Below are 69,936 nucleotides of genomic sequence, written 5' to 3'. Positions count from 1 at the left end.
TTTGTGTAAATCCAAACTTTAAAAAGCAATCTTGTTTATTTTTTTGTTAATTTTGTTTTTTTATTAACACATCTGTAAACTCCCCTCAATTGCCAGTTTTCATATTCTTACCCAGTTGCTGTTTTGGTACTTTAGAAACACTGTTTTTAAAAGGATAGGCTAGTATCTTAAGACTTTTTAGTTCACTAAACTTCTACAAAATATCCCTAAGAGGGGCCTTTTTTGTTACAGCTCAGTCAATATTGCTTTTTCATGTTGAACTTTTTAAACAAACAAACAAACAAACATAATGCTTCGAATAGGTCTCACTGCATACAGAATAGCCTTAAAAAAGGTCATGTTATGTTACATCTTAGTCAATGCTGTATTTTCATGTTAAATGTTAAAAAAAAGCCTTTATATAATGAAACACTGCATGTTTAGCAAGTGTTAAAAGTATGGGGGAAAAGTCGAGGGGTGAGGGTATTCTTCAGATAGGCTATCTCTGAGCTTCATGCAGTCACAAAGTGACAGTTTTTGTCTTTTACAATCAGTAAATGGAATAAAATACTTGTTATAATTTTCACAAAGTATCTTTCAATGCAATCTCACCATTTGTTAAAACTTTAACAGCATTTAAAAAGTCAGGAAAGAAGTCTGTATGAAAAAACAAGCAAACTGAAGGGGTGACTCCTAGAGCCTTGCTAAGGCAGACTATAGTGCAAGGATCACTGGCTAGCCTCATTAGTCTGATCTGTTTTTAAAATGTAGAGAAAGCCACAGCTCCAGCCTGTGCTGTATTATTTTAATAAAATCTATGCACCCAAAACAAACACAGGAGCTTGTACCTGTGTCTCAGCACACGGGTGGCAAACATTTAAAAACAAAGACATTCTGATAATGCAACAGAAAAATTCATACTTAAATCTAAAAGTCCTAAGAAAACGAAAGCTTAAGATAACTTTCACATGGATTTGTTAAAAAGTGGGGAGGAAAATAAACTTCTCTTTGTTCCACTGGATTACAGAATAAGGGGAATATAAACTGGCTGTTACTAAGGTTCTGTGGTTTTCACTCCGGGGTGTTTTCTGCATGCTCATTTTTTAAAAATTGAAACACACATGTAAAAATGTTAAATTAAAGGCTCTGTCTTCATACAGGCTTGTCTTTTAAAGTGTTTATTCCTTTACAAAATGTAATATAACTTTCATTTGTATTTGTTAAAAAGCAGGCGAAGAAGCAGCCTTCTTATCTCTGATCCACTGGCTTACACAGGCTGTTTTTGCTGACAGTGGCTTTGCTGCAAAAGAATGATGTTTCAAATTGTCCTTACTAAAAGATGACCAGTGCTAGTCTAAAACATGGGGGGGGGGACTTTTTTGTCACTATAAATTACTTTTATAAACAGGTTTTCTGTTTCTTTAACCCTGGTTTGTTTCTGCATGCTCACTTTTTCTTGAAACACATGCAAAAGAGCTAAATGAAAAAATGTTTCTTCAAATAGACTTGTTTTTCAAAGTGGTCTTTTTTAATCCACTAACTTAAAAAAGCTGCTTCAAATTGTTCTCACTAAAAACATAGGGAAAAGCTTTTAAAAACGTTTTCTTAGTAAGGGTTTGTGGGTTTAGGCCTGGGGTGCTTCTGTATGTTCTTTTATTTATTGAAACATATGCACAAGTGCTAAATGAAGGGCTGTGTCTTCACATAGGTTTGTCTTTTAAAGTGTTTATCCCTTTACAAGCCTTTCACCTCTATTTGTCAAAAACTTTAACAAATTACTTTTATAAACTGGCTGTGGTTTTAACCCTGACGTAATTTCTTTTTTTTATTTTACATTGTTAATCAGATTAGTTACAAAGCAATGTCTTCTTCACATAACAAAAGGAAATGTTTATTTCAACAAACTTTGTTTTAGAAGCAGGCCTAGGGCTTTCTTGTTATATTCTGTCCTTATCTCTGATCCACTGACTCACAGACACTGTTCTTGCCAACAGTGGCTTTGCTGAAAAAACATGCTGCTTCAACTTATCCTTATTAAAAAATGACCCACGTTAGTCTAAAACATAGGAGAAAACTTTTTTATCTCTATAATTTACTTTTATAAGCAGGTTCTCTGTGTTTTTAACCCTGGGGTGTTTCTGCATGATAATTTTTTATTGAAACACATGTAAAAGTGCTAAATAAAGAAACGTGTCTTCAGATAGGCTTGTCTTTTAAAGTGTTTATAAAGCAGAGCTTTTCACTGGCTTGCTGTTGTGTGGCATCGCTGTGTTGCTGTTCCCCAGCTGCCCTGCCCCAGAGGTGGCTGCATCTCATTGCCAAATGAGCCATCCCTTTGTGGTGTTATGTGTGGCTGTTCCCCAGGTGCACCACTCCAGACATGTCTGCTTCCACGTGCCAGGCAAGCCATCCATGTGTGGCACTGCTATGTGTCTGTTCCAAACTGCAGTGGGGTGATAGATGGAACGCATATCCATATTTTGGCCCCAGACCACCTTGCAATGGAGTATATTGACAGAAATGGCTACTTTTCTATGGTATTGCAAGTGCTGTTGGATCACCGGGGTTATTTCATTGACATGGGCTGATCTGGGAAGGTGCATGATACATGCATCTTCAGGACACAGGTTTGTACAGAAAGCTGCAAGCCGGGACTTTCTTTCCAGACCAGATTACCACCAATGGGGATGTGGAAATGCCAATAGTGATCCTGGGAGACCCAGCCTACCTCTTACTCCTGTGGCTCAAAGCCATACACCAGCCACCTTGCTGTCAGCAGCAAGGAGCATTTCAACCACAGGTTCAGCAGGTGCAGAATGGACTGTTGTGTGCGCCTTTGGTCATTTGAAGGGTCGCTGGCGTTGTCTACTCAGGTGGCTAGACCTCAGTAAGGACAATATACCCGCGGTCATAGCTGCTTGGTGTGTGCTTCATAATATGTGTGAAGCAAAGGAGGAAATGTTTCTGCAGGAATGGCGCATGAAGGTGCAGGACTTGCCTGCTGATTTTGAGCAACCAGATACCAGACCTATAAGAAGAGAGAAACCTTGGGGGGGGGGGGGAAGGAGGCGCTAGTTGGCTCAGGGAAGCCTTGAAGGAGCATTTTAATACTGAGCCACAGTAATGTGTTGCTGTAGGGTGCTGAGCCTGGCATTGTTTGTTTGCAGCGTACTATGACCCTTGTAAGGATCGCTGTGTGTGCCCGCCTATAATGATGCCCATGCACCTAATGCTATTGTCTGTGAATGTTAGCAGCCACCACCCTGTGATGGAGAATAATAAAGATAAATTCAGTTTCCGTAAGTAGATTTTAATTCCACACTCATGCAAACCTACCTATGTAGTGTTGAGGTAAACTTTATAAACACAGGGGAAAGTATCTTGAAAGGGGAAAGGACAAGGAATTCACAAGCACATATACCAATGAGGCTCTCACAGGTGTATGTGTGGCTGTTTAATCTCCCATGGGCTGAAGTATAGCTGTGGCCCCAGAAGATACATGGAAGGGGGGGGGTCAGTGTAGGGATGTCCTGGAATGCAGTTCTGTATGGGCTGCAGTGGGAGTTGAGCATGGACGTGTTCAGCTTGAAGTTGAATCAGAGACGGCAGCATGTCTGTTTGCTCCCTGAGCAGTGCTGTCATCTCTTGCTGCCTGTTTCTGCTCTCCTCACTATCCCTTTGCATTTTGTGATGGATTGCCACTCTCCATGCCCTCTGCTCACACTCCAACGCATCAGAGGCTTGCAGAACCTCCTGAAACACGTCTTCCTTTCAGAGCCATAACAAGGAATTTTTGTGCCTGAGGTAAGGGCTGGCTCCAAGCTCTTCATCAGCAATTCAGCGGTGGGTCCCTGAGTCCCTCTCAGAGAAAAGGACCCACCGCGGAATTGCCGCCGAAGAAGCGGCAGCTTTTTTTGGTTTTCCTCCACCCTGCTTGGGCAGTACAGCTGCGCCCCTTCGCTTTGCGCACCCAAGGCAAGTGCCTCACCTTTGTTACAGCACTGCTTCCTTTGTCCTCTTCTTCCTCCTCTTCCTTCTTACCTGGCCGAGCCGCTCTGCCGACGTGCATGAAGAGAGCCTCAAGACCACCTCTGCAGCTGCTAAAGCAGCAATGGACAGAGCAACTATTGTCGGTGCACTTACACCCCTTGATCCAAACAACTTTCTCACTCTCCTTTGGGACTCAGAGCATGGTGGCAGTGCCAGCCAGGGGAGTACGGCCTGGGGGGAGGAGGGGTGAGTTGGGATGTGGGGGTAGCCTTGGGTTATCAGTACGAGCACATAGGGCTATTGTACTGAATATTGGCACCATTTTCCACAGGCAGTGGTGATTGTAGCGGATAGCTCACGCCTGAGGGAAACCGAGGCTGCACGAAGCAGCTCCTGCATGCATCTTGCTGCAGACCAGGTCCGTATGCTACTAGCCTGTATGCTGCAATGGTGCCTGCCCAGTGGCATGGCAACGTGTCCTACCCGGGGGGAAGAAACAAGGCAGCCCTCTGTAGAGGGGCAGACTCACCCCTGCGGCGCCTCCTGCTGGTCTCTTCTGGGAATTAGCTCATCCAGCTCCAGAGCACCCTCTGCAGGCCAGTGATCCACCTGTCCTCTGCCCCCCATGTCCCTCCCTGGACCCCAGTGCACTTTTATCTGGGGTGCTGCCCCCTGGCAGTACACCCCTCAGTACTAGGGTCTCCCCTCCCCAGGGAACCCCCACCCACTTTCCCTACCTCACCTCAGAAGAAGGCCACTGCTAGTCACCAACTAGCCCCCGCTCCCTGGGGCAGACTTCAGTATAGGCCACTCATCACAGGCAAGGTTGGGTTTGGACCTGCTGCCTTGGGCCACCCATGGGCTGCCCTCTGCAACCCCCAGTACCCCTTGGCCTCCTACTAGGCCACAGCCTGGGGCTATCCAGGCTGGAGCTCCCCAGCCTTTCCCCAGCCCTGCTCCACCCAGGTACTCTGTATCTGGCTCCCTACAGCCAGGCCCTTCTCTCTCTGAAGGCAGAGAGAGACTCTGAGTGCCTGGCTCCCAGCCTTTTTATACAGGCCAGCTGTGGCCTGATTGGGGCATGGCCCAGCTGTGGCTACTTCCCCAATCAGCCCAGCTTTTAGAGTTGCAGCCCTCTGCCAGGGCTGTTTTACGCCCTTCCAGGCAGGAGTGGGATAACCACCCCACTACATCCTCCCAAGAAACCTTTGGCAGAGCACTGCAGATTACTTCCAGGAGAGTTCCCTAGCAATCTCTATGGAGGATTCACGGAACATCCCGGGGCACATAAACAAACTATTCTGCAGGGCCCCCCTCTACTGACCTTTACTGGGGAATGAGTCACAGATGGTGACTGTACCTCTATTGGTTATTTCCTCATTAGCCTAATTAAAAAAGTAGTAAATGAACAGAAGTGTCCCTGCAATATTGAAGCAAACTGAGTACTTACCAGATGTTCCCTCCCCTGCATCAGACTTGCCAGAGCTGCACTGCTGGGAGTGGCTAGACTGCTCGGGACTTAGGAAGAGGTCCCGGCTTGCCTCGCCATTGGATCTCCCTGTTGCCTGTCCCTCCTCCTCCACCTTTTCCTCGTCAAGCACATTGTCCTCAGGGTTCACTCCAGGCCCCCGAAGTATCCAGGGGGTGCTTGACGATAGGGGTGGGGTCGCCGCCCAGGATAGCACGCAGTTCCTAGTAGAAGCAACACGTATGTAGCTCCACACCGGAATGATGGTTGGCCTCCCTTACCTTCTGGTGTGCCTGCTGCTGCTCCTTGATTTTTACGCGCCACTGCTATGCGTCCCTACAGAGCCCTTCTCCGCCATGCCCCGAGCAATCTGGCCATAGATGCCAAAGATCCTGCGGCTGGAGCAGAGCTGTGACTGCACAGACCCAGGCGATCCACCCCCTCCTGTGTAACCCAGGCAGGAGCACATTTCCTGCATGGAGCCGGCGTGCTCAGCGGGGCAGCAGCTAGGTGAGTCTCCACACCGAGCAAACAGGTGCATGCCAGTGTACCTGGCCCCCCGGCAGCAGAGTTCAAAGCAGTGACCAGAGTTGTCACAGTGGGGCATTATGGGATATCTCCTGGAGGCCACTTAGGTTGACATAAGCAACGCAGTGTCTACACTGACACTGCATTGCCCTAAGAAAACCTAACCGCTACACCTCTTGCCGAGGTGGTTTTATTAGCTCGGAGTAAACCGCCTTACATTGACCTAACTCTGTAGTGTAGACTAGGGCTAGCTTGAGTTTCCAGTCGTTGGATCTTGTTAGGCCTCTGTCTGCTAGAGTGAAGAGCCCATTATCAAATATTTGTTCCTACAGACTGGGATCAAGTCACCCTGTAACCTCTTCCCCACCAGACCAGGGACAATCTAAACCCAACACAGGAAGCTCTGGGTTCCTAGGAAGGGGAACGCGTGCTGCAGGCGGAGAGCAAGCCACAGAGGGCAGCTGAATGCCAGGAATTACTCTGGCCTACACCCAAACAACTCTTCAGAGCAGTGAGGAAACTGAGGCAGGGAACTGCATGGAGCTGTGTTTGTGCCTTTGTCCAGCTCCATGTACCTCTGGCGCTGCCTCAGTCAAGAGCAACGTGTTTCAGAATGCAGTGCCACGTCTGTCTGTGTGTCTGTCTGCTTCCCATGACCCTAAGGAGTTAAACTGGAAACTCACAGTGTCCACACAGAGGGGGCACCAGCAGAAAGTGGGTTTAAGCTACAGGGGAGTCTAAGAGCTCAGTACTGGCCCCAGGGGCTGGGCAGTGGGACCGCTGGCTCTCAGCTAGACAGGATCTGCCCCCTGAGGTGCACCTGGGGACCCAGCCAGGGGCTGTGCCTGGACTCTGTTCAACCACAGGAGGATTAAAGCACATGGTGCCTGGTGTCTTGAGACCCTCAACATCACAGCAATATTTAATGGTGGAAGAGCAAACCTCTTCCTTTATCTCCACTTACTTGTCACATTGCATGTGCGGGACATTGCATCACCCGTCTGGGGATTGACTGGGTTATAATAATTAATGGAGATATCCCATCTCCTAGAACTGGAAGGGACCTTGAAAGATCATTGAGTCCAGGCCCCTCCCTTCACTAGCAGGACCAAGTACTGATTTTGCCCTAGACCCCCAAGTGGCCCCCTCAAGGATTGAACTCACAACCCTGGGTTTAGCAGGCCAATGCTCAAACCACTGAGCTATCCGTCCCTCTGTTTATGTTGCAGAATCATTCCCTGGGCAACATGCCGTGCCCAGGCTTATTCGTGTGGACTCTAATCTCTACGGTATGGTTTATCTTGTCCGTTGTCCCCAGCGTCAGAGTGATGCTGCTTATCTTGGCTAGCACAGACACCCTGGCTCCAGCACGCTGCTTGGGGCAGTCCCCTACTTACAACTCACCCTCCCAGTCACCTTCCCTGACACGGCCACTAAGGCAAGTTCCTTATGGCTTATACCCAGGGGCGGGATCCTTCCCTCCCATCGATTGCCTGCTCCCCAGGGGGCAGAATGGTGCCCTCCAGTTGATTCCCCACCCTCCCCCCAAGGGATCAAGATTGTCCCCTCCTGTTGATTCTCCATGGCTGTGAACCTCTCTGAGAGGCTCTTCCTCCAGGGTAAGCCATGCAGCTTCACCACTGCCTTAGACTGAACCTCTGGGCCTTCAGCACCCCTGCTTCCCACCATGACCTCCGTTCAGGGAGCCCCACTGAGAGAGACCCCTGAGGGAGACATGGCCACTCCTCAGGGATTAATGCCCCTCGCCCAGCATTCGCAGCGACGCTCATCCAGCAGTGTCAAACCAGTCAGGTTTGTTCGTTAGCGGGCACACAGCACAGGACGTCCTTAGGCTGGCCTAGAGGAATGAAGGTTGAAGCTCTGCCCATTCTGGTTAGCCCAGAGCCCAGCCAAGTTCAGGTCAACCCCTTGGTTAAAGCTCTGTCTGTCCGTCTCGCTGTCTGACCTCCTCCGCCGGACTGCAGGTGAGAGCCCTGACTCCTTCCAGCAGCCAGCTCTTATCCGCACCACACACCTCCCCGCCCTTTGGAAGAGAAGAAATCCTTTCGTTGCCAGTGCACCAAAGTTAGGAGCCTGCTTAAAAACAAGAGAAATTGGAATTGTTCATTTTTGATTCTATTCGAATCCTGGTGGGATGATTGACATGATAGTAACGTTAAAGTCTACTGGGGAAAGATCAAGTGGGCAAAAGGGGAGGGCAGTGTATAGTCACTGATTACTTAGAAGAAAATTATCTTGAATGTTTATGGATCAAGGTCCTAACAGATAAGAGGACAAGATAGGGTACTAGTTGGTGTCTGTTACCAACTGCCACATCACACTAGGGAACAGGACGACTGCTTCCTTATGGACCTATATCTACAACGTATAGGGAAAACCCCTGTGTGATCATGGGGGATTTCAGTGTGCGTGGCATATGTCACGGCGTCACCGGGGTGATGCTCTGGAACTTCTTCCTACGAAGCCAGTCAGGATTCTGGGGGAGCCTCCTCTCTCTGAGCAGACTGTCTCCAGGGCAAGAAGTTTACACAGCTTCCACCTTCCCGGCTCTGACCTCAGAGCATTCAGCCTCCCCTTCCACACCGTGTGCTTCATGCAAAACAATAAAACTCACATACAACGTAACAAGGGGAAATTTCCACTTCGTCACATCTCTCCCCCTTACAAGACTGAACTGAGCCGGTGACCTGGGGAAGTTCAGGCCCCCCTCTCCGGGACAAAGCATCAGCTATAACATTTGCACTCCCCTGAACGTGGACCACTTCCATCTCATACTGCTGGAGGGACAGACTCCACCTCGGGGGCTTGGCATTGGCCCCTTTCATCTGGTGCAGCCACGGCAGGGTGAGTGGTGCTGGGGCACAGTGAAGCGCCACCCAGATAGATCTGTCTGCAGCCGTTTAGGACCCCAGGCACCTGGCCAGGCACTCCTTCTCTATGGCTGCATAGCTCTGCTCCCAGGACAGCAGCTTCCTGCTCGGGTACATGATGTGGTGTTTCTCCCCCTTTGCATTGGCCTGCCTCAGCACCGCGCCCAGCCCTGTGTGTGGAACGTTGGTGAACACCATAAAGGGCTTGTCAAAGTCTGGGCTTCCCAGCACTGGGCCCTTGACCTCCTTCAGCATGCAGAGAGCCCTCTGGCACGGCCCAGTCCAGACCAGCTTGTTGCCAGCACAGAGTGCCCGAGTCAAAGCAACAGCGGGTCCGTTGCCCACTGTGCTTCGCGCCAATAAACACACCAGGGGGAGAAGCAAACAAAGTTTATTTGGGATCCCAAAGCGGTGCAAGGAGACTGGCAAGTCTCAGATCAAGCACATTAACAGGACCAGTTTTTCTTCTTTTATACATTTTGCAGTTAAGCCTCACCCCCCCCCTTTCCCCTCTAGCCCTCCCTTTCTCCCCCCCCCCCATTCCTCCCTCTACCCCTCCCGTCCCTGGTAATAGTTAAGTCATTCTTGGCAGCTATAAGCCTAGCTTGTTAGTAACTTCTTTAAACCGTTATCTTGTCCTTTCTCCCTTCAGCCAGAAACATGCAGCCTCATTATTACTGCTTGAGCAGGGGGTTGCACACAGATAACAGGTTGCTTACATATTCCAATTGCACCTGGCTTTTGAGGTTGATTAGAGTTTAAACATGGAAGGATAGAGTTTGGTTCACTTAGGCCTAGTGCAGGAAGGCTGCATTGACACTTAGTGGCCTTCCACCCTCCCGAGTTACCTAGGGTTATGCCTAGTGACGTCAACAACTCCCTCCTTTGAGAATACTCAACAAGCTTTTGGCTGAGTTTTCTCATATTCTGTGGACAAGATATGATTAAGTGCTATGAAGCTGGGGTTTTCAATGAGAGGGTATGCCGGGATTTCTGGGGAATGGGGGGCACAAAGCTTACAGAGGAGCATTTTAAAACAAGCAATTAGGAGGAGGGTGACCAGGCACAATACCACACCGGTGAGGAGGAGACGCACAAGGCCACCCCCCAGTCCTCCTAGGTTGGGCAACCAACTTCAAAGGGAATTGAAACCTGTGGGTTCCCTTTCCTGGGCCTTCCACTGCTTGAAAGCCTGTTTGGCCGACAGGACGTGCTTGTTAATGTCCTGTGAGTTTTCCGGGACCTAAGTACAACATTCATTCCCAATAAAGGCACACACCCCGCCCTGGGAGGCTAAAACATAATATAAGGCCTGTCTGTTTTGCAGGGACAGCAACCGGAGCTGGTATAGCTTTGAGTTAAGGCTCTTCTCTATGGCCAAGGTTTCATTGGCAAATGTGGTGAGAAACATAGAGAGCCTGCGATAAAATTGGGTTAGCCGTCCCACCCCATGGGATGGGAGGAGGATTATACCCAACCTGTCTCCTTCCTTAATGGGCTCTGAGGTGGCATACAAAGATTTACGCTGCCTGGGGCGGCCAGGGGTTGTCCCTTAATGCATACTGGGATTCAATGGTACAGTTTTGTCACAAGGGGGTACCCGAGGTATTTCTTCCCCTACTGAACCATCCCCAACAGATATCTGACCAATTTTGGGGGACCACCCTCCAGGGTAACCCTGCTGCGTGGTGCAGGATTTGGGAGCATACTCAGCAGTTAGAGAGGTTAAACTCTTGGGCAAAGCAAACCTTCAAGGACTCATATGTGTTTGTTTCCAAGTTAGTAGGGATCCCTTTCCATCCCACATGTGCCTTGGGGGAAACGGGAGGTAACGAAAGGAGTGTCCCTATGGCAAAGAGTACCACTGTGGCAGACCCTGGACCTGAACTCATGCTGGGCAGGTGACCCTAGGGCCTAACAATTACAATTCCCCAAATACCCACAAAATATCAATTACCAATAGTAGGCAGATTAAAAACAAAAGGACCAGGCCACCAGGTTAGGCCGGCCCTGTGAGAGTAAACACAACCAATGCTTAGAGTTTTCACGGGGAGTGCGCTGCGACTGTCCAAAGAGACCACAGGCCATTCCCAGCAGATCTTATTGTTTTTTTGAATAACAGTTTAAGTCCCAGGTCATCGCTGGTAGTCCTTTTCCGTAGGCTGGACGGTCCACCATTCAGGAGCGGGCACTGCCTTCAGACGGGAGTGATGAATCCAGTTCTTGTGTCCCTTGACCTTTGCTGCTGTGTGGGAGACCAGCAGGACGGTGTGGGGTCCCTTCCACTTCTCTTGGAGAGGCTCGACCTTCCAGGTCCGAACGAGAATGGAATCGCCTGGCTGCAAGGAGTGGACAGGGGCATCCAGTGGGAGAGGCTGCAAATCTCTGCTATACCTGTGGAGAGAACAGAGAACAGCAGACAGAGAGCACATATACTGAGATAAAAAGCCACACCCCATTTCCCACTTCCCTGCCAGAACCGATGTACCGTTCATAGGCCATGCCCTTCCAAACATAATCTCGAAGGGACTGAGCCCTAACCTGCCCTTTGGGAGAGAGCGCATGTGGAGCAAAACAAGGGGTAAGGCATCAGGCCACTTAAGGGAAGCCTCTTTGCAGACCTTTGAGAGGTGCCGCTTAAGTGTCTGATTTGTGCGTTCCACTACTCCACTGGCCTGCGGTCGCCATGGAGTGTGGAGCTTCCAGGGGATTTGCAGGGCATCCGATATCTTCTGAACAACTTGGGATGTGAAGTGTGTTCCGTTGTCAGATTCCATCCACTGGGGGAGGCCGAAGCGGGGAATGATCTCCTTGACAAATTTCAGAGCCACCGTTTTGGCAGTGTTGTTATGGCATGGGAAGGCTTCAGGCCATCCGCTGAATCGATCCACCAAGATGAAAAGGTATTTGAATCCTTGGGTCAGGGGGAACTCAGTAAAGTCTATTTGCCAAACCAGTCCTGGGCCTGGGGTAGGTTCCAGAGTGGCTGGTGGCACTGACACTCCAGCTCGAGGGTTGTTCTTTTGGCAGACTAGACATTCAGCCTGTACCTGGGAGGCCAGGGGTGTAAGAGCCAGCGTATAATTCTTTGTTTCTTCACCAGGGTCAGTTCTTAATGTCTTTTGTAGTCAGGAATTCCTGGACTTTGTGGTTTCAATGAAGCAAGTGTTCCTTCTTCTCTTTTCCTGAAACAGTGTGGTTCAGCATCATACAGGGGAGAGGTTACTAGCACGTCACCCTGTCTTTAAATAGGCTTATCATCAGTCGGAGAGTCCTCCCGAGGTGGAGGGATCTTTTTACAGTGAGAAGCCTGGGTCCAGGTGGGCAGTCCTTGGCACTTCACAGCGGTGTTGGTGGTTAACAGGACTTGGAAAGGGCCTTTCCAGTGTGGAGCCAAAGCAGTTTTTCGTTGATGGACTTTACATAGACTCAGTCTCCTTGTTTCAGTGAATGGCAGGGCTGCTAGGGTCTTTGGGTAGCGCTTCTTTTATCTGTGAGAAAAGAAACCTAACACATTTCATTAATGCCTGGCAGTGTTTTGCAGATCTCATAGTTGCTTGGGCACATTCAGGCCCCCCTTTTCGTGGCTGTCGGCCAAGTCTTAGCTCTGGGCAGTGTCCTTGGATGGTGCCAGCATCTTATCTTTGGACTGAGCTTGCTAGCTATATTTTTTCCCTCAGTTAACTCGTTCTGTTCTTTTTCCTTCTCGGCTTCTTTTAACTTACAAAGGAAACTTCCACTCTTCACTCATACACCTTTTCCCAACAATGAACACATACACATTGCCATTATACACCCTTCCAGTAAAATAACTTCTACACAGAGCTTTGGAGCAACAAACCAGGACGAGCACACTCACTTTTGAGGAGTCCAACAAAGTTCAGGAGGCTCACAGTGGCTTTAAGGCAAGGGGTGAGACCCACAGCGGCAATTAACAAGTCATCCACATATTGCAGGAGGAGGACCCTGTCCTCATTGTCCCACTCCTCCAAGTCTCTGGCCAGGGTCTGGCCAAACAGAGTGGGGGAATTTTTAAATCCCTGGGCCAACACTGTCCAGCAAAGCTGCTTTTTAACCCTCCTTTTGTCTTCCCACTGGCTCCACTCTGGGGCTTGCAAGGCTGAGGGCTTAGTTGCAAGAGTCATTATCCAGGCATTCTCTGGGGGTAAGGTGAGGGTTATTTCATCTTGGGTGAAATGCAGGGTGGCTCCTAAGCGACAAAGCAGGTCCCGTCCTAGTAGAAGTGTTGGACAATCGGGGAGGTAAACCAGTCTGTGAGATAGAGTTCTGTTTCCCAAAGCACATTCCGCTGGGGCATATACTGGGCACTTGGTTCCTTTCCCTGTGGCTCCCACCACAGTGAGGGACTCTGACACAGGCAGCTGCAGGGGTTGGTTTACGGCGGTTCGTGCAGCTCCAGAGTCTATTAAAAAGTCTATGTCTGAATCTCCCACCCGCATTTTTACTCAGGGTTCCGGGGGCAGGATAGTCCGTCTCCCCTGACACCCCTATTCTTGATCCTTCGCTGTCATTATAGGGGTAGCTTCCCTTTCGGGGCACTCATTTTCCAATGTTCCTCCTTTCGGCATCTGGCACACTGGTTGCGACCCAGACGCCTTTCCTGTGAGCCAGGGCGCCCACGTCCTCTTATTCCCCGGCCCCTTCCACCTTCCTGGAATTTTCCCCTGCCACCGGCCTGTACTGCTGACCATCATTTTCGCCTGCCTCTTTTCCTTTTCTTTAGACACAACCTGATTACGCTCCACCTCAGACAGCAGGGTCCGCATAAGGACATGACAATCATCCCAGTCAGGCTTACAGCTAGCCAGGCACCCTTCAAAGACCGAGATAGACTTGCTTGGGTTCGTCGAGAATTCCCCTGCCTGGGCCTTAAAGGCTGCTAGGTCCACCGGGTTAAAAGGCACATGGGTGTAAACCTGCATAGTAGTGGCCTGATTCCTATCTGAGCCATGTCTGGACACCACGGTCTCAGTGATCAACGGATAAAATTCCACCGAGGGGGCAATCTCCGGGAGCTGAGACACCTTGTCTTTATATGGTGGGGGTGTGATAGCCGAAGGGGACACCGGACCTGCCATTACAGCTCTGGGGGGGTTCTGGGGACTAACAATCGCTACTACCGAACCTGTCGGAGTCAAATTACACTTTTGCAAAATATCTAACCTGTCTCTTAGCAACATAAACAACTGTACATACATCTGTTCATTCCATTTACCCGTTTGCTGACAAAACAGAAGTAATTGAAGGATCGTGTTATAATTAAGTGATCCTTCCGGTGGCCACCTTTCCTGGTCCTCTAGCTGATATTGAGGCCAGTCTACTGTACAGAACCTTTTCAGTTTACTTTTAGTTATTGGATTTGCGCCAAACACTTTCCAGTTCACCAGAATGCATTCCAAGGGTGTACACCTTGCCCTGCCTGCAGTACTCTGTCCCTGCCCCATAGGGAGACACTGGGCGTCCCCAGGTCATAACAGGTAGACACTGGGCGTCCCCAGGTCAAGACAGATAAAGTCCCCACTGGACTGTTCCTACCTTATCCAAGGGTCCGGTTCTGCACTGTCGCCCTATCCATGGGACCGGTTCCCCACCGTCGCCCGCAGCTGCTTCTCCACTACTCGAGCGCGCTGCACCGTTGTGCCCTCCGGGGTCAACCAAACCACGTCTTCGCCGAGGCCCCTGGTAAAGTCACCAGTGCACGCTGGGCATCGGTCGTCGCCGCAATCTGTCGACCTCCGAGAGGGGTCCGGGCAAGGCTAAATTTCAGCCTCGAGCCCCACGTTGGGCGCCAAAACTGTTGCCAGCACAGAGTGCCCGAGTCAAAGCAACAGCGGGTCCGTTGCCCGGTGTGCTTCGCGCCAATAAACACACCAGGGGGAGAAGCAAACAAAGTTTATTTGGGATCCCAAAGCGGTGCAAGGAGACTGGCAAGTCTCAGATCAAGCACATTAACAGGAACAGTTTTTCTTCTTTTATACATTTTGCAGTTAAGCCTCACCCCCCCTTTCCCCTCTAGCCCTCCCTTTCTCCCCCCCATTTCCCCCTCTACCCCTCCCGTCCCTGGTAATAGTTAAGTCATTCTTGGCAGCTATAAGCCTAGCTTGTTAGTAACTTCTTTAAACCGTTATCTTGTCCTTTTTCCCTTCAGCCAGAAACATGCAGCCTCATTATTACTGCTTGAGCAGGGGGTTGCACACAGATAACTGGTTGCTTACATATTCCAATTGCACCTGGCTTTAGAGGTGGATTAGAGTTTAAACATGGAAGGATAGAGTTTGGTTCACTTAGGCCTAGTGCAGGAAGGCTTCATTGACACTTTGTGGCCTTTCATCCTCCCGAGTTACCTAGGGTGAGGCCTAGTGACGTCAACAAGCTTGTCTGGCTTCCCCTTCCTGCATAGCTCAGTGATGGGAGCTGACACAGAGCTAAAGTGTGGCACAAACTTCCGGTAGTGTCCCGCCATCCCGATAAAGGTCTGGGCCTGTTTCTGAGTCTGCGGAGCAGGCCAGTCTCTGATCGCCCCCACCTGGCTGGCTCTGGCTTTAGGCGGCTGCTCCCCACCTTGTGGCCCAGGTACAACACCTCGGCCATCCTCACCTTGCATGTCCCAGTTTTTACAGTCAGCCCTGCATCCAGGAGGCAACTCAGCCCCCTCTTCACCTGGGACACCTGGTCCTCCCAGGTCCAGCTAATGGCACAAATATCAGCAATAGATGCTAGGGTAAAATTCTCCATCCCCCTCAGTAACTGGTGGTGGTAGGTGACCAGCACCTCCTTGAGGCCAAAACATAGGACCAGGGATTTGTACAGCCCCAAAGGAGTGACAAAAGCAGTTTTCAACCTGGCTTCTGGATCCAAAGGCACCTGCCAGTAGCCTTTGGTGAAATCCCTGGTCATGGGGTACAGAGTCCTCTTCAACTTGTCTAGGATCTCATCAGGCCTAGGTATGGGCAGGCACCAGACATGGTGATGGCATTGAGTTTCTGATAGGCCACAGAGAATTGTATAGACCCATCTTTCTTGGGGACCAGCAACACAGGAGAGGCCCCTAGGGACTGGCGGATGGCTGGATCACCTCTAAAGGCAGCATGTCTCTGACCTCTCCCTCCAGGGCCTGTGCTGCGTTCCCCGTTACTGTGAATGGGGAACACCTGATGGGAGGGCTGTCTCCCGTCTCACCCAGTGGACAGCTCAGTTAGTGAGCCCAGGCCGGTTGGAAAACAGCTGTTGGTATGAATGCAGCGTCTCTCTGATCTCTGCCTGCTGGGCAGGGGTTAGCTGGTCCGAGAGGGGAGTTGATTCCAGCAAGGGGCCTGCTCCTGGCTCAGGGAAGAGACCCACCAGGGAAGAGACCCACTTGTTAGCACAGAAATCAGTGACTTTCAGCCAAGTCCATCTTTGGGGGAGGGGAGCCCAGCGTCAGGGCTCTGGTCCTCCCCCTGAGCCCCAAGCCAGCCAAGACTGACTCGCTTCCAGCTCCCTGGTCCCTGCCCTGCCTGTTTTCTCCTCCTCCAGCCTTTGTCTCACTTCCCAGGCCAAGAGTCACCTGGTAGCATCCCCCTCCTGGGTCTCAGGTTATGAAGGGGCAGCCATAACATCCATGCAGGCAGCTGGAGCAACCCCCACAAAAGTCACACACCCTTATTCCCACCACCTAGACATTGGTGCAATACAAAGGGAAACTGAGGCACCCACCGCATTCATGCCAAACAGTAAGACTCACATACAACATGACAAGGGAAAATCTCCACTTCGTCACAACGTACGCTGGAGGTCTCCCACCACAAGGACTAAAACATCCTCGGAATGTCTAAATACAATAGAAGACAGTTTCCTAACTCAGAAAGTGTTGTGGCCAGCACAAGGGAAGTCTGTGTTAGATCTTGTCCTAACAGATGAAGATGAGCTAATCGCAGAACTAAAAGTTAATGGTTGCTTAGGTACAAGTGATGATGTACAAGCAGAAGAAAGTCCAGAGCAGTGACAGATATATACTTAGTGCTTTAACAGGGCCAACTTCACAAAGCTAAAAACAATTCTGAGACCTATCAACTGAGAGGAAGGATATAATCAGAAAAATGTGAATGATAATTGAGAGTTGTTTAAGAACGCCTTACTTGAACCCCCAAAAGTCACAATCCCACAATTGAGGAAGAAGATCGTGCTGGTTAAGAAACCGACCTGGTTTAGAGGGGAAGTGAAGGCAGCTGTAAAACATTTAAAAAAATCTAGCAAGTGGAAAAAAGGGGAAGTTGATAGTAATGAATATAAATCATTTTATTTAGAAGTTAGGAATTGTGGAAAATTGATAAGGGAAGCGTAGGGGCATAAGAAGAAATCTATGCCCACCAGAGTTAAGGACAATAAGGAGTTTTTAAAATGTATTTGGAACAAAAAGAATCCTGACCATGGTGTTGGCCCATTACTAGATAAAAATGGTAGAATTATCAATCATACTGCAGAATAGCCTGAAATAGTCCATAAATATTTCCGTTCTGTATTTGGGGGGGAAACAGATTATATAGGATATGTCTGCACTACCCGCCAGATCAGCGGGTAGTGTTCGATGTATCGGGGATTGATTTATCATGTCTCGTCTGGACACGATAAATCGATCCGGTAATCGACGCCCGTACTCCACCTCGGCAGGAGGAGTAAGCGGTGTCGATGGGGGAGCCGTGGCGGTTGACTCGCTGCCGTGAGGACAGCCAGGTAAGTCGAACTAAGACCCTTCGACTTCAGCTACATGAATAGCGTAGCTGAAGTTGCATACCTTAGTTCGAACCTCCCCTGCTAGTGTAGCCCAGGCCTCTGTCTCATGCTATGGGAATAATAACACTCTTTCCATTCCTCTAGTGTCTCTGAGGAATGCTAAACAGAAACTACAAAAGTCAGACACTTTAAAATCAGCAGGTCCAGATAACTTGCATCCAAGAGTTTTAAAAGAGCTGGCGGAGGACCTTGCTGGACTGTTAATGCTGCTTTTTAATAAGTCTTGGAGCACTGGGGAAGTTCCAAAAGACTGGAAGACAGCTAATGTGGTGCTAATTTTAAACAGGGTAAGTGGGATGATGCAGGTAAGTATAGGCCTGTTAGCCTGACCTCAACCTGGGCAAGATCATGGAGTGGCTGATATGGAACTTGATTAATCAAGTACTAAAGGAGAGTAATAGAATTAATGCAAATCAACATGGGCTTATGGAAAACAGATTCTGTCAAACTAACAGTGTCTTCTTTTGAATGCAGCGTTGTTGTAGCTATGTTGGTCATAGGATATTAGAGAGGCAAGGTGGGAGAGTTAATGTGTTTTCTTGGCCCAACATCGGTAGGTGAGAGAGACAAGCTTTTAAGCATACACAGGTCTGGGAACAGGGTGACCAGACAGCAAATGTGAAAAATAGGGACAGGGGGTGGGGCGTAATAGGAGCCGATATCAGAAATAGACCCAAAAATCGGGACTGTCCCTATAAAATTGGGACATCTGGTCATGCTATCTGGGAAACTACCTCAGAGTGTCACTGCTAAATACAAGGTGGAACAGTTTGTTTAACATAATTAGTTAACACCTATTTCAAGGTGAAGAGGCCTGTTAAGACTGGTTCAGTCATTGGAAGGTAAGGAGGGGGTATGGAGTGAGGGGGGGTTGTTAGTGGGTTACAGATTGTTGTAATGAGCCATAAATCCAGAGTCTTAAAATCATAACTTTGCTAGGCCCTAAAAATCACGGACTCAACAGAGAGACTGAATTTAGGGCTTATTACAACAATCTGTATCCCACCAGCCCCCTCAGGTGATTACTCTCCCTTTCCTCCCTGTGACTGGAGGGGTGTTCACGAACCTCTTTACCTTGAATGGCCCCTCGAAATATGTGTTAACTACTTATACTAAACGGTTCAGCCCGGTATTTAGCAGTGACACTTTGATAAAGTTTCCCAGACCTGAAGAAGAGCTCTGTGTCAGTTGGAAAGCTTGTCTCTCTCCCCAGCAGAAGCTGGTGCAATAAAAGATATTCCCTCCACCACCTCGTCTCTCTAACTTTTTTGATGAGATTCCAAGTTTCATTGATAAAGGTAATACAGTTAACATAACATCTGCAAACTCCTGCAAGGCGTATCAATTGGCACCACGCGCTATTATGGTTAAAAAAACTAGGGCGATATAAAATGATCATGGTCCACATTAAATGGATTATAAATTGGGTAATTGTTAGGCCTCAAAATGAAACTGTCAATGGGGTATTGTTGGTGAGCGGGGCTATTTCAGATGGGGTCTGACTGGGTTCTTGACCCTACTCTATTTAATGTTTTTGATCAATGAGCTGGAAGAAAACATAAAATTATCCCCTGTGACCCAAAGAGCTAATGCAATCCTGGGGGGCATAAAAGGCAGAATCCGAAGTAGGAGCAGAGACTTTATTTACCTCAATATTTGGCACTGGTGCGACCGCTGCTGGAATCCTGTGTCCAGCCCTTATGTCCACCAGTCAGAAAGGATGTTGATAAATTGGAGAGGGGTCGGAGAAGAGCCTTGGGAATGATTAAAGGATTGGACAACCTGCCTTAGAGCGATACTCAGAGCTCAATCTTTGTAGCTTAAGAAAGAGATGGTTCAGGAGTGACTTGATCCCAGTCTGGAAATACCATGGGGAACAAATATTTAATAATGGGCTCTTCTGTCTAGCACAGAAAGGTCTAACAGAATCCAATGGCTGGATGCTGAAGCTAGACAAATTCGGACTGGAAATAAGGTGTAATTTTTTCACAGTGAGAGTAAATAACCAGTGGAACAATTAACCAAAGATTGGGGTGTATTTTCCATCACTGACCCTTTTTGCATCACAACTGGCAGTTGTTCTGAAAGTTCTGCTCTAGGGGTTATTTGGGGGCAGGTCTCTGGCCTGTGTTATACCAGGGTCAAACTAGATTATTACAGTGGTGCCTTCTCACATTAGAATCTATGACCCTCTTGGCAAAATCAATTGCTAATGATACACACAGGGCCGGCTCCAGGGTTTTGGCCGCCCCAAGCAGCCAAAACCAAAACCAAAACAAAAAAATCCGCAATCGCGATCTAAAAAAAGCCGCGATCGCGATCTGCTGCGGCAATTCGGCGGGAGGTCCTTCACTCCCAGGCGGAGTGAGGGACCATCCGCCAAATTGCCGCCGAATACCTGGACCCGAATACCGCCCTCTCCGGAGCGGCCGCCCCAAGCACCTGCTTGAGAAGCTGGTGCCTGGAGCCGGCCCTGGATACACAGAAGTGAAAATCACCCCATATTAACCTTGGCCATTGTACTTTTATGTGTGGGACAATTCCAGACAGCAGAATGATAAGGGTCACACCCTGTTTGTGTGCTGAATTTCCTTGAGTGTTTCCTTGAGTGGCTCATTGTGGGACGGTCACATCTGTTCTCTGTAGATGTGGGGAGGGCAGAGGCAGGAGCTGGTGTCTATAAAAATCTGCCCAGGTGAGTTCAATTCCCAGCTGGTCTTTGGTCGGAGCGATGGAGGCAGCTGGGTTTGGCCAAGACCGGACCAGGAGAGGCTGGATCCTGGGGCATCTCTGCTCCCTCCTGGCCACGGCACTGCTGGCTTTGAGCCTAGTGCAGGGTGAGTGTGGGGTGGAGTGGAGATGGAAGACTGGACCCTGCCTCCCTGGGGGGTGGGGAGAGAGAGATGGGCTTACAGGAAAGAGAATTGGGCTAGTGAATAACAGGGGGATCCAACCCCTTCACCCTTCATAGATGCCCCTGTCCATCTAGCCCCTAGTTCTACATTCACTCCTGAGCCACCCCTTTCAGATCAATGGGGGTTGTTAACTCTGAAACCTACAGATGGCAAGCTGAATAGTGACTCTTCTAAGATTTTTAACTGTTGCTAAGGCTACCAGGGCTGTTTCAGGAGAGTGGGTGAAGCTACTGGCACCCATCCCCCCAGGCACATCGTGCCAGACCCCAACAATGGCACCCCTGACATCCTAATATCTTTCCCTTCTCTTTCTTCACTCCCTAGGTGCCCAGGGCAGTCAGAATCAAGCAGGTAAGACACACAGCAAAACGCCAGCCTCACCTAGCCTGCGCATGTGGAATGAGAATGAGGCTGGGAACCAGGAATACTGGGTCCTATCCCAGCTGTGGGAGGGAAGTGGGGTCTAGTGGGTTAGAGCAGGAGGGATAAGATGGTGTCATTGGGGTTAGGGACAGGGGGTTAAAGTGATTATATTGTTAAGGATATAATGAGGTCAGGGCATTATAGCATGAGGGTTATCATGGGGGTGAGGGTCTGAGTTGAAATGTGGGGTTTCTTTCTTTCTTTCTTTCTTTCTCACACAGTGGCAGAATGAAGACAGGATGAGTTAAAGTTCTACCAAGATGGCTTTTATTAACTTAATGGACCTATGTAAAGAATATTTTGATCTTTAATTGCCCTGGGGCTATGCCCAGGAATTGCAAGGGAATCCAGATTTTTCTGCCTCTCCGAATTAGCCTTGTGATTTCAGTGGGATGCAGGTTTCTCTTTTTCAATTTCTCGTCCCCCTTTATGCCCCCCGAGCCCTAGCCCTGATGATAACCCTATACCCCTGATAACCCTTAACCTAATCTCCATGGCAGTCTCAACCCCATAATAAGAATGCTCTTTCTTCACGCCCTCAGTGCTTGTGATACAGACACACCCAAACTCACCCAGCCGCATGCTGGCAGGGGTGTTATATCTGTACCCGAAAGGGGCACGTTGGGTCTCTGCGGTTGAGTTGATTGCTGTGGTTATTGCGAGCTGTTTGTGTGGGGAATTAATTTATAGCTTGGTCATGTAGGACGCTGGGTTCCAAATCTGATGGGGAGTCTGAAAACTGGACGCCCGTGGAGACAGCCTCTGATTACTGCCTGGACGAGATGCAGGCTGGAGATTCACAAAGACAAATGAACCCCCAGAGAGTGCTCGGAAGAGCCCCCCCCACCCCGGGCTAAGAGGCAGTAGCTTGTGTCTGGATAAGAGAAGAAGATGGTCCATGTGGTTACCCGTTACAGGAGGGGGGTCCCAGCTTTATGGGCTGGACAAGGGCTGGAAGAACTAAGCATGGGGTGAGAAACACCTTATCAGACAGGACAGTACTTTGCTAACAGGTACAAGCTGTAGACTGTGTTTTATGTTTTTCTTTTACTTATAGCTTCATGTTTCCACATCCTGTTCCTTGGCTTTATTTTGATTCTCTGTTAAATCAGCTTTGGCTTGGTTTTGCTATAGACACGTCCAAGTGCTGGGTGCTAAGGAGAGGGTTGAACTGAGGGGAAAGCCGGGTGCTGGGGAACGCTGTTTCCATGGAGGCAGCAGATCGGTGCTCATTGCAGGTGCGCAGAGATGGGACTGGGCACAGGAGTGTAATGGAGTTGGGTGTGTGAATTGCCTCCTGCAGAGGGATAGAGCAGGGCTCACAGAGCACCTGAGATGCCAGAAGCTAGTGACTGGGAGAGTTGCCTGGGTAGGCACTGGCAAGGCTCCCCTCCTCACCCCCCCCCCCCCACTGGGAGCAGGGGGTAATGGTGCAATCCAGACAGTGCGGGTCACCCTGAAACATGTCACAGTGCACGTGGGAGTTGGAATGACACAGGTAAGGTGCTCAGAGTAAAACACCAGTGTTCCCTGCCCTGGATATGTGGAACCAGAGTATGGCTGGGAACCAGGACTCCTGGTTCTATCCCAGGCTCTGGGAGGGGAACAATTGCACTCTTATAGACAGGTAACACTTATAATAATTTATACTATCCCCATGTCAGCTCCCTTGCCCAGGGATAATGCAGTTTCCCTCTTTTCTTCCCAGGCTGTGGCAAGCAGTTGGTCTCAGGGCGCATCTTGAATGGCCAAAATGCCAAGGACGGGGCCTGGCCCTGGCAGGTCAGCGTGCAGATGTTTGGCTCCCACATCTGCGGCGGTACACTCATCTCTGAGAGATGGGTGGTGTCAGCAGCTCAGTGCTTCACGCCGTGAGTACCCCAGGCAGGGCAGAGACAGTGACTGCGGCTGTTCTGGAAAAATTCCCTTTCCCTTTTCACTGGCTTCCTGTTGCACATCATCGCTGTGTGACTGTTCCCCAGGCGCTCCACCCCAAAGATCACTGAATCTCAGCACTGGGCAAGCCATCCCCATGTGGCATAATGTGTGGCTGTTTCCCAGCTGCCCTTCCCCAGAGGTGGCTGCATTTCAGCACCACACAAGCCACCCCCCTGTGGTATCACTATGCAGCTGTTCCACAACAATGTTTTCCTGCATCCAGGCCTGTGATCAGTTCAGTGTATCGGGTGCAGCTGGGTGAAAAACGCATTTTCAATCAGACCCACAACCAGACATTCTCAGCGGTGAAGCGGGTCATCCTCCATCCCAGTTATGACAGTGCTACTCACCAGGCGGACATCGCCCTGGTGGAGCTGGAGAATCCGATTTCGCTCACAGCCACCATCAGCCCCGTGTGTCTGCTTGATGCCTCCGTCCGTGTGCCAGCTGGGAAGTCCTGTTGGGTGACTGGCTGGGGAAACCGTTTACCACAAGGTAAGTAAGACTTGTAGCTGTTAGAGAGGGGAAGGGCAGGGGAAGAACCCAGAACTGGGTGAAGGTTATGGGCAGGATGATTGCAGCCTTATATGTGCACAGATGAACTGAGAGTTATACATTTATAGAATCATTGAATTGTAGGACTGGAAGGGACCTCGAGGGGTCATCTAGTCCAGTCCCCTGCACTCAGGGCATGACTAAGTATTATTCGGGCACCATTACAGTTAGATGGATATGCAGCCATTGTTACACAGTTACATGGTGGGATGCGATACAGCTCTATAAAATCATGACTGGTGTGGAGAAAGTGAATAAGGAAGTGTTATTTACACCTTCACATAACACAAGAACCTATTAAATTAACAGGCAGAAGGTTTAAAACAAACATAAGGAAGTATTTCGTCATACAACACGTAGTCAATCTATGGAACGCTTTGCCAGAGGATGTTGTGCAGTCCAAAAGTATAACTGGGTTCCAAAAATAATTAGAGAAGTTCATGGAGGATAGGTCCATCTGTGGCTATTAGCCAAGATGGTCAGGGATGCAACCCCATGCTCTGGGTGTCCCTAAACCTCTGACTGCTAGACAGTGGGACTGGACAACAGGGCATGGATCACTCAAAATTGCTCTGTTCTGTTCATTCCCTCTGAAGCATCTGGCACCGGCCATTGTCGGATAGATGGACCATTGGTCTGACCCAGTACGGCAGTTCTTATGCTCATGGTTATATAGCCACAGCTGTATGGTTATGGAGTGATGTTGTTATACAGGCATGCGTCTATTGTTTTACAGTTATATGATTGAACAGTTACATGGTTTTGCAGGTACAGTTGTACAGTTATACAATTATATTGTTATATGGTCACAGTTCTATCTACTGATATAGGTACAGTTATACCGTATATGATTATACAGACACAGTTATATGGTTAAACAGTCATATAGTTATAAAGGTGCAGCTATATTGCCACAGTTATACCTGAAACAGGTCCAATTATACAATTACACAAAACCAACGAGGAGTCCTTGTGGTACCTTAGAGACTAACAAATGTATTTGGGCAGAAGCTTTTGTGGGCTAGAACCCACTTCATCAGATGCATGGAGAGAAAAATACAGTAGAGAGGTATAAATACACAGAACATGAAAAGATGGGAGTTGCCTTATGAAGTGGGGGGGTCAATGCTAATGAGGCCAATTCAATCAGGGTGGATGTGGCCCATTCCCAACAGTTGACAAGAAGGGGTGAGTATCAACAGAGGGAAAATCACTTTTTGTAGTGACCCAGCCACTCCCAGTCTTTATTCAGGCCTAATTTGATGGTGTCAAATTTGCAAATTAATTCCAGTTCTGCAGTTTCGCACTGAAGTCTGGTTTTGAAGGTTTTTTTGTTGAAGAATGGCCATTTTTAAGTCTGTTATTGAGTGTCCAGGGAGATCGAAGTGTTCTCCTACTGGTTTTTGAACGTTACAATTCTTGATGTTTGATTTGTGTCCATTTATTCTTTTGCATAGAGACTGTCCGGTTTGGCCAATGTCCATGAAACTGCAGAACTTAGCTTAAAACCCAGAATTTTGCACAACTGTGAAAATCTAAATCGAAACAAAAATCTTAAAACTCAGCATTGATATTATCTATCAAAATGACTTAACAAAATAAGATTTCAATTCTGCCAAGCCTGGTTATAATCACTTGCATTTCTGCAGGCACCGTTTCACAGTTAGACACTGGCGTAACTGCAACGCTATAGTTATACACACAGTTACGCCCCTTTTTAGGTGTGATGGTCAGATGAAATCTAGTTATTGCAGTACCTCAGGCTGTATGGAGTCTCTTATTTTACTTTCAACTTGTGTCAGCCCATGTTGCCTTATCTCATTTCCGAGCAGGTTTCAGCTAAACTAAAATTAGCCATTCCCGGGGTCTACACAAAGATGGTTTGGCTTCAGTCTGGTGTGCAAGTGTGTATTTGAACAATGTCGCCATCTAGTGGCTGCATGGGGGATTCAATTCCTGGCACAAGGAATGGATGTTCATATCTGTGGGGTGGGTAAGCGTGTATGTGTGTACGCATGCATGTGCCCTAATATGGGTTTCAAACCACTCCTATTGGTGTAGTTGGCACCCGTATATTTACCGATGCCTGCTCGAGACCAACAGGAAGCAGTGTCAGAGGTGGCCACCAGCTGGCACCCAGCATTCTCACTTCACACGCCTAGCTGTATCCTCATGGCCATGTGTGTAGCCCTGACCTGGAACTGAGCAGTATCTGCGCACAGATTTAAACCCATGGAACCAAACCAGGGCAAACTGTGTAGACAAAGCTCAAAATTTTCAAACGCACCCTACAGACCTGACTGCCAAAGGGGTTTAAGCGCCTAATGGTGCAGACGGGCTCCTACTGGGGTATTCAAACGTCGCTGTGCAGGTTAGGTGGCGTTGACACTCTGTTAGACTTAGATTCCGAAGTGCCAGCTGCTCTGGGGGCCTCGGAGCTTTTCAATACCCCACTGGGCACCTTCCCGTTCCCAATAGGTGCCCAAATCCCTTTGACAATCTGTCCCCAAGTATCTATAATAAGACCTAGGCTTCTAAATCAGTTTGGGCCTGCAAAACTGAGCGGAGCAAAACTGAGTGGAGCAACCCCCTGCATCACCAGGGGCTGAAGCCAAAGCCTGACCAAATTAGCTTCCCAGGGCCCCCTGTGGCGTGGGGCCCCAGGCAATTTCCCCGCTTGCTACCCTCTAAAGCCGGCCTGGCTTTTACAGGCAGGAAAACAGTTGTTGTGGCACAACTGGGCTGTGGAGTTTTTATAACATGGGGTGAGGGGGGGGCTCCGAAAGCAAGAGTTTGAGAACCCCTGCATTAGGCCCCACTCCCCTTCCAATGGTGGGGATAGAACCCAGGAGCCCTGGCTGCCAGTTGCCTTGTTCTAACACACTGGATGCTGTTCCCCTACCAGAGCTGGGAACTTTGTATGAATCTTTAATGTGACAGCTTTTTACGTGCCTTCCATTCCTTCCCCCTGAGTCACTCCGCCCTCGGGCCTTTCATTCCAGTGAGTTCTTCCCTATCGGCAACGCTGCAGGAGGTCGAGGTGCTCGCCGTAGACTCCACGGTCTGCAACAGTCGCTTCCGTGAAGCATTAAAAAAGCCTGTGGGTTACAGCCCCGTCAAAGACGACATGTTGTGTGCTGGGTACATGGAAGGCTATAAAGGCTTTGCTCCGGTGAGATTCCCTGACTGAGATTTGGAGACCTCCCTTTGTGCCGGATGCAGCACAGATCCCAAATGAGATAAGGGCCATCACTGCTCTTGGCCCATTGTCCCTGATGACTCGGTGTTGTGTGTCGGGGGGACCCACCAAACAGTGGGCCTGGATGGGGGGCCTGAGCCCTGAGTTCATTCCCCAGAGTTTAGACAGGGCACCTCTTGGCTTGAGGATGAGCCATAGAGTATAAAGTCAGTGGGGTCCATCAGCCCGTTCAGTCGGACCTACTGTATAACCCAGCCCACAACTGCACCCAGTTACCCCTTCACTGAGCCCCAAGGTTTGGGTCTGGTAAAGCATCTCCCATAAAGGCAGCTAGTGGGGATGTGAAATTATTGAGAGACGGAGAGAATCCACCGCTGATCTTGTGGATGCTGGAGGCTGGACTCCACCCTCAAACCCTGTTTCTTTCCCTGTCTCTAGGGTGATGGCGGGGGACCCCTGGTGTGTCAGGAGAATGGGACCTGGTACCTTGGTGGGATTGTGAGCTGGTTACTGACGACGACAGTGAGTGGGGTAACCAGTGTTGCCAAAGGTTACCCTGGGGTCTACAACCGCCCAAATGCCCACAATGAGTGGATACAAAAGAATGTGCCTGGTGTGACTTTCACGGTGGTGAAATTCTCTCCAAACAGTGCCCATTCCTCTGTCGTCATCATCCACAGGGTCCTTCCCCTCACTGTGCTTCTGTGGCTGACCCTGTGACCCCTCTTAGATTGGGTCCCCATCCCACACTAGCACTCCCTCGCCCTTTGTGCACATAGACCATTTCATCTGTGACACTAGGCCTGGGTATTCACACCCTACACACTATTGTGATAATCTTTGTGCAAAATACCCCTTATGAGATATCATTTGAGAACTAATAACTATGTAATCATATCCTTGTGTGAAGTACGTATGCGATGGGTGCTAAGAATTATGGACATATGCTGGATGGTACCTAAAGTATGTTCATACCAGGTGTATTAGGGGGAGTTGTTAAACAGATTGTTCCTAAGGGAAGGACTGTGTGTTTACCTCAGTTTACCCAGAAGCAGCACACAGACCTGTCAAACTAACAAGGGTGGAGGCAAAGCTCACACTGACAAGTGGGGAGAAGACAGCCTGGTGTTTATACCCAGCAGGAGAGAGATGCTCCGTCTGAGTTTTACTTTTCTGAAGGATCCATTTCAAAGATTTATTGGTCTGAACCTTGTGTGATAATCAACTCAGTTAACGGATTGGGTACAATCCGCTGCATTAGAAGAGGGTATGGAGAGAAGTCTTTTCTGAAAGCTAATGACCCCCTGGTGCTTAATATTATTTTGAAATGTATGTCTAAATACTATCTAAGGAAATATGGATATTTAATGATATTATGCTTTAAAGTCTGTGGCTAAACTGGGAGAAAGTTTCCCTCCCACATGTGGGGGGAGGCGGTTATGTACCTGTCTCCTATATAAATTAAGCCTGGCAGAATCAAAACAATGGAAGCCCCATTTACACACAGGGGGACGGGAAGCCCCCAGGAAGGAAGAAAAGCCTGGGGCCGTCGTGCCTCTTGAAACAAGCTCGTCGAACTTTGGGAGATATCAGCCAAGAGAGAAGCCATTTTGGCCTCCATCACTATACTCACAGAGAAGGGAACAGAGCCCTTGCACGCTGAGAAAGATGGGTCCTTCAACCAAGGGGTGGGGGGGGTGGGGCTTGAAGGCTCTGGAAATGAATATAGGTGAGAAACCTGCTTAGGCAAAGATCTTTCCCTTAGGCAGACAAGGGAAACCAGCCCCTTGTGCTTCTGTGGTAGGTCCTGACTGAGGGAAAGCCAACCACAGCTGGGAAGAAGGAAAACCGGTGAGGGAAACCTGTCACGCTGCCTGGAGTGGTTCACAGCCATGAGTGCCAGACTCAGGGCAGACTGTCAAAAAGGCAGGGCCGGGACCCCAAACGGATTATAGGTTCTATCATTCGATTTCTCCAATCGAGTAGCAAATATGACCACGGAGTGAGGGATGGTCCCGTTGGACATGCCATGGGTGTAGCCTGAGTGCCCCCACTTAGCATCCAGGAGCCCCTCGAATCCACCGGCTGTGAATCCCAACCCCAGCTCAATGTCTGTCAGCACAGCCGTATCCCCCGTCCCGTCTCCGCACCCCACTCCCAGTTGCTGTCCTTGGACAGTGCAGCCCCAGAGTTCAGAGGTGCATCTGCAGAGTGTACCTCCCACCCTGTGGCAGGAGGCAGTAAGGAGGCACCTTTCATAGGGAAACTGAGTCCTATTCCCTCTGCATACAAACCATTGAAGAAAAAAAACCCTGCTTCGTCACATGGGGCAGCAGGGGAACGGCTGCGCGGCACCATGCAGCTGGGTTGACCAAGAGCAGGAAGTCAGTGAGGGGGCTGAGGCCACAGACAGATCTCAACACCAGTCAAGTACGGGCAACCTGGGGTCCCCCACCTGGGTTACTCACCCATCAAAACAGTGAGCAGCTGACACCACCCATTGGGCTCAGATGAGGGATTTTGTGCAGATGTGGACTCCATTTTTGCACTGCACAAACCGGGGGAGCCATGTTAACATGGGACAAGGCTGACATCTCCCCCTGCTCTAACCACTAGATCCCACTTCCCTCCCAGAACCAGGGACGGAACCCAGGAGCCCCGAGTCTTTTCCTGGCTGGTCTCAATTCTCCTCAGCACCTGTGCAGGGAACAGAAATAGGGCTGCAGTGCACACCTCGTCCACTGTTCCCATACCTCCTCCCATAGTCTCCACCCCAAGCCACACGTGGCTACCAAGTGTCAGTAGGTTTCAGAGTGACACCAGCATGAGATGAAGGGGGGCTGCTCCAAGCTCTCTCAGGGCCACACCGTTTTTTTCCACCCAGCCAAGCCCACAGGAGCTCTGGCTCAGGACAGCCCAACGCAGCCTCCAGCGAGAGGAGCCGTCAGCCCCTAGCTTTGAGGCAACGGGTTATAAACCCAGCTGGAGGTGGGAGAAATCAGTGCTGTGACTCAAGCCCGCTCTGTGGGGCCATCCCCAGGTTTTCCCTTTTCTGGAGGTAGCCGGGCCATCTGCTCGGCACCCGGTGCCCCTGGCTGGCCAGTTCTCTGGGCTCAGGATCCCCCCAGCTGGCCCGTTCTTCTGCACCACCCTCCCCACCGCTTCCAGGGACCTGCCCACGCAGCCCGTTTCCAGCCGGCCATGGGCACTGGACAGAGGGCCCGGCCCAGCTACCTCCAGGAAAACGCGGCTACCTCCCGGGAAAACCTGGGCAGGTGGCCACCCAATTGGGGATGGTCTCACAGGGCAGGCCCAAGTCACAACACTGATTTCTCCTCCCCACGGGAACGGCCCGGCAAGGACCAGATCTCAGCTAAGCTGCGTTGGCAAGGTGATCACAATGGTCCTGTCTGGCTTGAGAATCGACGTGTCTGTGTCTGGACTTTTGGATATGGCCCCGGGCGGCCTCCCAGAGATCACAGAAAGACAATTGCAGCAAAGCGCAGGCCTGGCTCCTAGCCCCAATTTCTCCTCCGAAGGGAAACGGCTTGGACCTCAGAGAAACCACCCGGGGCCAATGTGAGGAAACAAGCCAGAAACATCCTGCTGCCGATTCGGCTGCAAACCTCTGGGCCTCACGGCGGACGGGAGGAGACCCAGGGGAGAGCAGTTGTTCCAAACAGCCCCCCACTATACCTGCCCCTCTCCCCTCTTCTGCCCACATGCCCTGCCCCGGCAAACTCCCTGCAATCTCTCTCCTACTTTCCTTTTCACTCCACCTCTCTCTTCGCTGAAGTTTAAGCCCAGATGCCGTGGATCCCCCGTTCCTCTCCTCCCTTCCCCAGCAGGGATCAGCCGCAGAGCGGGCTGGGAGGAGGGAGAGGCGCACACACAACCAGGCTGGGGAGGAGGGAAAGTTAAAGGAAAATAAAAGCAGGTGGCGTTTGCTTTTCCTGCCCATTCACAATATTCCAGTGTCAACAGGAGGAAACTGACACTCAAACCGTGGGAGGAGGGGGATGGACCTGGAGCAGGAAAGCAGCAATCAGGCTGCAGAATGCAAGGGAGGGAGCCACCTCTTAGCTGGGGAGGAAGATGGACTCGCACTTGACACGGCTGGAGTAGCTGAAAACTTTTATTTAGGGAAAAGGGACGTGATTTTTTTCCCTGTGGATCCAAGTAGCTCCCGGGCCGTCTCTCAAGCTGGCAGCATGTTGAAGGAGGGAGAGGTCTAAGCAGTGCAGAGTTGAGTGGGATTCGAAAGGTCCCTTCAAGAACGCAGCACCTTCTTCCTCCCCCGTGGGAAAGACCTTTGAAAATGGCCTTAAATAATCCAAACCAAGAGCCCTGTTCAAATGAGACTGGGCTGGTTATGGCTCCAGCCCCACTGTTGAAACTGCGCGCTGAGTTATACCCAGTACAATCCCACTGAGCCGTGCGTGGCAACCAGGGGTGTAAATCAGGCAGAAAAAAAGCCTGGTGCCTGAATCTAATTATTTTCTTATTAAACTGCACCTCCCAAACACCTCTTTACTTGTCAGGATTAGCGGGAAATGCTCTATTCTAGAGAGAACAAAAGGCCATTTGGGGTTGATGGCCCAGAGCGGTGGCAGGCCAGGGCCTGGATGGGGGCTGGACTCAGCCATTGGTATCAGCTATTTCTTTTTTGTCATTCAAATGGATTTGGGGTCATGGCTGACATCCCAGCCCTCATGTAAAACGCTTCCCAGTGGCCTTTTGACAGGCCCACCGAGCAGAGGTATCTCACTGCCAAGGCCCTATCCCAGGAGGGGAGGAGAGGGGAGGCTGCAGGGTGATCTCCCACCTCCATGCCGCTAGTGGCCAATGCTTGCCACTGCCACGCTGGAGCCCCCACGTTTATTTATTGACAAAATTTGCAGAATTTTAGAATATTGTGCACAGAATTTAATTTTTTGGCGTTGAATTTCCTCAGGAATATGGGGTGCTGGGCAGTTGTGGGGGTCTATGGGGGGGAGATCGCTGGGCAGTGGGGGGGCTGTGACAGGGGCGCTGGGCAGTGGGGGGCTGTGAGGGGGCGCTGGGCAGTGCGGAGGGGCTGGGGGGGAGATCGCTTGGCATAGGGATCTGTGGTGGAGATCTCTGGGTGAGGGGCCACTGGGCATGGGGGTTGCTGGGTATAAGGGGGTGGGGCGTATTGGGCAAGGGGGCAGTGTAGCGGGGCACACTTGCAGTGCAGGGCTGGGTTTGGGGGCGCAGGTGGGAGGGAAGTGCAGGGTTAGGGGTGAATGCAGCACAATGAAACTGTTTTTAATAAAGTGCACGTGGCAAGTTTTCCAATCCGGTCAGCTTCTGTTTGTGTTGCTACGAGCAAGTCGGGGCTAGGGGCACGAGTTCAATAATACCACATAGGGCCCCATAAATCCTAAGGGTGGCTCTGTGGCCAGTCCTATTCCAGTGCCCCAGCCCAGCAGCGAGGCGACAGTCCTGCCTCAGGGCTTGGCTACACTTGAAATGCTGCAGGGGGTCTCTCATCAGCGTAGTTAATCCACCTCCCCGAGAGGCCGTAGCTGGGGCGAAGGGAGAATTCACCCACTGACCTAGAGCTGGCGACACCCGGGATTAGGTCAGTTTAACTTGCCCGGGGGTGTGTGTGGATTTTTCACACCCCTGAGTGACATAGTGATATGGATCGAATTTCCCAGCACAGGCCAGGGGGGTGTCTCTAGCCTGCCCTGAGAGCAAACAGTCCTTTCCCACACACGGGGTAACAATGTGGCATTCAGGGGAAACTGAGGCACAGCTAGAGACCATAAAAATATTTCAGAAAATTCCCACTTTCTCACACTTGGTCTGGGGAGTCAGTGCTGGGCCTGGCACGATGGGGACCCAGGTTTTGGTCGTGGAGGAGGTCTGTGCCCAGGGGCCCTGATCTTGGTCAGTGTCTGTACAGCACCTGACACAACGAGGTCCCCAATCTTGGTCGAGGGAGTCTGTGCAGCACCCGGCGTGATGGGCAGTGCCCGCCCTCTGCCATCCCACCGCTGATACCAAGCCGCGAAGCCCAGGGGAGGCTGTTGCCGTGGCAGGACTGGCCCTAGTTCCAGGTGGCACCAGCTGCTGTAGAGCAGGCCACAGTTGCTGCCAGGAGGAGTCAGAATTTGCAAAACCGATTTATTGACGATTTTCAGAGCACAAGTCCCGAGATCAGAGTGGCTGTGGGGCTCTTCCCCGTCAGCTTCCCAGTCACCCCGGGGTTGCTACAGAGCTGCAGGAAAGGCTGGATGAAACCCCCCACCCGCCCCCTCCCCTCCCCATCCCTGTAGCACCCCTGTGCTTCCATCCACCAGCCTCTGGCAGCCGCGTCCCGCAGACCCCAGCAATGTGGGGCCCACACCCAGTGCTAAAGGGGGTCTATACACACCCCAGCTGGCGGGGGGCTGCCAGCTCTGCTCTCTCTGCCGCTCATGCTTAGGAGGGGGGTTCTGCTCCCATGTTATCTGGGCCGGGGGGTTGGCACGGGTGGGAGCCCCAATGGGGCAGGTCACAGGGCCGTCAGCAGGAGCCCAGCAAGGACCAGTACAGCCAGAGCCGGCACTAGGCATGAGCAGACTAAGCCATTGCTGAGGGACCCCAGTGGGGTAGTACCGGCCCTGGGTACGGCAGGAGAGACGATCGAGAGGCCAGTGTCACCCGTGACATTCTGGATCCAGTTGACATAGACTGGGACCCGGATGTGCACCCCTGGTGGGACGGGTGTGGAGACTGTGCACTTAATCCCCCAGCTGACGATTCCAGCCAAGAGGAAGTTGCCATTCCTTGGACAGACCAGAGGCCCCCCAGAGTCACCCTGGGCTGAGACAGAGGGACATTACGGTCAGAGAGGCTGCCTTCCCACAAAGAGGCTCCTGTTTTTCCTCTACCAGATGCAGGGATAGAACCCAGGAATCCGGACTCCCAGCCACCCCTGCACTAACCCACCAGACCCCACTCCCCTCCAGGAGCTGGGGAGAGAACCCAGGAGTCCTGGCTCCCAGCCCCCCCTGCTCTAACCCACCAGACCCCATTCCCCTCCCAGAGCTGGAGATAAAACCCATTTCTCTCCCATGCCATGTCCTGCTGCAGTGCCGGGGCAGAGCTACCGCCCTTGTTAGATTTGTTTTCTCTGGCATTGAGCTCAGGTTAAGTTTAACCCTCTCAGTTCAGTGGGGCCAGAGCTCAGAGAGTTTCCCCCCATCCTAGAGTGACTTGTGAGATTCCCAGAATGCACTGGTGCTGGGAGCGCTGCTTTCTCCATCAATGAGACGCGGAGCAAGATCAAATTAAAACATGACCCACGTGGGCCTTTTCTGAGAGCGGGGGAGGAAGGGCCAATATTTGCAAACAGAACAATGTGCCAGATAATTTCAAGCAGCCCCAGTGCTGCCCCCTAAGCCAAGTAGTCCACCTTGCAGCTATCGCGATTGACTTCAGACCCAGCGCACAGCATGTCATCTTGGATCCGATGTTTGCAGTCCCGAAAGTGTTCTCTGCAGGTTGACGAGTTGATGAGAGGAACCCGCAACACCTGAAGTGTCTGGGGCGGTGGAAGCATGTCTGGAATGAGAGAGCTGGGGATGGAGCCACTGAGAGGATGGGGGAGCTGGAAAGGACGGGGACGGGCTGGGGAAAATCTCTCCCAGTCAAATGGACTGGCTGAGCGTGTGAGCAACATTGCCTTCTGGGGCTGCAACTCACAGTGCACATAAATTTCACTGTCAGGGGAAAGTCTTTGTGTGTGTGTGTGTAGTGCAGCTCCCTGCTGAAGAGGACTGGGGCAGTGTGTGTGTGCATTGCTGGAGGGGATCAAGGCAGTGTGTGTGTGTGTGTGTGTGTGTGTATGTGTGTGCAGTGGTGCCCCCTGCTGGAGGGGATTGCGACTCTGTGTGTGTGTGTGTGTGTGTGTGTGTGTGTGCGGTTTCCCTCTTGTGGCTACACAGCCCTGTGTGTTCAGAGCTCCGGGGAAGGGCTCTCAGACTCTGGAGGCATTAGCCACCCCTTGGGATAGGGGCTGAATGCCAGCCCCTCCCAATCACCCATTAGATCCATCACATTCCCATCCCCCCTCACCTCCACAGCCCCATCCGATGAGGCCCCAGCCCGTGACCCAGCACTGTTCTCTTGCTGGGAACTGGGTGGAGGGGCCCGGCAGGGAGATGGGGCGGATGGTGTCCCTGAAGTTGACAGGTTCCGTCAGCTGCACCAGGACGATGTCGGCGACGCCCGTGTTCTCATTGTAGTCGGGGTGCCTGACGATGCGACTCACGGGGGATGAGATCCGGGTGGGGGAGGGGTTGGAGAGCTGGTACTCCCCCAGGTTCATGTGATAGGCAGAGACAGGGATAGAGCTGGGAGAGGGGGGACAACACACCTAGGGTTACCATAGTTCAAGTTCCCCAAAAGAGGACACAGCTGGGGGAGGCGGGAGTGAGAGGGGGAGTCGGCGATGGTACAGTTGGGGGTACCGGAAGGGGGTGTGTGTACTGTGAGGTAGTATTTCAGGGGGCTGAGGGAGGTACCTGTGGCCTCACTCTCGAGATGGACAGCAGCTCCAGCTCACCAGTCATCTCTCCCCCACCCCCGCCATTGGGTTTTCCCGGACAGTTCTTCGTTTTTGATCTCCTGCTCTCTGTCCGGGGGTCCCATTGTGCCTGTCCACTGAGGCAGTCCAAGCCCTTACAAGCTAAGACAGAAGATACCAGCTGGAGACAGACAGACAGACGAGGAAGCACCAGGGACCAACGAGACAGTGCTGGTCAATGGCTTTGTTCTCTGCCCACTGTCACTCACCCCTTGCCCTGGTACAGCTTCCCTGTTGGACACTCAGTAGGCAACAGTGTGAGGGTCTCAGCCACAGGTGCCAACTCTTGGGTGCGCCGGGGCTGGAGCACCCCTGGGGCTGGAGCACGCCCAGGGAAAAAAGGGTGGGTGCTGAACACTCACTGGCAGCCCATCAGCTCCCTTCCTTCCCCCCAGCTCCTCCTGCCTGCCAGCAGGCCCCGCCAATCAGTGCCTCCCCCTTCCTCCCAGTGCCTCGTCCACCGTGATCAGCTGTTTCGAGGCATGCAGGAGGTGCTAGGGGGAGGAGGGCGGGCATGGTACACTTGGGGGAGGAGATGGAATTGGGTGAAGAGGTGGGGTGGGGAGGGGGTGGAGTGGGGGCAGGGTTTGGGGCAGAGCCAGCTCGACCCCCCAGCACCTTGGAAAGTCGGGGCCTCTGATCTCAGTATACCGGGCCCCATGTGCTTTAATCCTTTGGCTGAACACAGCCCAGGTGCGGCCCCAGCGAGGTCCCCCAGGTGCCCCTTTGTGTGAGTTTGGAGTTTGAGCATTTTAAAAAAATTTATTGATTTAAATTTTCACAGTTCTGGAAAATGATGAGGTGGGTCTGACAATGGGGGGGGGGGGTCAGACAATAATTATTTCATTACATTGAAATGAATTGAACGCGAAAGCTTTAGAACACAACTTGTCAGCATCCCTTGTTAAACGACACAAAGTCAGGAGCCTTAAAGCAAAGTCTAACAGGTTGTCAAGCGGCCTTTTTCTCACTGCTCCAGTCCCAGAGCACCCAAGAGTTGGCACCTATGGCTGAGACCCTCACTGCGGCTGGCTGCACATTGCAACTGTTACTGATGGAAATATTTCAGGGGGTGGGCGGGTGTGTACACGGTGCTTGTGTGTATGCGCAATGAAGTCTGACTTGTCGGACATGACCCGGGCGGCATCCCAGAGATCACAGAAAGGGGATTGCAGCAAACAGCAGGCCGGGTTCGTAGTGCCGAGTTCTCCTCCAAAGGGAAACAGCTCGGACGTCAGATAAACCACCCGGGGGCCAAAATGGGGAAACGGGTGTAAACATTCTGCTGCGGATTCAACTGCAAATCTCTGGTCCTCGTGGTGGAGGGGAGGCGAGACAAGGGCCCCGATCAGAAGTGCAGGGGGCTTCTCAGCAGAGAGCCACAGGGTTGGGGGGACCCCAAGGGTCATCTAGTCCAACCCCTGCCGAGATGCAGGATTTGTTGTGTCTCAACCACCCAGGACAGATGGTTACGCAGCCTCCTGAAGGAGCGTCCAGACCCTCCCAAGGCATCCTGGGAGTCGGTCCGGTCCATTGTCCGGCTGTTCTTACCCAGCGACTCACCCAGCCGGGGTCTGGCCCAATCACCCCCATCTTCCAGCTACAGGCTAAACTGGGCTGTCCCAACCCAGGGCCCACGTGGGGCTGGCCCAGGGGGGTGGGAGGGGCGGTGCTCCCAGCTGGCCTGGCTGCTGGTGCTGGTGCATGTTACAAGCGAAGAGGGGACCAAAGCATCCCATCTAGAGAGAGTCACAGACATCTAAGGGGGGGCGGCAGATAGCCTGGGGGGGACAAATCTGTCCCTGGGGGGGGGGTAATAGACTGGAAGGGGAGATCCTGCCCCCCCCCCCCCGTTACCTGCCCCCAGCTCGCTCTGTCTAAGCGGAATTGTCTCCGGCAGAAAGGAAAGTAAAACCTCGGCTGGTTTCTCTTTCCTCCTGCCCGCAGCCGGCTCGGACCCCGCAGGAGACGGGCTCCCAGGCGTGGGAGGGGTGGAGCCCGAGGGGAGGCTGTTAATAGCCACTGCTGGTGGGGGCTGGGAGCCAGGACTCCTGAGTTCTATTTCTAGCTTTGGGAGGGGAGTGGGTTAGAGTAGGGGGGGTAGGGAGCCAGGACTCCTGGGTTCTATTTCTAGGTTTGGGAGGGGAGTGGGTTAGAGTAGGGGGGGTAGGGAGCCAGGACTCCTGGGTTCTGTCCCCAGCTTTGGGAGGGGAGTGGGTTAGAGTAGGGGGGGTAGGGAGCCAGGACTCCTGGGTTCTATTTCTAGGTTTGGGAGGGGAGTGGGTTAGAGTAGGGGGGGTAGGGAGCCAGGACTCCTGGGTTCTGTCCCCAGCTTTGGGAGGGATGTCCCAGAGCTCCGTGGTGCTTTTTCCTTCATAAAATGGAGGTAAAATTGATCATCAACACATTTTGCAATCTGTGGGATTTCTTTCCCCTGCCGAAACAGCTCACAGCTGATAACAAGGGTCGCCGAAATCTTTCATCCCTTCTCCTGAAGTGTGGGGGGAGGAGCTCTCTGCTGCCATCTAGCGATAGAAGTGAAGAGCCAGCGGGTGATGAGTTCAGGGACCAACTGCTTGCACCAAATAACCCTTTTCAGGGGATCCTTTTTCAGTGCATGTCATGATCTTAACATGACTGGACACGTCAGGGTTGCAAAAACCTTAGCCAAGCGAAGGGCAAATTTCCGTTGGGTGGCTGTAGAAAACGAAGGCAGGAGATGTGATGCTGCTTGTGAAAAAGATCTCCCCTAAGACAGACAGAGCCAGGATGCGGTGGTAACTTGTTGGGGCACTGATGGGGCGTGTTGCACCTGACGTGGTTTAGGCTTTGCCTGAGACAGGATCTAGCAGCAAACGTTGGCTGGTCACTATGGACAACTTCACAAACTGCCCCCGAGGAAATCCAGAGGTTGGGACAGTAGCCGGGGTCCCAGGGAATGAATCCTTCACCGGGTCCGGGCTCCCAGGTGAGTTATGCACAGACCATGGGTGGAGATTTGAATCCAAAGTGTTTCAACCGGTTGGTGAGATTCTAGGGATCCACCATCAGGGTCGATCTAACTCTCAGGGTCGTTCAGCTCCGGATCAGGCTTCCCAGGGAGGTTGTGGGCTCCCCGTCACTGGAGGCTTTTAAGAGCAAGTTGGACGCACCCCTGTCAGGGCCGGTCTAGATTTACTTGGTCCTGCTTCTGCACAAGAGGCTGGACTAAGTGACCTCTCGAGGTCCCTTCCAGCCCCACAGCTCTCTGGTTCTCCGTAAGGTCACGTGGGGAAACTGTTAGAAGTGGGGCCTGCTCGGGTCCCACAATGCTAGGGGAAGGAAGGGTGAGAGCTCAAAGCTGGATAAACCTTGGGGGGGGGAGGGCCCTCCACAGCACTGACCTGAGTAAACAAAGTGGTGCATAGGATAGAGTTGGGTCCCAGGACTAACCCCAAAGCTACCCAAAGGACCATTTGAGGGCACATCAGGGGGAGGGCAGGATTTCAGCTTGGCAGCCCCCCGAGTCTGAGAACGTCGCTGTGGAAGCTGAGGCTGGAAGGGTTGTGACACTGATGAGTCCCCCAGTGGAACAGACGGGCAGGGACTGGCCCAGCCGGCAGCTCTCGCAGACACAATAGGCGTTCCTCATGGGCCCATTGAACCCAGCCGGGAACCTGGGAGCAGAGTTTGATGCAAAACCATTTTATTTTTGACCACACGTGATGGGGGTGCAGCATCCATATATGCAGTTACATACAGGGGCCACTGTGGAGCTGTAGGAGGGGCTACCTATAAACCCTGCCCCACCTAGACCGCCCATCTCCCAGCGAGCCAATCCCAAACATCCTTGTTCTGCATGTCCAAGCGCTGCCCCATAGAGGTGCTTGGAGCAGTGCCCCTCCTCTCCAAGCAATCAGCTCAGGCTCTCTGCAGACTCAGGCAGCGTTGCTCTCAGTCACACTCAGGGCAGCTCTCCCTTCTCACTGCAATTGGGTCAGGCTCTCTGCAGACTCAGGCATTGCTGATAGGTCTCAGATCCTCTCCCATCTCCATCTCACACTGCCCCAAGACAGTGGAGGGTTTCACTGCTGGGTGAATGGAGGAGGGAGAGATGGGGGGGCATCCCAATGGAAGGGGGGTCACAGTGACATCAAGAGAGTAGTGAAGAGAAGTGTGTAGGTGCTGAAGGAGGGTCTGGCACCATTTATTCCTGAGGTGCTGTTCTCCATGGTGGTGGCTTGGCCCCCGGAGACCACGTGCCCCCATATCCATTCACCATAGGCTACTGTCCGGACATAGACACTGGGACGATTGGGTTGGCCACAGCCATCCCCCCAACTCACAATTCCCATCAGGAACCAGGTCCCATTGTAGTCACAGGCCAGCGGCCCCCCAGAGTCACCCTGGAGGAGCAGAGAAATTGGGATTAGTGAGGGCCTTCCCCCTCGTCCCCATCCCAAAGCATCCACAATCCAGCCCCTTAGGGCTATAGGCATATGAGCCACCCTATGCCCCCCTCCCCATATATTTTGTCCACACCAACATGAGAAGTGAAAGGAACATGGTATGCTTTTCCCACACGCTTTCCCTGAAGGAGGCATTGGTGGTAGAGGTGGTATCCCCCACTACGTCACAGGTGCTGGGGTGGCTGTGTTCTTCCTCTCCTGCCCTACACAGAGACCACTGGCAGAGCTCCCCAGAGCAGTGGGGCTGGGAGTTAACACCCTACATATTGATGCATAGAATATTTTCCCATCTCAGAGCGACTGGCTCAGGCTCTCTGCAGACTCAGGCAGGCCTCAGTTACCCGCTAGTCACATTGTCCCTCTTTTCTACCCAACCACAAAGGTTCAACTATTACTTTAATAAAAAATAAAAGCCGGGGCTCTGCCCTAATCACAGGACTCCAGGAGCTGGGGCTTAGGCATGGCACTGTGAGTCCACCTGCCAACTCAAAGGAAGCTGGGTCCAGAGCTCTGTGGCTGCAGCAGCCGTTGTACTCACTGCAGGCCCTAGATGACGATTTGGGGATCTGCCCCATCCAGCTCGGGAATTCCAGCTGATCGTGTAAAGTCGGTATAATGAAATTGTTGGGCTGTGGAGCCTTCATGTGGAATCCACCATTTCTTGACCGGGGAGGGCTGGGTCAGCAAGGCTAGGAACAATGGTCACTCGTTCGACCTTAAATGGCCACCCATTCAGGCAGACACACCTTGAAAATTGGGTTCTCTGGGATTGGCAGGATCCACCCCTCCAATTCCTCCGCAAGCAGGGGGAAGCAAAAACTCAACCAGGGAGGAGCAAAGACACCAGGTGCTGGGATGGGGACACATTAACTGGAGAGAAGACACACAGAAGCAGGAAACATTGGGCAAAAGCCAGGCAAAGACAGGAAGGATGGAGAGGAGATGGGCAGGCTTTGATAGCTGGGTGGGGATTCTTGTTTAACTGTGGACCAGACAAAGTCAGAGAAAGCTAGCTGAGTGGGGAAAACATCGTGACTTGGAAGAAAAGCCACGAGCTGCGGGGAAAGGATATGGGGCACCCCACGGTACTGTGTCCAAAGCCAAAGCACTGCACACTCCCCAGCAGTGAGGAACCCGAGCCAGGGAAATGCACGTAGGTGGGCTGGATATTTTGTCTAGAGCTGTGTGTTTCTTGTGCTCGTGAGCACAGCTGAGTGACAGTGTTTGGAGGACTAGGTTATTTGCTGAAATATGTAGTTTGGAGTCTACTAAAGCTATTCTCAAATTCAGATTGAATTGGGCAAATAGTTTCAGATGAAAAAACTTGGAAAAGTGGAACCGGTTCTTTGACACATTCCCAACAAAACATTTTCTCTTTTCATTTCAAAGCAGTGCTTTATTTTGAAATTTAGCTAGATTTGTATTTTTTAAGAAAATCTAAATAAAAAGGGATAAAGAAAGAAATCCCATATTTCAACCCTGACAATACCCCTTGCTCTAACCTCCATGATAACCTTCACCCAGTGATACCCTTAACCCTCACCCCATTATAACCTTAGCCCTATGATAACGTTAACTCTTATCCCTAACACCGATGATACCACCTTATCCCCTTTGTTCTAACCCACAATCCACACTCCACTCCCACAGTTGCGATTGGACCCAGAAGTTCTGACTGAGTTTCATTCTCACTGTGCATGCCATGGGCAGGTAAGGATTTTGGCTGGCGCTGAGGATAGCAGAGCTGTTCTGGGATAATGGGCGGAGCTTGGAAATTATGGGTGGAGCTACTGTCACTCATTCCCCTCCACACACGTTCTCAGGGCCCAGCAATGCCTGCGGATATCCCGCCCCCTCACACACACACACACACACACACACACACACATATTAATATCTGTGCCTTTTCTTTCTTCACTCCCTAGGTCAGAGGTTCTCAAACTGGAGGTTGGGACCCCTCAGGGAGTCGTGAGGTCATTACAAGGGGGATCACGAGCTGTCAACCTTCACCTCAAACCCCGCTTGCCTCCAGCATTTATAATGGTGTTAAATATATTAAAAAGTGTGTTTAATTTATAAGGAAGTCGCACTCAGAGCTTGCTGTGTGAAAGGGATCGCCAGTAAAAAAGTTTGAGACCCACTGCCCTAGGTGCTCAGGGGAGTTGGAATCAGACAGGCAAGATACCCACCACAAAACTCCAGCCTCACCTGTCCTGGACATGTGTCATGAGAAAGAGACTGGGAGTCAGGACTCCTGGGTTCAACCCCTGGATCTGGGACAAGAGTGGGAGCTAGTGGGTTAAAACAGGGGGGCCGGGAATCAGGATTCTGGGTTCTTTGTTCATCCCATTGTCATGTTGTCAGGTGCCTACTGACAGGGCAAACCAAAAAACAGGGCAGACACTCCAAACTGGTGATATGTTCTGAGTAATTTCACCAAACCAGTAACAAATGTGACCGACTCACCATGGAGTCACAGACAGTCCCCTTGCACTCTCCAATCTCTCTTGCCACCCAGACAAACTGGATATAGTGATAAATGGTCAGAAAAATCACACCACATTCAGGTTGGTTGCAGTCCCAAGACACCAGTCACTTACCCCAAATCAGTTGGTGCCTTAGATCCTAAACCAAAGACAACACCGGTAGCCAATCCTTGTTAGGGAGGTGATTATCCACCATTCTCTTGCTGTTTCCTTTGACTACCCTAGTTTTACTACTGCGGGTTACTTGTTGCAAAATACTCCTGGTGCAGTCAGCATCCCACTACTGCCACCACCTGTCACAGAGCCATGGGATCCTTTCTACGGTCCCATCTTTGGAACTCTCTCTAGGATGAACCACTTCAATGTGCCCAACCCTCTTGGGGTCTCACTCTTCCTCCAGGGTAAGTCAGGTGGCTTCATCCCCCTCGACTGAACCTCTGGGGCTCCAGCCCTCTTGCTTCACATCGTGAGCTCTGCTTAGCATGTCCAACTGAGCCAGATGCCTGACAGAGACGTATCCAGGCTGCAGGGACTAACACACCTCACCCAGCATTTGCAGCGACACTCACACAGCGCTGTCAAAACTGTCGGGTTAGTCACCTGCCACACAGCACAGGGGGAGGGAGGGTCCTTTGTGGAGCACAGAGAACTGAAGGCTAATGCATGGCCCATTCTGGACAGCCCAGGCACATATCCCCCACAGCCAGTCCTGTGTTCTGGAGCTGGGGGGTGCTTCTCATCTTCCCTGCTGAGAGGTGAGGAAATCCATCTTCCGCCGCGGCGCAGGTTGCCAGGTGTCAACGGCTGGTAGTTGGATTTGCTGTCATCTTCATGGATTCTCCACCGACGTGGGGTCGGCCCGTCCTTTTCCAGTGCCCCGGCCCGGCTCAGACAGCGAGGTGACTGTCACAGCTAAGGACTTGTCTACACTTGAAATGCTGCAGCCGTGGTGCTGTAGCGCTTCAGTGATGCTGCGCCCGACGGCGGTGGGAGGGGTTCTCCTGTCAGTGTAGTTAATCCCCCCCCCAGGGGCGGTAGCTAGGACGATGGGAGAATTCAGTTTAACAGCATTGCTCCGGGGGCGGGGGTTGGGGAAGGATTTTTCACACCCCTTAGGGACATAGTGAAACCGATCGAATTTCCCAGTGTCTCTAGCCTTCCCTGAGAGCAAACAGTCCTTTCCCACACATGGGGTAACAATGCAGCATGCAGGGGAAACTGAGGCACAGCGAGGGACCATAAAAAATATTATAGGACATTCCCACTTTGCCGCACTTGGTCTGGGGAGTCAATGCCATGCCTGGCATGATGGGAACCCAGATTTCAGTTTGGGGGGATCTATGCAGCGCCCAGCATGATGGGGGGGGGGGAGGACGGGACTGACCTCAGTCGACTGAGTTTGTCTGTGCCGTGCCCGGCATGACAGGGGGCCACGTCTCATTTGAGGGGGGTCTGAATAGGGCCAGGCACAACAATAACCTGGATCTTGGTCAGGGTCTGTGCAGCACCTGGCACAATGGGGGCCTCAGTCCTGGCTGGGGAGGGATCTGTGCAGCACACAGCCCCTAAGCTCTGCCATCCCACAGCTAACACCAAGCCGCGGAGCCCGTGGGAGGCTGTGGCAGTGGAAGGACGGGACCTAGCGGGAGGAGGCACCAGCTGGTGCGTGGCTGCTGCCGGGAGGAGACCGAATTTGCAAAGCCGATTTACTGGTGATTTCCAGAGTCCTGGGATCAAAGCGGCTGTGGGGCCTGTCCCCGTCGGCTTCCCAGTCACCCCCAGGGGGCGCTGCAGGGCTGCAGGAAGGGCTGGATATAATCCCCCACCCCTGCGCTCCCCATTCCTATAGGGCCCCTGTGCTTCCATCCACCATCCTCTCCCAGCCGCGTCCCAGAGATCCCAGCAACGTGGGGCCCACACCCGGTGCCAAGGGGGGTCTACAGACACCCCGGCTGGCGGCTCCAATCCCCTTGCAGCTTATGCCCAGATAGAGAAGCCCCTGCCCAGAGGGGGTGAGACACCATCTTAGTGGGGGAAGGGGTGGCTGTGCCCGGTGAGCTGGAGGGAGCATCTGTGCCTGGGGGTGGCATTGATGGAGCCCCCAGAGGGCAGGTCACAGGGCTGTCAGGAGGAGCCCAGCAAGCAGCGGTATGACAGGAGAGAAGGCGGAAGGGTTGGCGCCACCAGTGACCTCCTGGATCCAGTTGGCATAGAACGAGACCTGGATGTACACCCCGGGACTGGGGGTTGAGGAGTCCGTGCAGTTAGCCCCCCAGCTGACGATCCCAGCCAAGAGGAAGTTGCCATTCCTTGGACAGACCAGCGGCCCCCCAGAGTCTCCCTAGGGGAGAGAGAAGGACATTACAGTCAGCCCGGGCCGGCTTCAGCCTTTTTGCTGCCCCAAGTGGCGAAGAAAAAAGAAAAGAAAAAACAAACAAAGAAACACCCGATTGAGCTGTCGCTGAAGTGCCGCCAAAGAGGAACTGAAGGGCCCGCTGCCGAATTGCTGCCGAAGACCCGGACGTGCCACGCCAATAATGGACGGAGTGCCGCCCCTTTCTATTGGCTGCCCCAGGCACCTGCTTCCTTCGCTGGTGCCTGGAGCCGGCCCTGCCATCAGCAAGGTTCATTCCTTTGCCTCCCTTCCCACAAAGAGGCTCCTGTTTTTCCTCCATCAGAGCAGGGAGAGAACCCAGGAATCCTGGCTCCCAGCCCCCCCTACTCTCACCCACCAGACCCCACTCCCCTCCCAGAGCCAGGGACAGAACCCAGGAGTCCTGGCTCCCAGCCCCCCCCTGCTCTCACCCACCAGACCCCACTCCCCTCCCTGAACCAGGGATAGAACCCAGGAGTCCTGGCTTACGGCCCCCCCCGCTCTAACCCAGCAGCCCCCACTCCCCTCCCAGAGCCGGGGAGAGAACCCAGGAGTCCTGGCTTACAGCCACCACCACCCAGCTCTAACCACTAAACCCCACTCTCTTCTTATGACATGTCCTCCTTCCGTGCTGGGGTAGAGCTACCACCGTCACTTGATCTGTTTTCTCTGGTGCTAAGCTCAGGTTAAGTCAGACCTGTCCCAGTTCAGCAGGGTCAGCGCTCGGAGAGTTCCTCTCTCATCCTACAGAGCCTTTTGATATCTCCCAGAATGCACTGCTGCTGGGAGAGCCACTTTCATTGGCAATGAGACGCAGGAGAAGATCAAATTAAAACATCACCCACCTGGGCCTTTTGGGGGAGCGGGGGAGGAAGGGCCAATGTTTGCAAACAGAACAGTGGGCCAGATAATTTCAACCGGCCCAAGCATTGCCCTCACAAGCCAAATAGCCCACCTCGCAGCTATCGCGACTGACTCCTAGGGACCCAGCGCACAGCATGTCCTCTTCGATCCCAAGGCTGCATTCCCCATAGTGTTCTCTGCAGGTCGACACATCGACGAGAGGAACCTGCACCTCCTGGAGTGTCTGGGGCAGCGAAAGCGTATCTGGAATGAGAGAGCTGGAGATGGAGCCACTGGGAGGCCGAGGGAGCTGGAAAGGACGGGGCCGTGCTGGGAAAAATCTCTCTCAATGCAACTTACTGGCCAGGCGTGTGAACAATGTCGCCATCTAGGGGCTGCAACTCACAGTGCACATAAACATCACGGGAGAGTGTTTGTGTGTGTGTGTGTGTATGTGTGTGTGTGTGTGTGTACAATGATGGTGGGGATTGGAGCTGTGTGCGCGCGCGCATGTGTGTGTGCAGTGCTGCCCCCTGCTGGAGGGGATCACGGCTTTGTCTGTGTGTGTGTGTGTGTGTGCAGTGCTGCCCCCTGCTGGAGGGGATCACGGCTCTGTGTGTGTGTATGTGTGTGTGTGTGCGGTTTCCCTCTTGTGGCTACACAGCCCTGTGTGTTCAGAGCTCCGGGGAAGGGCTCTCAGACTCTGGAGGCATTAGCCAGCCCTTGGGATCGGGGCTGAATAGCAGCCCCCCCCAATCACCCATTAGACCCATCACACTCCTATCCCCCCCTCACCTTCACACTCTGACCCAGTGCGGCCCCACCCAGTGACCCAGCACACTGCCCCTGCTGGGAACTGGGTGGAGGGGCCCGGCAGGGAGATGGGGCGGATTTCGTCCGTGAAGGTGACAGGTTCTGTCAGCTGCACCAGGGCGATGTCGGCGATGTTCGTGCTCTCGTTGTAGTCGGGGTGGACGACGATGCGACTCACGGGGGACGAGATCCGGGTGGGGGAGGGGTTGGAGAGCTGGTACTCCCCGAGGTTCATGCGATAGGCGGAGTCAGGGAGAGACCTGGGAGAGGAGGGCAGAAAATACCGATCAAGGGAGGAAGATATGCTGAGAACATAGACAAAAATGCAGCCACCTCAGGGGCAGGGCTGCTGGGGAACAGCCACACAGCAACGTTGCAAGGGGCTGGCTCACCTGGCACTGAGATGCAGCCACCTCTGGGGTGGGGCAGTTGGGGAACAACTGCAGAGTGATACCACATGGGGATGGCTTGACCAGGAACAGGAAATCAGTGAGGGGGCTGAGGCCACAGCCAGATGTCACTGCAAGCCAAGTAAGGGCAGCCTGGGATCCCCTTCCAGGGTTACTCACCGATTGAAGCAGTGAGCCGCTGACACCACCCACTGGGCTGAGATGAGGGATCCTCCACAGATGTGGGCTCCATCTTCCTGCACACTGACCTGCCAGGGCCAGTTACCCTTCTTGGCATCCTGCCCCCCCATGATACGGCTGAACCCTGCACAAACCAGGGGAGCCACGTTAACATGGGACAAGTGCACGTCCCTTGTCCAGAACCCGGCATAGACCCCAGAAGTCCTGACTCCCAGCCCAGCCCCCTCTAACTACTAGGGATAGAACCCTGCCCCCAATTGCTCTAAACACTAGACCCCTCTCCCCTCCCAGAGCGGGGGAGCGAACCCAAGTCCTGGCTCCCAGCCTCATTCTCATACCACATGTCCAGGGCAGGGAAGATTGGAGTTTTGCAGTGGGTGTCTTACCTGTCTGATTCCAACTCCCCTGAGCACCTAGGGAGTGAAGAAAGAGACGGGAAAGATATTAGCATGTGTGTGTGTGTGTGTGCTGGGGGGGTGTGTGTTATGTGCAGGTATTGCTGGGCCCTGAGAAGCTGTGTGCAGGAGAATGAGTGCCAGTAGCTCCACCCATAATTCCCAAGCTCCGCCCATTGCCCCATTGATCGGAGCGGGGCAGCTCAGGACTGAATTCACCAATCTAGATTGGATGGGCCGGGGGATCTATGAAGGGCCAAGGGGTTGGATCCCCCTGTTATTCACTAGCCCAATTCCCTCCCCCACAACCCGTATCTCGCTCCCCTCCCCCTGGGAGTTAGGGGCTGGTCCCTACATCCCCACCCCACACTCACCCTGCAGCAGGGTTATCGCCAGCAGTGCTAGGGCCAGTGGGGAGCGGAGACACCCCATGGTTCAGCCTTCCCCAGGCCTGTCTTGGCTCATGCAGCTGCCTCCACTGCTCCGACCAAAGCCCGACTTCAAGTGGTGGGGCACGTTTTTATGGGTACCTGTGTGCCCCTCCCTGCATCTATAGAGAATAAAGGGGACTGATTTCCTGATCATTCAAACAAGGAAATAAGTGTTGTTAAATTCAACGTGCTGAACAGGTTGTGACCGCTTTCATTCTGCTCTGCCTGATGGCACCCTAGTATGGGCGTCCTGGAAAACCAAACGGAAGCATGTGATGGCCCAGGTGGCTGCCTGGAGGCCGACAGTGATTTTCACTTCCCCATGTTATTGCCAGCTGAGTTTGACAAGCAGAGAGTGACAAAGACGGTACCTAGGTCGGAGATGTGCTTTTTGTGGGGTAAAGGTTATTATTGGGTTAGGGTTATCATGGATTTTAGGGTATTATGGGGTTAAGGTGAAAGTTATCATGGGGTCATGGTTAAGGGTATCATGCGAGTTGGGGTTGAGGTCACAGTGGGATTTAGGTTTAAGTGAAATTTTCCACCCTGTTTTTTTGGCCCTGTCGCCCTTCTCTTGGCATGACTCCAGTGACAATTTGGGGATCTGCCCCATCCAGCTCGGGAATTCCAGCTGATCGTGTAAAGTCGGTATTATGAAATTGTTGGGCTGTGGAGCCTTCGCGTGGAATCCACCATTTCTTGACCAGGGAGGGCTGGGTCAGCAAGGCTAGGGAGAATGTCCATTCGTTAGACCTTAAATGGCCACCCATTCAGACAGACACTCCTTGGAAACTGGGTTCTCTGGGATTGGCAGGATCCACCCCTCCAATTCCTCTGCAAGCAGGGGGAAGCAAAAACTCAACCAGGGAGGAGCAAAGACACCAGGTGCTGGGATGGGGACACATTAACTGGAGAGAAGACACACAGAAGCAGGAAACATTGGGCAAAAGCCAGGCAAAGACAGGAAGGATGGAGAGGAGATGGGCAGGCTTTGATAGCTGGGAGGGGATTCTTGTTTAACTGTGGACCAGACAAAGTCAGAGAAAGCTAGCTGAGTGGGGAAAACATTGTGACTTGGAAGAAAAGCCACGAGCTGCGGGGAAAGGCTATGGGGCACCCCACGGTACTGTGTCCAAAGCCAAAGCACTGCACACTCCCCAGCAGTGAGGAACCCGAGCCAGGGAAATGCACGTAGGTGGGCTGGATATTTTGTCCAGAGCTGTGTGTTTCTTGTGCTCGTGAGCACAGCCGAGGGACATCATTTGGAGGTATCGTTTATTCACTGAAATATGTCGTTTGGGGTCGACCAAAACTTCACATATTCAGATTGAATTCGCCAAATAGTTTCAGATGAAAAAACTTCAGAGAAGTGGAACTGTTTCTTGGACATATTCCAAACGAACCATTTGCACTTTTCACTTCGAAGCAACACTTCCTTTTGAAATTTAGCTAGATTTATATATTTTAAAAAAATCTTAATAAAGAGGGGATTGAGAAAGAAAGAAAGAAAGAAAGAAAGAAAGAAAGAAAGAAAGAAAGAAAGAAAGAAAATTGGAAATGAAACTAAATGAAAACTGGACAATCACAGACCTGGTTTAAGTCGGGGTCTGTGTATTGCCCTGCATGACAGGAGCCCTGATCTCGGCTGTGGTCTGTGCAGCACCTGGCACGACAATGGCAGCCCCGATCGCACTCAGGGTCTATTCAGCTTCTGTCACGATGTCTCCCCCCAACCCCAATCTCAGTTGGTTCTACTCTTTCACTGCTCCTTTGATTAATGAAATGTCTGCTTATAAGGAATGTCGCACCGCTACTTTGATCAGTAACGGTTATCCATCCGCAGATACTGTAACCATAGGCACGTACTCCTTGGGTGTCCAAGGCTGGAGCACCCATGGGGAAAAAGCTCCCCTCACTCCCTGCCCCACCTCCTCCTCCCCCGTGAGCGCGCCGCGTCCCCACTCCTCAGCCTACCTCCTAGCGCTTCCCACCCGGCAGCTGTCTGGCGGCATTAGACGAGGGAGTAGCTGGAGCAGGAGCAGCAGGGAGAGCCCAGGGCCTGTAGCAACACCTCTCTCCTTTCCTCCAGGCCAGAGGGCTACAGGAGGGTGGTGTGGAAAGTCGGAATCTGGTCAAAGGAAACCACCCTGGCCACTGGAGAAAGAGGTGTACTGTTTCCTGACTGACCAGGGCAAGGGCTACCCCACAGCAGTTAGGAAGGTGCTAGAAGCAATTAGGTCAGGCAGACTCCACAAGACACCTGGAACCAATAAAGACCTGATTAGAAGCAATCAAAGGAAACAGCCAATCAGGTCACCTGAAGCCCATTTAGAACTGGCTGGGACTCGTTTAAAAGGAAGCCTCTTCAGCGAGTCTGGCTGGTAGGAGCTGGGAGTAAGGAGGTGTGTTGTGGGAAGACTGGGAGAAGGAAGGTGCGCAGGAAAAGACGTGGGAGAACAAGCGTGGTCAGGTACCAAGGAGGGTGCTAGGAGGGGCCGTTTGGGGAAGTAACCCAGGGAAGAGCTATAGCTCTGGTAGTACAGGAAATATACCTGTTGCCACTGCCAATCAGGGTCCCTGGGCTGGAACCCAGAGAAGAGGGTGGGCCTGGGTTCCCCCCAACCATTCACACACACCCCCATACACACACACACATACACACACACACACTCCCTGAGAAGGAAGGCAGGGACTAAAGAGGGTTCTTACACCGAACCCGTTGACTGGCCGATGATGAAGGTGACTCGGTAAGCTGTAACCCTTGCCTCTAGGAGGGGAGAGAGGCTACACTGATGGTCACAGCAAACCTGTGAGGCAAGCCCTAACTGCCTAGAAGCACAAGACCCCCCGAGGCAAAGCCGGTGCTCTGCCACAGTTGTTTATCACTGTTTGTGTCCACTGCTGCCTTACAGGGGGTTGTTTCAAGCACTTTGCTATAGTCTGTCAGCAAGAGATCCGCGAGCTTATGGTTCTGTGGTTTCCTGTTATGCATCTTGTGCCGGCATCTTACCAGGCTGTGCAAGTTCAGGCCCCTGTATCCTGCTTGCGCTTACAGTGTACCAGACAGATCTGATGTCTGATAGAGACTCCCACAAGCCCCCAGCTCCCACCCTACCCATCCCCACAGCACCCATGTGCTTCCTTCCACCGCCCTCTCCCAGCCGTGTCCCACGGATGCCAGCAATGTGTGGCCCAAACCCACTGCCAAGGGCGGGTCTATGGACACCCCAGCTGGTGCGGAGCCGCTGGCTCTGATCTCCCTTCAGATTTATTAACCACAGAACAATAGATTGTAAGTGATTATAAGTGAAAAGCGTAGAGATCAAAGTTGAATACTGAAGAAATCAAAATAAATTTCCTGTCTGAATTCTACAAACTAAACAGGATTTCAATCAAGCAGCGTCTCACCCTGACAGATGGTACAAACAGAGGAACCACTCTTCCCCAGGTCAAAGTCTTTGTCCTCCAGCTGTCGAGTTCAGGAGAGAGAGGCCAGGTGATGATGTCACTCCCATACTTTTATAGTTTCTTCCAGCTTACTGGAAACATCCCTTTGCTGTGACGTGGGAATGAGACAGTTCCCATTGCTCAAGCGGCCTCCATTGTATATGGTCTATGGGACGGTGGCTTGTTTCCTTGATGGGTGTGGATGAGCCATTAACACTGTCTGACTCTGTGTGGCTACTTCACTGTTGTACCCGAAAGGCTGGTTGTGGGTGCCTCCAACCTCACCAGATATTTCAGTGACATATACAGCGGTATTTCATAACCTCACATAACGTGCCGGCTGGGCAGCTAGGGGAACTGGCAGGAGCTGCGCTATTGATGGTTCATGAATAGCTGGGAGAAGCACTCATGTCACTCACCTGGCTGTGTGCCCACCTGTGGATGGCTGTGTAAGTGCAGTGTCTGCCAGAGGTTTGTAGCTTGATATCGGCATCACAGTGTGAGAGGCACCCCTGGTTGGTGTGTTTGGGAGGGCTCAGTGGCTCCACAGTCCAGTTTGCACTCCAGGGACCAAGTCATAGGGGGTCGCTATTGTCTTTCCATGTTTAACACCCTCCCACCCCTGCCCTCTCGCCGGGGGGCTCTGCTCTCCGACTCCTATCCCCCAGCCCTGTATGTCACCAAGGAAAGAAGGAAGCAGAGAACAGCGGTCCCCTGCCTCACCCTCCAGCAGGGGCAGTGCTAGCAGCAATATGGCCACGGGGAACCCATACACCCCATCATGCTGTCGTCCAAGGAGCAGCCTCCCCAGATGCTATCAGCAGAGGAAGACTGGACTCGGTGCAGCTCCCCGGCCTGGAAATGCTTAAGGACTGCTCGGGAATGAAGGTAACAGGCCGGCATTTATAGGCATCGCCGTGCTGGTGGGGCTATGAAATGCCAGAAATGGTGACGTTTGCCACTCCTCACCCCCCATGCCGCGAGATAAGCAGTGTCAAAGTCCTTTAAAAAACCCATCTCGGACTGTTTCTGGCCCCTCACACACCTGTCTTGTTCCCCAGCCCCACCTCGGCTGGGAGTCACTGAGGGAGCAACTGATTTCGGGGAAAGCAGAACTGAAAGGAATCCAAGCTGATCTGGTGAAGCTGGGGGCACATGGGCAGTCACTGAACTGCTCCCTCGTGAGGCCAATGGGTGGGTCTGATTGTCACGTCCTGGAACAATTAGATCCACTGTGGCAACTCTAACAATGGACTAAAGGAAACAGCAACGGGCACCCTCTGATCAATCCAGTATCTGGGCGCCCATGTGGGCGCTCTTCTTATGGTAAAAGAGGGCCTTGTTCGTCTTCAGCTGAATCCCTGTGCCAAGAGACACAGACTGGTGTTGCATCTTTTTGACCCAAGTGGCTAGTCAAAATTCAGGGCCCTCAGGTCATCCTGGATGGACAGAGAAATTGCTGGAGTCTGCTCTTCTCTTTGCTGCCATCTTGTTTACTTGCAAGGAACCTATGAGTCCTGCTTGTCCAAACCCAGGAGAACCAAGAACGGAAGGAGTTTTCTTAGCTTCCAGCTCCTGCAGCCTCTTTAGCCAGCAGAACCCCAAACTCTCTGTCCAACTTTTCCAATGGTCACACTGTGCTCCCACACTCCTGCCTCTGCTGCTCTCTCTGCTCTCCTCTGTTCTGTTTTTTGTCTCTCCTCAGCTCCCATATGATCTCTCTGCCCCCGCCCCTTCCTAAACCAATCCTCAGTCAAAAGCTCCTGGGAAAGTTCACACCCACCCTTTGTCTGAGGTGGGGCTGTGAAGAAGTAGAAACTTTCTGTCATATATTTGAGGCTGGTGCTGGCCTCAGTTTCCCTCTCTGTTTCCTTCTCATGCATTGTTACCCAGGGGATGCAAAGGGGTTAAAAGCCACTCTTGGTGCAGAACAGGAAACATAGGATGTGTGGGTGATGTAACTGCCTGGGGTGGGGTGACTAGGTCATTACAGGACTGGCTGAAACCGACCCCGATCAGTGGAGGGTTGGTCAAGACAACGGGAGCCCCAAGGATTGAACAAATGACACTGATCCATGGGGCTCTCCGGCAGGTGGAGAGTGTGGACTCAGCAGGGTCCAATGTACAAGGATCATTGAGCCCATGTGGCCAACCCCAAAGAAAAAGGGGGACTAAAGGAAAAGGGGGACCCTTTTTCTTTGGGGTTGGGGGCACTGAAGAGGTTACTCCAAAGGTCTGTATCAAAGCCTGGGTGCAGCACTGATCCTGTGACCCCAGGACAGGAGCTATACCGACTGTTATCTAAATGGAAGGGTGAGTTCAAGCCCGACAACCTCAATGGGGTTTTAACTCAACCCGTAACAAGGTTTCACTCCGCTCAGAAGGCTATCTGTCGCTCCCACCAGTACAGTCTTTGGCCAAGCTGACAGAGGCCTGATAGACAACATGATGGTTTTCTTCCTCTACGCCACCTCTGAGCCATTCCAAAATTTCTGGGAATCTTCTAGGCCCCAATGGCTGGAAACCCACTGTTACGTTGCACTCCATATTCTTTATGGAAATATACTTATGAATATGAATATGACATAACTGGAATACGCTTTATGCAAAATGTGTCATGAGACATGTCATTGGAAAGGTTATAATTTGCTGAATGTGTTCATCCTATTTGTATGCATGTATCATTCCTATATTGGAAGTTAGAAATATGAAGTGTAAATCTAAGTTACGAATATAGTTATGCCAAGCAAGGGCCATTAATGGTACTTCAGGAACTTGATGACTCTTAAGCAAGAAACAATTGGATGTAAATGGATTTGTTTTCCTGTAATTCTGTGGGACGCCTGTGAGGAGGAGGGGAGATGGGCATCCTTGTGAAGACGTGTCTGTGTCACCTCATGCTGGAATCCATCTTGGATTTTATATTTTTCCACAAGGCAAGGGGAAAGTTTAAACGAAGAGACAAAGGATTCCTGCCTTTTTCCAAAACTATATAAGGGTGTGAAGCAGGACAGAGAGGAGTTGGGAGGATACCCCTGCTTACCACCCAAGATGTCTGCTGGAACTGACAGAGATGGAACGGGGGAAGGCTTGGGTCTGGACTAGAAATGAGTCCAGTCTGTGAAAGAAGCTTATTGGAACATCTTTGAGGGTGAGATATTACATGTAACCAGTTTCTTAGTGTATTAAGCTTAGCCTTGCCTGTTCTGTTTTATTTTGCTTAATAATCTACTTTATTCTGTCTGTTATAGTAATTCCTCGCTTAACGCTGTAGTGAGATATCAGGGGAAAGGTTATGATCTGCTAAAAGTCATTTCTCTATCCATACATGCATATCATTAATGCATATGAAGTTATGGGAATTGTGTTGTATGGTTCTCACTAAAACATGCTGTAAATTGGGGAATCAGCCAGATATTAGCTCCCCAGAGGCAACAGCAAGGAAAGTAACCAGTGCCAGGCAAGGTGTCAAAACAACCATCAACACCCATTGTCCAGCAAGGGAGCTACAATTCAATGACTCACCTGCATGAGGCCCCACCAGGGAATTCCTCAACCTTGTCTGGAGACTCAGCAATGCCCCCCAGACATGCCTGGACTTGTGTTCTACAAGCACATGGATTCAGGGTGTTAGAGGGCTTATCCTTCACCCTCCCACTTCTCTGGTCCTTCTTGCGTGAACAGATACCAGAAACATCCGAAGTCTGGAGATGCAAACAATTCAATGTTTATTGGGGTTAGCTTCCAGCAAGCATGAATCCAATTTCCTTTTTTCCTTGTTTTTCCAACTTACTTCCTGTTTACCTCTAATTTATATAGTAAAATTCTTAGCAATACCTTAACCAATCTTTTTACTAAAACTTAACTAGGCAATTAGAAGCAAGAGGAAGTCCAAGGACAGGGTAGACCCATCACTAAATGAAGAGGGGAAAACAATTACAGAAAATGTGGAAATGGCAGAAGTGCTAAATGACTTCTTTGTTTCAGTTTTCACCAAGAAGGTTGCCATAGTGAACGCCAGTGAAAATGGGGTAGGTTCAGATGCTAAAATAGGGAAAGAACAAGTTAAAAGATACTTAGACAAGTTAGATGTCTTCAGGTCAGCAGGGCCTGATGAAATGCATCCTAGAATACTCAAGGAACTGGCTGAGGAGATATCTGAGCCATTAGATATTATCTTTGAAAAGTCATGGAAGACAGGGGAGATTCCAGAATCATAGAATAGAATATCAGGGTTGGAAGGGACCTCAGGAGGTCATGTAGTCCACCCCCCTGCTCAAAGCAGGACCAATCCCCAGACAGATTTTTGCCCCAGATCCCTGAGTGGCTCCCTCAAGGATTGAACTCATAACGCTGGGTTTAGCAGGCCAATACTCAAACCACTGAGCTACCCCAATATAACACAGTCCTTAACAGCCAAAAAATCTCACCATGTTATAGGTAAGACCGCGTTATATCGGGGTAGAGAGAGGAACCGCTCCCCGCCCCAGCTCACCTCTGCTCTGCCTCCGCCTTCTTCCTGAGCGCGCCACTTCCGCTCTGCTTCTCCCTCCCTCCCTCCCTTCCAGGCTTGCCGTGCCAATCAGCTGTTTGGCCCGGCAAGCCTGGGGTGGGGAGAAGCGGAGCAGCAGCGGCGCGCTCAGGGGAGGAGGCAGAGATGAGCTGGAGCGGGGAGTGGTTCCTCTGCACCCCCCATTACTTGCTGTGGTCCTCCCCGGGGACCCCCCACCCCAGCTCACCTCCATTCCGCCTCCTCCCATGAGCACACCGCAGCTCCGCTTCTCCTCCCTCCCAGGCTTGTCACGCCAAACAGCTGATTGGCGCAGCATGCCTGGGAGGGAGGAGAAGCGGAGCTGCGGCGTGCTTGTGGGAGGAGGTGGAGCAGAGGTGAGCTGGGGCAGGGGGGCTCTGGGGAGGGCCGCAGCAAGTAACGGGCGGGAGCAGAGGAATCGCTTGCGGTAACACGAATTTGGATATAATGAAGTAAAGCAGCCCCGTCCCTGGAGCGCTGCTTTACCGCATTATATCCGAATTCACGTTATATCGGACCACATTATATCGGGGTAGAGGTGTATCTAAAAGGTTGTTACAAAGAGGAGGGAGAAAAATTGTTCTTCTCAACCTCTGATGATAGGACAAGAAGCAATGGGCTTAAATTGCAGCAAGGGAGGTTGGACATTAGGAAAAACTTCTTAACTGTCAGGGTGGTTAGACACTGGAATAAATTGCCCAGGGAGGTTGTGGAATCTCCATCATTGGAGATTTTTAAGAGCAGGTTAAACAAACACCTGTCAGGGATGTTATAGATGGCGCTGGTCCTGCCAAGGGTGCAGGGGACTGGACATGATGACCTTTTGAGGTCCCTTCCAGTTCTATGAGTCTATAATCCTAACACATTGTAACATGATTATCTAATCAATTATATCCCACCAGCAAAATTCATTATACAGCAGACAGAAACAATCAAAGCACCAGACAGAGGCCATACAGATAAACAATAGAGAAGTGGGGACCACAAAGACAAAACAATAAAGAAATGAGGGTTTCACAACTACCAAACAGAAAGCTATCAAACTAAGTTTTCTTTGACTCTTCTAGGCTCTTCCCTTTATCAGGAGGTGATCGATCGGATCGCTTTTTGATGTGTTTCATAGTTTGAAGGCCAACCGAGATCAGGATCCCTGTCACACCAGGCCCTGCACAGACCCCTCTGGCTGAGATCGGGGACCCGTTGTGCCGGATGCTGCAGAGACTGACTGCGTTTGCGGCTGGGATACGTCAGCCAGGGCTGTGCGGGGGTGGGGGGGAGAGGGTGTGAAGTTTTGGGGGATGGGGCACAAGTGAAGGAGCCACGGCAGGGTAAAGGAAAAAAGCCGCTCTGAGCTCAGTGGTGGTGGCGTGTTTCTATAGCCCCCCCCCCCATGTACCTCCCCTCCCCGCCTGCTACCCCCTGCCACCAAACTGCTGTGGGGGCAGGAAATCTCTCTGGTGCCCCCGGCTGCTGAAGGCCAATGAGCGAGAGCAGCATGGGAGGCTGCTCTCTGCGATACCTGCCTGGGGAAAATGCGGTGCAGGCAGGTTCCTGGAAGTGGAGGGGAGCAGGAGGGAGGTACCGAAGAACGAGCCGGCCAGGGGTTTCCTGACCTCAGAGCACTGGCCAGCCGTGGGCACCGAGCACCGGACAGAAGGCCCAGCCTGGCTACCTCCAGCAAAGGGACAGTCCTGGGAAAACCTGGGCAGGTGGTCCACTGACTGGGGATGGTTCCACAGAGCAGGCTTGAGTTTCAGCCCTGATTTCTCCTCCCAACAGGTATGGTCTGGCAAGGACCAGATCTCGGTTAAGCCATGCACGGAGTGGAGGGGGAGAAGAGGGTCTATGAGCTTCTGCTTTCACTTTCCTGTATTTTAGAGAACTTGGGGACCGGAGATACGGGCTCAGACGTGCTGTGGCTTCTTGATGCACACGGCTGTCTGCTTTGCTGGCTGGAGGCTGAGCTGGGCCATCCCAACCCAGAGTTCCTGTGGGGCTGGATCATGGGAGGCCTCTGCTCCCCGCTGGCCGTGCTGCTGCTGCTGGTGCTGCCGTCCCCAGCGCATGGTAAGAAGGACCAAGGGATCCAGAGAGATGCAGAGCCGCGGAGAATGGAGCAGAGGGGACAAATCTGCCCTAGGCAGGGGGAATAGACTGGAGGGGATGATCCTGCCCCAGTAGACTGGCTCTGACCCTTTCCCAGAGCCTGGGTTTGCGGGTTTGTAGGTCTGGGGACATGTGAGGAAAATGGATCCTGTGCAGAGAGGGGCAGAAATGACAGTGCTGGTCCCCAGGCCCTGATGTGCAGAAAGGGACCCTGATCCTCACCCCCCACACACCCCCTGCAGGGGCCGGCATGACCCCAACCACTCTGACTCACTCCCACAGGGGCCACAGCCCCCAGCCCCCCTCCCATTTCTTCTGTCCCAATCTCCTGCCCTGAGGCTTGTCTGGGTGGAAAGAGCACATGTGGGTGTGAAAGCTGGGAGCAGCCCTTGTTCGTTGCATGTCAATGTTCACTCTGAAACCTGCTGACACATGATAGCCACCTAGGATTTGGGGTGTAGTATGGGGATTATGGGAGGAGCTATTGGACAGTGTTTGGGGCTTCAATTCCAGCCCTATTCTGTACTTTTCACCCTCCAATCCTCATTTGGACCCTAATGCTGCTCCTGTCCTCATGGCCCCAATGCTGTAATGTCTCCCCAACATTTCTGTTCCCTCCACAGGTGCTGAGGAGAGTCAAGACCAGCCAGGTAAAGACTCAGGACTCCTGGGTTCTATCCTTGCTTCTGGGGGGGGAGAGATGTGCACCTTGTCCTGTGTTAAAATGGCTCCCTGGTTTGTGCAGTGTTCAGCCGTATCATCGGAGGGCAGGATGCCCAGGAGGGTCGATGGTACTGGCACGTCAGTGTGGAGGAATATTATCACCACGTATGTGGAGGATCCCTCATCTCAGCCCAGGGGGTGGTGTCAGCTGCTCACTGCTTCGAACCGTGAGTAACCCTGGAAGGGGATCCCTGGCTGCCCTTACTTGGCTTGCAGTGACATCTGGCTGTGGCCGTCAGCCCCCTTAATGTCTTCCAGCTCTTGGTTAAACCATCGCCATGGTGCAGTGTGGCTGTTCCCCTGCTGCCCCCACCCCAGAGCTGGCTGTGTGGCTGTTTCCCAGCCTCTCTGCCCCAGAAGTGGCTGCATTTTTGTCTATGTTCACAATCTATCTTCCCCCCCCCTTGATTGGTCTTTTCCGCCCCCTCTCCCAGCTATCTCCCTGACTCTGCGTATCGCATGAACCTGTGAGAGAACCAGCTCTATAACCCCTTCTTCACCCGGACTTCATTCCCCGTGAGTCGCATCGTCATCCACCCTGACTACAACCAGAGCACGTTCTTCGCCGACATCGCCCTGGTGCAGCTAATGAAACCGGTCAACTTCACGGACACCATCCGCCCCATCTCCCTGCCGGGCCCCTCCACCCAGTTCCCAGCAGGGGGAAAGTGTTGGGTCACTGACTGGGGCAGCATCAGATGGGGCTGTGGAGGTGAGGGTGGGGTTAGGAGCTTGGTGGGGCTAAGGGGTGATTGTGGGGGACTGGTGTTCAGCCCCTATCCCTGGGGGTGTCTAATGGCTCCAGAATTTGTGAGCCCTTCCCCTGAGCTCTGAACACACATGGGTGTATAGCCACAAGGGAAACCACATGCGCGCGCGCACACACACACTGCTCCGTCCTCTCCAGCACTGTGCGCACACACACACCTGATCCCTACACACACACACACACATACACACACTGCCCTGATCCCTTGCAGCACTGCACACACACTGCCCAAGACCTCTCCAGCCGGGGCCAGCACTATATACACACACACACACACACACACACAGCCCCCATCTTCTCCAGCACTGCACGCACTCACACATACCTGATCCCTGCACACACACACACTGCCCTGATCCCCTCCGGCACTCTGCACACACACTGCCCTGGCCCTCTCCAGCAGGGGGCCGCACCACACACACACACACACACACACACACACACAAAGATTCTCCCCTGACTGTGACGTTTATGTGCACTGTGAGTTGTAGCCCCTAGATGGCGACATTGTTCACACACTCAGCCAGTCCGTTAGATTGGGAGAGATTTTTCCCAGCACGGCCCCGTCCTTTCCAGCTCCCTCGGCCTCCCAGTGGCTCTATCCCCGGCTCTCTCATTCCAGATACATGGAAGCCGCCCAAGACCCTTCAGGTTCCCCTCATCACTGTGTCGACCTGTAAAGAAAACGTCTCAAAATGCAAACATCAGATCCAAGATGACGTGCTGTGCGCGGGGTCCGGAGGTGACCGTACTGGCCCCTGTGAGGTGGGCTACTAGGCTTAGGGGGCAGCACTGGGGCTCCTAGAAATTATCTGGCACATTGTTCTGTTTGCAAACATTGGCCCTTCCTCCCCCACTCTCAAAAAAGGCCCATGTGGGTGACGTTTTAATTTGATCTTCCTCCACATCTCGTTGACGAAGAAAGCAGCTCTCCCAGCAGCAGTGCATTCTGGGAGATCTGACAAGTCACTCTAGGATGCGGGGAAACTCTCTGAGCTCCGGCCCCACCGAACTGAGAGGGTTAAACTTAACCTGAGCTCAATGCCAGAGAAAACAAATCTAACAAGGGCGGTAGCTCTTCCCTGGCACTGCAGCAGGACATGGCATGGAGGGAAATGGGTCTTGTGGGTTAGAGCGGGGGGAGGGGGGGCGGGGGAGCCAGGACTCCTGGGTTCTCTCCCTGTATCTGGTAGAGGAAAAAGAGGAGCCTCTTTGTTCGAAGGGAGGCTCTCTGACCGTAATGTCCCTCTCTCTCGACTTAGGGTGACTCTGGGGAGCCTCTGCTCTGTGCAAGCAATGGCAGCTTTGTCTTGGCTGGAATCGCCAACTGGGAGATTAACTGCACAGCCTTCCCACCCCCCCACCCAGGGGTGCACGTCCGGGTCCCAGTCTATGTCAACTGGATCCAGAATGTCACGGGTGACGCTGGCCTCTCGATCGTCTCTCCTGCCGTACTCAGTCCCGGTACTACCCCATTGGGGTCCCGAAGCAATGGCTTAGTCTGCTCATGCCTAGTGCTGGCTCTGGCTGTACTGGTCCTTGCTGGGCTCCTGCTGACGGCCCTGTGACCTGCCCCATTGGGGCTCCCACCCGCGCCAACCCCCCCGGCCCAGATAACATGGGAGCAGAACCCCCCTCCTAAGCATGAGCGGCAGAGAGAGCAGAGCTGGCAGCCCCCTGCCAGCTGGGGTGTGTATAGACCCCCCCTTAGCACTGGGTGTGGGCCCCACGTTTCTGGGGTCTGTGGGACGCGGCTGGGAGAGGCTGGTGGATAGAAGCGCAGGGGTGCTACAGGGATGGGGAGGGGAGGGAGCGGGGGGGTTATATCCAGCACTTCCTGCAGCTCTGTAGCAACCCCGGGGTGACTGGGAAGCCGACGGGGAAGGGCCCCACAGCTGCTCTGATCTCGGGACTTGTGCTCTGAAAATCGTCAATAAATCGGTTTTGCAAATTCTGACTCCTCCTGGCAGCAACCGCAACCTACCCTGCAGCAGCTGGTGCCGCCTGCAACTAGGGCCAGTCCTGCCACAGCAACAGCGTCCCACGGGCTCCGCGGCTTGGTATCAGTGGTGGCATGGCAGAGTGTGGGCGCTGTAGGGTGACCAGATGTCCTGTTTTTAAAGGGACAGTTTCGTTCTTTGGGATTTTTGCTTCTATAGGTGCCTATTACCCCCCAACCCCTGTCCCGTTTTTTCACAGTTGCTATCTGGTCACACCCAGTACTTGGTCCTGCTAGTGAAGGCAGGGGGCTGGACTCAATGACCTTTCAAGGTCCCTTCCAGTTCTAGGAGATGGGATATCTCCATTAATTTATTCACCCACGAACGCTCATGCTCCACTACGTCTGTTAGTCTATAAGGTGCCACAGGACTCTCTGTTGCTTTTTCCATAAGAAAAATGCTGCTTGAAAACTTAGAGTCAAAATCCAATGATTTAGACTTGTGAATTAGGCTTGTTACGAACGGGCTAGTGAATGGAGAGGTCTGATTTGAGGTTTACTTTGTATATTTTCACGTGTGGTGTTCACATTTTGTGTTCTCGCGTTATAAAGCTTAGATGCTTTGGATTGCATTTGCTATCAGTAAAATAATTGCCTGACCCCTCCCCCCTCCCAAAAAAACATTTCCTGCAACTGAACAAAATTAAATAGGTAAAAATAGATAAAATGCTTAAAAATAAATATTATTATCTGTCAAAATTATCAACAAAATAAAAATTCAATTCTACTGACCCTATTCCTACCCAGGCCGGGCAGACACCAGGTCTGTAGCCACCGTTTGGCTGACTTACAGTTACAATTGATACAGTCGATTATCGAAGCCATTGTATTGTCCAGCATGGCCATGCCCTGCTCTCAGATCCGGCTTCCACCAGGTCAGGGGCTGGCATCTGAGCCTTGACTGACCACCCAGCCGTGAATTTTGGTTTCCTGGAAGTCAGTGGCTGGGGCATAAAAGTCTGTGCATGAGGAATTGTGAGAGATAAAACAGTGTCCTGTAGGTTGGCGTTGGCACCCCGGCCACTGCCCCTTGCCACCCTGAAATGGCAGGCTGGGTTCTCCTCTTCTGCCAGGGTTATTGGATGAGCACCGGGCATCGCATGATGTGTCACATCTAAGCTCCAGGAGTCAGGTGATCACTGATATTCTCAAGGGGTCAGTTATTCATCTTTGTGGTGCCAGAGAAAAACTTGACATGAAGGCTCAGAAAACCAGAAGCTGCGTTTTCCCCTTTTCCCCGCCTCTGACCTCCCCGAAAATCAGTAGGGTTCTGGCCATTGGCACCTAGAACATTCCCGGGACTTTTGGAATGCCCTGGATGTGGCGTTCAAACGCGGTCACGTTACAGACAGGATCACTGCTGCACCCTGGCTTTGATAGAGACTTTGGAGGAACCGCTTCAGGGCACCTGACCTTCAAGGGATCCCCCTCTTCCTTCAGAGTCAGCCGTGTGGCTGCAATGGTCCATTGTCCAACTCCGGCAGACCCCGGCTGAGTTCACACGCTCTGCCTGCCGGAGATCCCTGGGGATCAGTGTCAGTTGTTCAGTCCTTAGGGCTCCGTTGTCCTGGCCAAACCTCCATTGACACGGGTCCATTGCAGCCAGTCCTGTAATGACCCAGCCACCCTACCCCGGTTATGTCATCCAAACACCCTTTTTCACTCCTTGGTAGCAATGCACCATAGAGAGGGAAACTGAGGCACGCATCAAACATAGGACAGGAGATTCCTACTTCATCACAGCCCCACCTCAGACAAAAGGTGGGTGTGAACCTGCCAGGAGCTATTGGCTGAGGATTGGTTTAGGTGGGGGCAGGGGCGGGGGAAGAGAGATCACACGGGAGCTGAGGAGAGACAAAAGAGAACAGAGAAGAGCAGAGAGAGCGGCAGAGGCAGGAGCCTGTGAGCAGTGTGACACCAGGAAAAGCTACACCGAGAGTTTGGGGCTGTGCTGGCTAAGGGGGCTGGGGAGGGGAGCTGAAAGCTAAAAAAACTGCTCCTTTCATTCTCAGCTCCTCCTGGGTTTGGAGAAGCAGGACTTTGTATGCTCCGTGTGTAACCACCAGGAAGCTTACATAGATCCCTGGGGCTCTGTGTGCGTGTAGCTCAGAGGAACCATGCTGGTTTGGGGAAGGATTGCAGGCGTTCTGCTCGGAGGATGGGTGTGATGCTTGCTTTGTCTCTTTGAACCCCTTCTTGATCTAGGTCAGTTTCAACCAGTCCCTTAATGACCCTATTCGTTCCTCCCAGACAGAACGGTGACAAACACCCCCCTGTGCCACTTGGTCTCCCCTGAGAGCAAACTGGAGCCTGTTTTCCCCTGGGGAAAAGTGAGGCTTCCTAAAAATATTACAGAAAATCCCCACTTTGTCTGTCCCCATGTCCCCTGTCTAGCGAATCCTACTTAGTTGATGGTGAGTCCTTCTGTCATAAAACAGTTTTACTGTCCTTGAGTCACATAATCAGGGTAACAACACTTTATTCCTCCTGCCCCCAAAACAGAGAAACTGGGAATCCCACACCAGCCAGATAGCAAAAGCACGGGTCTGACCACCACCAATCAAGTGTTAACACTGCAAGGACCTTGGTCTGAATGTGTATAAAGGATCTCTAAAATGTGTGTAAGACAGAGTTTTTGTACTAAGGTGCAAAGCTCTCTTTTCTTCTGCAGAATAAAGCAACTCTTCCTTATCCCTGTCTGGCTGTTATTGGCTCTCAGCTAGGTGGACCCGATATTTCGGTAACAATATTGAAATCAGGCGATCAGGGGCTGTTCGGTAGGGGATCTGATCTATCACCTCCAAAGAAAGGGAAGAGCCTAGAAGATGTAAAAGGAAATTTAGTTTGATAGTTTTCTGTTTGGTAAGAACTCACGTATCAATAGACACAGCTGGGAAATCCTTATGTCTTTATAGATGTAGTTGTGAAATCCTCACTTCTGTATTGTTTTGTCATTGTAGTTCCCACTTTGCTGTTGTTTATTTGCATGGTGTCTGTCTGGTTCTGTGATTGTTTCTGTCTGCTGTATAATTAATTTTGCTGAGTGTAAACTAATTAAGGTGGTGGGATATAATTGGTTAGCTAATCATGTTACACTATGTTAGGATTGGTTAGGTAAATTTCAGAAGAATGATTGGTTAAGCCGGTATAGCTAAGCATATTACTATATAAATTAGGGGTGTGATGTTGTGCAGTCTATATGGTTTTATAAAAATATGATAATGAGTGAATATAATGTAACTGGGATGTGCTTCATGCAAAAGGTCTCTTGTAAGGTATCATTACAAAGCTTATAATCTACTGAGTGTGGTCATCCTATCTGTATAAATGTATCATTCTTGTATCTGGAACTAGAAATATGAAATATAACTCTGAGGGCCTATTGTAATTATGCAAAGTGTGGGCCATTAATGGTGGTTTGGAATCTTGATGACTCCCATTAACCAGGACCATTGTCTGCAGATGGTTTTACCTGTAAGTCTTCCTGTATATGTGTGTGCTGGCAAGTGGGTAATGAAGTCTTGCAGTGACATATGATCATGTCACCTGAACTGGAATCCATCTTTAACCTGGTGCTTTTCCAGTGAGGGGGGGTGGAAACCCAGAGAGACAAAGGATCCCCACCTTATGCAAAAGCTATATAAAGGGGTGGAACAGAACAAAGGGGTGAGCCATCATGAGGAATCCCCTAGCTACCACCTGAGCTCGAACAAGAGCTGTACCAGGGGAAAGAATTGTACCCAGGCCTGGAAGGGGTCCAGTCTGGGGAAAAAACTTACTGAAGCATCTCTGAGGATGAGATTATCTGTATTTAGTTTGATTAGACATAGATTTGCGCATTTTATTTTATTTTGCTTGGTGACTTACTTTGTTCTGTCTGTTACTACTTGGAATCACTTAAATCCTACTTTCTGTAAGAGGCCAATCAATTACACTTATTGAATGTTTTTTTCCCCATGTTAAGTTCTCCTCACACCTTCTATGGGTCATCTCGATTATCTCGTCAGAGGGTTTTTTTCTTCTGCTGCTGATAGCTCATCTCAATTGATTGGCCTCTTACAGTTGGTATGCGTACTTCCACCTTTTCATGTTCTCTGTATGTAGAAATATCTTCTGTCTGTGTGTTCCATTCTATGCATCCGAAGAAGTGGGCTGTAGCCCACGAAAGCTTATGCTGAAATAAATTTGTTAGTCTCTAAGGTGCCACAAGTACTCCTGTTCTTTTTGCGGATACAGACTAACAAGGCTGCTACTTTGAAATCTGCAGTTCTATAGTTATACACACAGTTAGGCATCCTTTATAGGTGTGATATTAACATGTGATGTAGTTACTCCAGTATCTCCAGCCATATGGACGCTCTTATTTTGTTTAAACCAGTGATCTCTTGTTACCTACCTCCATTTCAGAGTAGGTTTAAGCTAAACTAAAATTAGCCACTCTCAGGGCTAGTCTACACAAAAATTGCACGTGTGTGTGTGTGTTTAAACAATGTCACCATCTAAGGGGGCCCCACAAAAAGATCTGCACTTTTGGCAGCCTGTAGATCTTTTTTGTGGGGACCCCGTGAGCCCGGGGCCCTGTGCTGCAACCCCTAAAGCCCCTGCGTTAATCCGGCCCTGGTTGTGGGTGGCCATGGATCCAGTGTCCCGGCTCTCTCCCTCTCCCCAGTTTCTCTCCCACCTCCCAAAACGCTGCAGGAGGTTCAGGACCAGCTGATGGACACTGCAGCCTGCAACACCCTCTACAACATCGACCCAGACCTGAAGACCAGCAAAATCTCACAACTTGTTGAAACACTTTGGAGTCAAAGCTTCACCCATCATCTCTGTGTAACCCACCTGGGAACCTGGGCCTGGTGACGAATTCATTCCCTGGGACCCTGGCTACTGTCACAGACTCTGGATTTCTTAGGCGCCAGTTTGTGAAGGTGTCCATAGCGACCAGCCAACGTTCTCCACTAGAGTCTGTCTGAGGCAAAGTCCAAACCACGTCAGCAGTAACCTGCCCCATTGGTGCCCCCACAAGTTACTGCCACGTCGGGGCTCTGCGTGTTTTAGGGGAGCTCTTTTTTGCAAGGAGCATCACATTCCATGTGCCCACCAGAAATTCGCCCTTTGCTTGGCTAAAGTTTTACACCCCTGAAATGTCCAGTAATTTTAAGATGATGGCATGACCCTTTTCAGTGTATCTGGTACAAACAGCTGATCCCTGGATTCATCCCTCACTCGTTGACTCTTCACTTCCATCACTAGATGGCAGCAGAGAGCTCCTTCCCCCAGCACACTTCAGGACAAGGCCGGATGAAAGATTTCCGGTGACACTTTTTTTCAGCTGTAAAATGGCAATTCTCTGAGCTGTCTCAGACGGGGGGAAAATCCCACAAATTGCAAAAGGTTTTGACGATCTATTTTACCTCCAGCTTATGAAAGAAAGAGTACCAGGAACTCTACACCCCTCACTCGTCTTCATAGCCCAATAAATCTTTGCAATGGATTCATCTGAAAAGTAAAACCCAGAAGGAGCTTCTCTCTCCTGCGGGGTGTAGACACCAGACTGTCTTCTCCCTCTCTTGTCAGTGTGAGGTTTGCCTCCACACACCCTGTTAACTTGATAAGTCTGTGTGCTGCTTGTATGGAAATGGAGCTAAACACACAGTCCTTTGTTTGGGCTAGACATGTTTAACAACTCCCCGACACATCTGTTTTGAACTCATTTTAGTGACCATTCCAGTGAATGTCCATAACTCTTAATACCCCTTGTGTACATACATCACACAAAGATATGAATGATCAATGAGTTATTAGGCATATTTTGCACAAAGATTGTTACAATAGTGTGTAGAGTGTGAATACCAGGTGCCTAGCGTCACAGGTGACATGGTCTACCTGTACCAAGGGTGAGGAAGGGCTGGTGTGCGAAGGGGACCAAATCTAGGACGGGGGTCACAGGATCAGCCGCAGAACCACAGTGAGGAGAAGGACCCTGGAGATGATGGCAGAGGGACTGGCACTACTCGGAGTGGTGGTGGTAGATTTGTTGCCGGCACAGAGGCCCGAGGACAGCAACAGCAGGTTCATTGCCCGGTGTGCTTCGCGCCAATAAACACACCAGGTGGAGAAACAATCAAAGTTTATTTGAGATCTCAAAGCGGTGCAAGGAGACTGGCACGTCTCAAATCAAGCACACTATCATAAGCAGTTTCTCTCTTCTTATACATTTTTGCAGCTAAGCCTCACCCACCCACACCCCTCCCTTCCCTGGTAACAGTTACTAAGCAAATAGCAATTACATTTAAGCAGTTAAGTCATTCTTGGCAGCTATAAGTCTAGCTTGTTAGTAACTTCTTTAAGCCGTTATCTTGTCCTTTTTCCCTTTGAACTGTTATTTTCCCTTCAGCCAGAAACATGCAGGCCTCATTATTACCGCTTGATACCAGTGTGAGCAGGGGGTTGCACACAGATAACTGGTTGCTTACACATTCCAATTGCACCTGGCTTGTGAGGTCGATTAGAGTTTAAACATGGAAGAAGTTTGGTTCTTTTGGGCCTAGTGCAGGAAGGCTTCATTGACACTAGTGGCCTTCCACCCTCCCGAGTTACCTAGGGTTATGCCTAGTGACACCAACACCAACAGATTGATGGGCACTGTTAATAGTGACGGTGGTAGATGGATGGGCACTGCTTGGAGTGATGGTGGCAAGGGGCCTAGCATTGTTCAGAGGAAAGTTCACCACCATGAAAGTCATACCAGGAATGTTCTCCTGGATCCAATTCTTGTGGGCATTCGGACGGTTGTAAACCCCAGGGTAACCAGGGGCAACACTGGTTACCCCGTTCACTGTCATTGTCAGTGTCCAGCTCACAATCCCAGCAAGGTACCAGGTCCCATCCTGTTCACACACCAGGGGTCCCCCGAAGTCACCCTAGAGACAGGGAAAGAAATGGGGCTTGAGGGGAGGGGACCAGTCTCCATCATCCACAAGGGCCATGGTGGATTCTCCATCTCTCAATGGCTTCACATCCCCACTGGCTGCCTTTCTGGGTAATGCTTTATCCAAACACAAGTCTCTGGGCTCAGTGAAGGGGTAACCCGGTGCAGTTGTGGGCTGGGTTATATGGGAGGTCAGACTGGATGGGCTGATGGACCCTGCTGACTTTATACTCTATGATACATCCTCAGGCCAAGAGGTGTCTTATCTGAACACTGGGGAGTGAACTCAGGGCTTAGCCCCTCCATCCAGGCCCACTGTTTGGTGGGTCCCATCGACACACAACACCAAGTCAACAGAGACAATGAGCCAAGAACAATGGGGTCTGCACTATTGGTGGGAGTTTGTGCAGCACCCAGTAAAATGGGGCCCCAATCTCGATTCTTGCTTGCATGATGTGAGCCCTGATGTTTGTTGCAGTTTGTGTATTGCCCAGTGCAAAGAGGGGCTCCCAATCTTGGTCAGAGAATCTCACCCAAGCAAAGCCTTTATAGCCTTCCATGGACCCAGCACACATCATGTCCTCTTTGATGGGGTTGTAACCTGAAGGCTGTTGTAATGCTTTCCGGAAGAGATCATTGCAGATCGTGGAGTCTACGGTGAGCACCTCCAATTCCTGTAGCGTCTTCGGTGGGTAATAAACCGCTGGATAGAAAGGCCCAGGGCAGGGTGACTCACATGGTGTGAGTGGAAGTCACATAAAAAGCTGTCATATTAACGATCTATAAGAAATTGCCAACTCTGGGAGGGGAATGGGATCTAGTGAGTTAGAGCACAGGAGGACGGGAGCCAGGACTCCTGAATTCTGACCCCAGCTCTAGGCGGGGAGTGGTACATAGTGGGTTGGAGTGTGTGTGTAGGGAGGCAGTTGATGAGTTTAACACATGCTAAAGGCAACAACCCAGTATTTTAGGTGTGCTCCTCTCAGCTTTGCAGCCCCTATCTTATTTAGAAGCTGAAAATTTATTATAGACACTTGGGGCCAAATTGTCAAAGGGATTTGGGCACCTAAGGGAATACGAAGGCACCTAATGGGGTTTTGAAAAGCTCAGAAAAAGCCTACTAGAGCTGGCACTTTGGAACCTAAGTCTATCGGAGAGACAATGGGAGTTAGGCACCTAACCTGCACAACTAGGTTTGAATACCCCGTTAGGAGCCTGTCTGCACTTTTAAGTGCCTAAACCCCTTTGCCATTTGGGCCTGCAGGGTGTGTGTGAAAATATTGCCTCTTGTCTACACACAGTTTGCCCTAGTTTGGTTCATTGTGTTTAAATCTCTGAGTGGATGCTGCTGGGCTCCAGGTCAGGTCACCACAGATGGCCATGAGGATATAACTAGGTGTGTGATTTGATAGTGCTTGGTGACAGCTGGTGGCAGCCTCTGACACTGCTTCCTGTTGGTCTAGAGTCAGCATTACTAAATATACTGGTGAATATTAAACCAACAGGAGTGGTTTGAAACCCATATTAGGGCGCACACAGATACACACACATATAACATCCATTCCTTGTGCCAGGAATTGAATCCCCCATTTGAGCTGCAGCCACTAGATGGCGACATTGCTCAAACACACACATCCCCCAAAAGATTGACAGCAAACTGGTGCACTGTCTTTGCATGGACTAGCCCTGAGAGTGGCTAGTTTTAGTTTAGCTTAAACATGCTCTGAAATGAGTTAAGGTAACATGGGCTGACACCAGTATAACTAGGGTTG

The 69,936-nt window shown here is 51.5% G+C and overlaps 4 protein-coding genes and 1 pseudogene across 4 annotated transcripts; 2 read left to right on the top strand and 3 right to left on the bottom strand.

The window, feature by feature from the left end:
- The first annotated feature begins 20,380 nt into the window (after positions 1–20,380).
- LOC128835526 (serine protease 27-like) lies at positions 20,381–27,842 on the top strand. Its single transcript, XM_054025056.1, has 7 exons — positions 20,381–20,486; positions 20,639–20,713; positions 20,889–20,915; positions 22,696–22,858; positions 23,149–23,420; positions 26,483–26,652; positions 27,118–27,842. Exons 1-7 carry the CDS (start codon positions 20,381–20,383, stop codon positions 27,397–27,399), a joined length of 1,095 nt encoding a protein of 364 aa, XP_053881031.1. The 3' UTR covers positions 27,400–27,842.
- Positions 27,843–33,202: 5,360 nt separating this feature from the next.
- On the bottom strand, positions 33,203–36,812 carry LOC128835524 (tryptase-like). The gene is made up of 5 exons (XM_054025055.1): positions 36,752–36,812; positions 35,488–35,596; positions 34,768–35,045; positions 34,106–34,254; positions 33,203–33,508 (listed from the first exon to the last, which is right to left on the bottom strand). Exons 1-5 carry the CDS (start codon positions 36,810–36,812, stop codon positions 33,203–33,205), a joined length of 903 nt encoding a protein of 300 aa, XP_053881030.1.
- Positions 36,813–44,325: 7,513 nt separating this feature from the next.
- On the bottom strand, positions 44,326–55,850 carry LOC128835523 (serine protease 27-like). The gene is made up of 6 exons (XM_054025054.1): positions 55,835–55,850; positions 47,602–47,628; positions 46,812–46,956; positions 46,225–46,502; positions 45,542–45,693; positions 44,326–44,553 (listed from the first exon to the last, which is right to left on the bottom strand). The coding sequence occupies exons 1-6, from the start codon at positions 55,848–55,850 to the stop codon at positions 44,326–44,328; spliced, it is 846 nt and encodes a 281-aa protein (XP_053881029.1).
- A 1,789-nt stretch (positions 55,851–57,639) lies between these two features.
- On the top strand, positions 57,640–61,006 carry LOC128835912 (serine protease 33-like). Its single transcript, XM_054025806.1, is given in 6 exon segments — positions 57,640–57,703; positions 58,366–58,392; positions 58,488–58,632; positions 58,900–59,177; positions 59,857–59,999; positions 60,497–61,006. Coding segments are annotated over 6 exon segments (963 nt in total). The 3' UTR covers positions 60,803–61,006.
- A 2,060-nt stretch (positions 61,007–63,066) lies between these two features.
- The window catches only part of LOC128835521 (serine protease 27-like), a 19,223-nt pseudogene continuing 12,353 nt past the window's right edge, over positions 63,067–69,936 (bottom strand).

Source organism: Malaclemys terrapin, chromosome 4, assembly GCF_027887155.1.
Source record: "Malaclemys terrapin pileata isolate rMalTer1 chromosome 4, rMalTer1.hap1, whole genome shotgun sequence".
NCBI classification, from domain to species: domain Eukaryota; kingdom Metazoa; phylum Chordata; order Testudines; family Emydidae; genus Malaclemys; species Malaclemys terrapin.
This window is presented reverse-complemented; position numbering and strand designations above follow the sequence as displayed.

Bases quoted from the DNA above. Each gene is read 5' to 3' on its own strand.
- LOC128835524 (XM_054025055.1), bottom strand. From the start codon at position 36,812: ATGGACCGGACCGACTCCCAGGATGCCTTGGGAGGGTCTGGACGCTCC. The intron at 35,046-35,487 runs GTGAGTGACAGT...CCCCTCTCCCAG, and splicing joins AAGCTGTACCAGGGCAAGGG to CTCTATCCCTGTCTCTGCCT. The intron at 34,255-34,767 runs GTGAGGGGGGAT...CTCTCATTCCAG, and splicing joins CATCGGATGGGGCTGTGGAG to ACATGCTTCCACCGCCCCAG.
- LOC128835523 (XM_054025054.1), bottom strand. The intron at 46,957-47,601 runs GTGAGTGTGGGG...TGGTTTGTGCAG, and splicing joins GGCGATAACCCTGCTGCAGG to GGTTCAGCCGTATCATGGGG. The intron at 45,694-46,224 runs GTGAGGGGGGGA...CTCTCATTCCAG, and splicing joins CACTGGGTCAGAGTGTGAAG to ATACGCTTTCGCTGCCCCAG.
- LOC128835526 (XM_054025056.1), top strand. From the start codon at position 20,381: ATGGAGGCAGCTGGGTTTGGCCAAGACCGGACCAGGAGAGGCTGGATC. The intron at 20,487-20,638 runs GTGAGTGTGGGG...CTGTCCATCTAG, and splicing joins GGCTTTGAGCCTAGTGCAGG to CCCCTAGTTCTACATTCACT. The intron at 26,653-27,117 runs GTGAGATTCCCT...CCCTGTCTCTAG, and splicing joins GCTATAAAGGCTTTGCTCCG to GGTGATGGCGGGGGACCCCT.